Source organism: Passer domesticus, chromosome 1 (genome assembly GCF_036417665.1).
Source record: "Passer domesticus isolate bPasDom1 chromosome 1, bPasDom1.hap1, whole genome shotgun sequence".
NCBI classification, from domain to species: domain Eukaryota; kingdom Metazoa; phylum Chordata; class Aves; order Passeriformes; family Passeridae; genus Passer; species Passer domesticus.
In genome coordinates this window covers 137,082,467-137,154,555 of record NC_087474.1, presented here as the reverse complement: position 1 = coordinate 137,154,555, position 72,089 = coordinate 137,082,467, and the positions used below count along the sequence as shown (strand labels likewise).

General features: G+C 38.9%; 1 long non-coding RNA gene across 2 annotated transcripts; it reads left to right on the top strand.

Moving 5' to 3' along the window:
- Positions 1 to 37,757: 37,757 nt before the first annotated feature.
- LOC135289745 (uncharacterized) lies at positions 37,758 to 71,566 on the top strand. 2 transcript variants are annotated; one of them, XR_010352464.1, is made up of 4 exons: positions 37,758 to 37,798; positions 44,691 to 44,738; positions 68,223 to 70,035; positions 71,353 to 71,566. It is a non-coding gene; the product is annotated as an uncharacterized LOC135289745 (long non-coding RNA). The 2 variants fall into 2 exon arrangements; XR_010352461.1 differs by lacking the exon at positions 37,758 to 37,798 and adding an exon at positions 38,281 to 38,426.
- The last annotated feature ends 523 nt before the right edge of the window (positions 71,567 to 72,089 follow it).

Here is a 72,089-nt window from a genome sequence, read left to right as displayed (position 1 = left end):
TTCTATTTACATGACAGATCAATAAATAGTTTGGAGACAAATTGCTTTTGTTAGTTCCTCAGATTTCTTCATGTAATAGTGCTTTCTCAGAATATTTTTATTAAAAGTTTTCCCTAGCATTTTTAAGTTATAGACAATATTTCATGCTACCCAGGGACAATGATGTTTAATTTAAAATAACATTCCTAAATATAAAGGTTATAAACAAAGAAATTTATTACATATTTGTAACCAATACACAACAAGGATAGAAATTTCATTATTTGCCTGAATTTAATCTATTTTCATCTTTAATGGTTTATTACTGTTGCACTTTAAATTTTCCATCTAGCACAATAATTTCCATCACTGTCACTCTCTTCACCATCTTCAAATTCTTTCCCACATTTAGTGTTTTCATCACCCTCATCTTCCTCTTTGAACTCAAATCATCATTGGCTCCTCTCATGGAATTTGAAATTCAGTTTTTCCTAAAGCATTTAGTGACAACATCTGGATTTATCCAATTTCATGTTGTCTTGATCCAATGACAAAGCTCTGCTGTACTAGAAATTCATCCTCCCTGTAGGAGTTACAGCAGGATCCTGTGCCAAGAGCCATAAAGCATTCTTTAAAGGTCTTGCTGTCTGCTACATCAGTCACCTACAGTTGTGACATTCCTGCTGGTACAACTGCAAGGGCTGCATTCTTTCCTCCAATGATAGTCTTCATTCCTGGTGTTAGATACCCTCTGAATGTACCTAGGACAAGCATTCTCCTTTTGTGCACCAGCACACCTGGTCTCCTGTTCCAAACGATGTTCAGCCAATCCTTCATTAAGTCTGTAGACATCCATCCTTGGTTTTGACACCTAACAATTATTCCAGTAGGCAGCTGGTCCTTCAGCATTGTTTTCCGCTTCAAGATCACATACGGTGGCAATTTTATACCATCTGCTAACACTGCCAGCATTACTGTAATGCACATTTTTTCGTTCCCCAAAGTTTTGATGATGACGGATTTTGTGCCTATTTTTTCAATGACGTTATTGGACAGCTCATCAAAGGAAAGTGGTGTCTCATCTGCATTTCCCACTTGGCTCAGCAGGTAATCGTGACCTTTATGCAATCCAGTCACGTACTGCTGGAATGCAATGACTTTTATGCTGAAGTTGGAAGGTACATGTTGGCAAAACGAAGCCCTTCTCTTTAGGCAGAAACCTTTATGACACATCATCTTTATGCACCAGTCATTAGTGATTTTGAACTTTTGCCATGTAATTTGTCATGCTTGTGCTATGCCGTGAGATCTTCATGTAATGATTTCCTGTGCAACAAGGGTTCTATCCTTTTCCTTTTTTGTTTTTAGGTGCACATGTTCTCCAACTTATCTTTTTACTTTAGCAGGCAGGATGGATTAGATGACCTCCAGAGGTGCCTTCCAACCTCAACCATTCTGTGTTTTTGGCATTCCATGACAGTTCATGGAAGTGCCCTTTTCAGGCACTGAATAATTTCTGCATCGAGTTATTGCATAACAGTTTCTGTTTTCATTATTTCTGCCTTGTCACATGTGTCTCAGTAACATTATATTTCCTCTTGACTCACAATTGTTAGTTAGTACCCAGAGCTCCACCATGACTTTTAAAGCTGCATTGTAACTCCTACTTTTTGGTATGCTCCATCTTGTACTTGTCCCTCTGACCTCCAGATGTGTTGCTATTTCCCAATTTACCTAAAGCTATTTTTTAAAATCACACTGGAATTTTCTGATCCACCTCACATCTATTCTCTAGTTGCTGAAAAATCAAAGAGTAAATAATTGTATTCAATCATTGTATTCAAACTTTGGGCTTCTTTGGGCAAGTTTGTGGATGTAACTAAGGAACCTTCTGCAATGCATAATCATGGTATCATTATAATACAAAGGAAAGACAATCTCCAATTTTGAAGTTAACTTTCTTGATGAAACCCTCTAATCCTACTTCTGTGTAAAGCAAGTATTGGGGTCTTTTTTCTGGAACTGTGGTCAGATTTAGTCACAAGCTTTTTTTTAACTCAGGAAACCATCAACACAATCTGTGTATCCACTCCAGAATAGCTGATTTTTTTATTAAATTAGTTAAATGAGGTCTGCATTGCACATGACCTGTGAAATCATATTTTTTGGCCAGCTAGTCCTGCAGCATGTGGGCTCTGTCATGGGCAGAGCTTGGCTGAGCAACGACCCTCAGCCATGGGCAGGCCCGAGGCCCCATGGGTGCAGACATTTCTCTGGTGTGCTGGCCAGTCATCCCCGTTGTGTCTGTGCAACCAGAGAGACAGACCAGCTCTCTAGCTCAGGATTTCCTTGCAGTAGATTATATGACATTTATACTGGCCCTATACATAGACTTTTAATCTGAGTAATATACAATAAACACTACACACACGAGTCATGTAATGCCAAGTGACAAGCAGAATACTGCTCATAACAACACAAAATACAGGGTAATTTCAATTAATAAATGAACCTATTCATAAACATTTTAAAAATTAAAGCATATTTACTTGAAACTTTTTACTATATTTTTATATTTTGAAATATATAGAAGTACAATTAAATTATCTGCATGAACAAAAAGAATCCAAGAATCAACTCCTTGTCTTTGCTTATAGTTTCTTGAAACTAATTGCTAGTGTGGTTTAAAAATAACAACAAAATAGATTGGTAGCATCCTGGATTTCTCCTACCTTAATCTAAACCAGCAAGCATTTAACTTCTTTTTTTTTTCACCCAGTGACTAATTCCAGATAATAAATTGTGTATTGCTGTGAAGTGCCTCATAGCAATGGAATGTATTTAACTTTAATTAAGCTACAACCGGATCTATATTTAAAAGAACGTTGTTCCTTCATTATTTTGGTGAGTTGTATTTAACTTCACAAGTTACAGAGTAGAACTATTTTATAGACTTTCTTTATTATTTGAATGGTAGACAAATAAAAGTGGACATAAAAAAGGTCGTTTGTATTTGAAAGTTTTATTGCTTGAGTTAAAGATAGTACATATGAGTGTAAAAAGACTGTAGCCCATATTAGTTCCGCTATATATTTCTGGGTTTGCTCTTTAAATTAAAAAAGTGTGGAGGCACGAAAAACAGATGCTTTCAACCAATTTTCCTCCAAAGTGAGAAAAAATATGTTTGTTTTGAGGTGCTAGGAAAATTGTATATAGGGATGGAGTATTCTGAAAAGATTGTCTACTTCCTGAGCAATTCCTCTGAAGCTGGCATAGACCAAATTTCAGTTCATGGCTTCAGGTCTGAATTTTGGAGGTGAGTTCTTGATGCCTAAAACAACGTAGGGTTTTTTAATGCAAAATCTGTCCCACCATGTAAAACCTCAAAACCAGACCGTATGTACATCTGTTGTATGCTGCTTTCTGGTAGAAATCTTGAAGCTGGAGGCCACTGACCGGCTGCATGCTCCATGCTGAGTATGTCTTCGGTGTAGAAATGCAATGTGCTGTGAGGAAGGAAATTACTAGAAGCCTTCACTTGGCAGGTTGGCAAAATGTGGCTGCTTATGATTTTATTCATATTACAGTATAAGTAGGGTTTAGTTTTTTATGTTCATTTGTCATCAGATATTATCTCTATAATCATAAGAATAAAATAAATGTAGGACAGCTTGCAAATTCCTTTGTGGGTGTTCAGGTTCCTCTTCTTGATTAGCTTCTTTTTCATTTGTATTAATATAATCTCTTTTTAGTGGGATAATTTTCTCATTTTCCCCTGGTTATTTCTTAAAATGTTAATACTTATTTCTTCTTTTCTAATTTGACTTTCCACTAAGATTATTTAATTTTCGATTTTATTTCAAGAGACCAAGTAATGCAGTGCTAAAAATGAGTATAAGTGTTAAGGGTATCAACTAGAGTAAATGTTAGATCATCATCATAAGATCGGGCTTCTTGTTTAGTGTGCACACCATGTGCCTATGTCGTTTATAAGCACTGGAACAGTTAGTCCATAAAGTATCCAGATACAAAACATCTATGGTTTTGTTGGATTTTCTTGTAAAAATGTCTTAGTTTTCATACAACTGACATTGTCATACTCAAGTTTGAACCCTGTCAAAGGGCAAAAGGTTTGTAATTTTAAAATTTGGGCTTCAAGATCCATATTACCACCACTAGTATCAGTGATAGAGTCTTCAAAGACAGTCTTTGTCTTTGAATTTTACAAAGCTTTGACACAAATTGTAGCATGCTGTTCATTTTGTGAACAAGAACATTTGAAAACAAAACATATAGGGAAATAACATCTGAAATACACCAGCTGAAGAATTAGAAGATAATGCCACAATGCAACATACAGAAAAATAAATCAGTGTATCAGCCTGTATTAAAAATCAGTGCCCCTTCCAGAATGGGCATGCTGTGATATGACATCCAGTGTAGTGAGCTGCTTCTTTGAGTATATAGAAACAACTCCTGAGGAGGACCAGCACATCTCTTTGAGATAATTTAAAGGAAACAAATAGCTTTTTGAGAAATTAAGGGGGGGGAAATAGAACAAAATTTAAATAAAATTGCAGCTATGATTTATAAGAAAATAATTAAAAGAAAGATCTAATTTTTTTTTTTCTCACATCTTACAATTAAAAAAAACCCCATAATATTGTCTTCAGCAGACATTGCCGAAAACTAAGAAAAAAATATTCTGCCATATCCAGCTGAGTGCTTGAAGGAAAGCAGCAACTCCTGTGATGTGAAGGATCAGTAATGAAGTCTAACCATAGGTCTGGGAACATGGGACAAAGGCCAGTCTTCAAATGATGAGTCCTAAGATTATTTGGACAGGATATTTGGACACTTACTCATGGAATCAATAGTTCATTACAGTATCAAAGTTAGACAAAGATAATAATTTCAAAGCTATTTTTTTATTATTATTAATTTTTTTTTTCTGTGCTGGGAAGCTTTATGTAACTAGAGGAGGGTCTGCGGTGAAATAACTTCAAGCTGATGAGTTTTGATGATGAATTGAATTAGGACAAAATTTCCTTGCTGGTATGTTGTGATGGGGATTTAGGGAAAAGAAGATTTTGTAATATTCAGATAAGTATACAGGAATGGCAATACTGCAAAATCTCCATTGAGAGAAATGGAGGATTTAAACTCTCTCACCTAGACCACATACTGCTTCTTTTCTTCTCTAAATATTCTTGTGATATAATGGCTGGAAAAGATTACTTTTCAAAGACACATGGAGGAATGTCTCTTAAAATCTGTTTCAGTTTCTGTAGCATTTTGTTGGAAAAACCTGAAGGAACATGAGCAGTAGTGATGGCTTCTCCTTGGAATCCTCAGTCAGTGAGTGAGCAGGGTTATGGCATTTGAACAGTGTTGATACTCAACTCACATGCTGCTTATTAAATACATGTAACACAGCGACAACAAAGTTGAAAAGAGAAATTATATGATGAATGTTTTGGAAAAAAAAATGGTTTCTTTTTTTTGTGAAAACATGCTAACAGAATTATATGGTTAATTATTCATATAGCTTTAATAAGGACAGGAATTCAAAATTCAGAGGAAATGCCTACAGTGTTTCAACAGTAAGATTAAGCAGCATCTATCAAATATAAAACTGGCTGTAAAGATAATTAGCTCCAATGTAATTTTACATTGAAGTTGTTCTAAGGATCTAGGACTTGGTCTGCAGTCAGCAATGGTAACTTTTCCATGGTTCTTTGCACGACAGTCAAATCACCAAAAAGAAATGACCACCACAAAATGCTTTTGACATAACTACAGGTAAGAGATAACTAGGCAGGAACTGCCATTATCAGAGTTTTCCATGCAAAAGATTCAGCATGCTCTTGAAAAGTATCTGCCGTGTGACTACAATGTCGCTAAGTTATGACAAGGAAATATCTGTGATATGACAGTGGCATCGTACAACTGTCAATATAAAGTAAGTGCGATGGGATTGCTCTGTGCTCTAAAGCAACTGTCATGTAATGGGGCTGTGACTAGGCTGTAATAGCAGTGTGACTGCAATGTGCCAGCAGAGTGACTGATAGGTAACTCCTGGAAGAGACGGTTCCCATGTAAAATTGGCTCTAATCGTTTTGAAATGCTGCGGACCCCATTTGTAGTGACAGCACTGCCCATCAACTTTGGCGAGCTTTTAGTCAGTACCTCATGAGAGACCCAGGCAGTTTAATGCTGTGCTTCTGGCAGCCTTGGAGTTATTCTGAATAAAATATTCTGGTATCTGTTCAGAGTTTCATTGTGCCAAGGGAGCTGACTCTAGGTACAGCCTCATGCGCAAATGCCCCCAAGCCAAAGATGGGCAACACTGGCCAGTGACCAAAACATGGGGTCAAAGTGGGGTCTCTGGGTGTCATGGCAAGAAGTCTTACCCCTGGACTCCATAGAACAGTGTTACCCTAAGGCAAGCAGAAAAAAGCCTCCCTCTTGGGGAGGTCCCCACCACCTAGGAGCACTTTGAACCAGACCTTGAGTTCTTGACCTCTCTGCTGGTCAGCCCCTCTCACTCCCCAGAATTAGACCTCCACGATGAATGTTATGGACACTTGGCAAGTAAGGAGAGAAAATATGGCAAATTAATTAAGAAAAAGGAAAGAATTATTATATTCATTTCACAGATGGAGATATTGATGTTCAGATTAATTGATTTGCCCTGAAGCCATGCAGAATGTCATTAGCAGCCTTGTGAATATAGTAGTGTTGCTTGAAAAATGGTTACGGTGGATATTCTTCAATTTTCTATTATATCAATGTAGAAACCTATTTCTCTAAAGAAGAAATATATATATATTCTTTGCAAAAAGTAAGCTGTTAGAAACTTTCCATTGTTTTTACTTTTTGAAATTCTGTCTCCTCCTCTCTGTCAGATTTCCTTATATTTCCTTATATTTCAAACTTATATATAAGTTTGCCTTAAATAAGATCTGGAACATTACAGCTAAAAAGAGAAAAAGAAAAAAAAAAACCAAAACCAAAACACAAAAAAAACCCACCCTCCAACAACAACCAAAACAAAAAGAAAGAAAATAAACCAACCCAAAAAAAGCCACCCAGAAGAAAGGTTTAAGAATGCTGATGTACAATTTACACTGAAATTAAAAAAAAATAATGTAGTCAGATTGCTGTCCCCTTGCATTCCCACCTTCAAGAATCCCAAATATGTTAGTTCATGTAATGGATCATTGGTATGTATGTCATTGTATTCAGGTCACAAATCAAACCAACTGTGTTGGAAAAGGAATGCAAACATCACTCAAGTGGAGAATAATATTTCATACTAAACAAATGAGGACAGGAATAGAAGTTTATCCTATCTGAAAATGGTTCTGTTTCTGCATACCAATGTCTTCTATCAGCAGAAACACCTGCAGCCACCATAAGGTCCACCTTTCAAAGGGAACATTTTCATCTTTTCCCCTTTTCTTTCATATAAAGGAGCAAAATAAGTATACTGATGTGCAATTAATTGTAAAGGCTCACTGCTGAAAAGATTTACTTGTGGTTCAGCAGTGTAATCATCTGTTGGGCATTTGCTATAAATCATGGGTGTCTGCTGTTGTCTCCACTAATTAGTACACCAACTTATTATTAAGTCCCTTAAACATTATACAAGATCTGGGCTGTGCACAGAATTACTGGGGGAATGAGAACACTTGAAGTTTTATTACACAGCTACAAAGCATACAGTAAATATCTGGGTGGTGGACAGTTGTAAGGCATAAGACAAGATGGAATATATAACCTTTTGCAAATGCTCTACCCATCCATAATTATAAAAGCCCTTTATTTTTCAGCCTTCAGTATGTCTGTTCAGTCACTCAAGCACCAAATAAAGGTCTCAAACACAATAATTCAAAGTAACTGGTACAGTAGTAAGTGAAGTTTTAAACAACAGTAGACAAGTTGATTAGAGCCTTTGGAGATGCATGCCCTGAATAAAGGTTAACCTTTGTGAACTTGGAATACAAAGCTTTCAGATGAATTTTATATGAAATCTGGTGACAAAGAAAAGCACTATTCAGCAAGGGCTGATTAATTGAGTTACACTTCATTGTAAACCCCTGACAATGATGGAAAATAAATTTAGCAATGCGCTTTGTAGCCATACATGTTGACGGGATCTCACTAAAAAGCAAGAATCAGACCACATAAAGGCCCTGTTGAATACATCTGAAGATAGTCTGGTGAGTGAAATGTAAAGCCAGGATTTACAAATATTACATAAGTGAACACTGTTACTGCACTCAGGCTGAAAAATCCTGTTCAAATCCAATAAGTGGTTTAAGATGTGTAAATAGAGGTTTCTGCAGGGAGTCAGGCATTAGAAGCCACCTGGAGCATGTGGTAAAGATTGTATCCATCAATACAGCAGCTGGGCTGAAATTATAAAGAGAGCTGCTTTCCATCATGCTTGTTTTAATGCATACATTTCTCCTGTCACTAGCACCCCAGGAAAACTACTAACTACAAAAATGAATGGTACCCATTACCTGATATTCATACTTGTGACAACAGAGACAACAATCACAACACAACAGTAAGCAAAAAAACTGATATCCAAATTATTTTTAAGTTGTTGCAGTGGATAGATCTTGAGAACCAGTTGGTAATATTTTAATAACACTGTAGGTTAGAGGAATGAAGCAGGCATCTGGCATTCAATCCGAAGTTTCCTTCTGCTCCACACATTCCATCAAATCATGCACCAAAGCAGTTTAAACAAATCAAGATTAGTAAAAAATTGTTCCAAGAAGGGGAACCCCATGTAAGGTTCAGTTGCATGCCAGCAGCAGGGAAAATTTGACATTGGTTTTCATTGTGATTATTTAAAAATAGCACAGATTTACTATCAGTATGTTCCCAATGTATTAAGAGCACTTTTTAACCCTACATTAGTGTTGGACTGTCTGAAGAGGCAAAGTAGGCAGCTGCTTGCCTGAGGTAGTAGCTCAGGGCATCAAAAACTCCTCTGCAGTTTCCTTCCAAACTGGCAAGAGTCATGGGTGAGAGAAACATGGTCTCCAAATTACAAAGAGCTACAGTGAAAGCAATGTGCAAGTGTCACTCCAAAACAGGCAAGGAAACTGTTAAATTGCTCATTGTAAAGTCAATGTTAAAAAATAATAAAAAACAAGCAAACCATATTGCATGTGTAGGGACAGACTGTGCCACTAAGCCACAGGCCCAAGCCGTGGGTGGTGTGGAGTAGCATTGTTCCCCAGCAATTAAAATGAACATGCTCGCCACACAAAACTGCAATGTGTTCCTTCCTCTGTGAGTTGTGCCCTCCTTCTGCTCCCTGACACAACCAGCCACAGCAGAGAGCCGAAACTCTCTAGTATTCCAGGGAATTCGGGGGACTGCAGGCCTCAGTGACATCTCATTGTAAATTAGGAGGTATAGTGTTCCCTGAATGATTCCCTGTCCTTCTTCCTGTGCATCAGTTCAAGCATCAGAACTGCCAGTCCTGATGGTTATTATCTTATTCCCTGTGGATTTTGATGGAATACATTAATACAGTGTGTAGGAAGCAGGTTTGCAGCTGGATGGATGAGATGTAGGTTGTGCAGTGGTTCCTATGCAGACCTGATACAGCTGGACATCAGTCCTCCATCCCAGATCTCACAGGTGAACAGCAGCCACCTAAGGAAGGAGGACCACATCCATTTCTTACCTTTTTTCTTGCCTTACTTCTGGGTAATTATGTTTCTTTTTTATTGTTTATGAAGAGAACAGCAAGTGTGTTTTTAAACTTTACCGGAGTGTAGCTTTTCCATCAATTAATACTTCTTTGCATATGAGAAGAGCTGATAACAGCCCAAATTCTCTTGCTGTTTACTTTGCTGTGCAGCTTATTTTCTCAGTAGCCAGCCTGACTTAAATGTGTTAATGAGGGTGCCACAACCTTGCTCTGACTGATTAGTGGGCCAAACCAGTTGAGACTTTTCAGGTGTTCTCCAACATACCTGAGCTAACATCAGAGAAAGGGATCACAGGCACTAAGTTGCTACATGAATAATCTCCAGCCACATCCTGCATGTGTGCACAGATGCACTGATTAACCTCCCTTGGGATCCCTCCAGGCCTCATGACTTTTCTTCGATGGCTCTCACTCATCCCAACTGCAATGATAAAACTTCCCCTGCCCACAGTAATTTTCTAGAACTTCTTTCTGAAGTATTGGTGGAGGAAGGGAGGGAAGAGGGTATTTTTCCCTGTGCCCTTGCCTCCAATCTGTAGATCCTTTCACTAAGTAGAACTCTCTCTTTCTGCTGCCATGGTGATTCAATGACTTTGATATTATTCTGCTAAATCTGCCTCTCCCAAGATGATATTATTCTGCTAAATCTGCCTCTCCCAAGAGACAGTGGTTTGATTCTCAGTATTCTTAGATAGGTCAAGAATCGCATTAGTTCAGGGCAAAATTGCTCACTGTACAAGGAGGTGAGTTTCAAGATCTTGGCAAAGCCACAAAAAGGACTTGTTCTTGATTCTTGTGATAGATGTCATCATGCTGCCAAATAAAAGCAGTTTTGCTGAAAGAAAACTCAGAGTGATATTGCTGCAGCCAGGGATGAACCAGCAGTGGTGCAAAAAGTCCACCCATGGTGGAAGAATACAGCACGATGGCATCAGGCATAATAAAGGAAGAGCTGGCAGGTGAATGACATGCTTATTTTGCATCTTTGGAGCTATTTAATTTGAGATGAATTGTTGTGTGATAGCTACTCAGTAGCCCAAAGGCAGCAGCATGTTTATGCTTCACATTTCCATGACTTGTGTTGCACAAACAGTATAAAAAGCCACTGTTCTTGGTTTGTATGTGCACACGATTAGGTCCATTCACAAATCCACTTTATCTTGCCCTGTTATTTATGTATACACCAGTCAGCTAGACAATGCAGCACATGGCTCTTTCTGAGCAGGCAGTCTGAAAGTCTTAGCCTTCCTATTTTGAAGCAGAACTGGGTAAAAAGCAGAATTTTTAACCACATGGCAAAGAAGATTCAAAAATAAGTGTTCTAATTTGAAATGTAATTATTAGAAAACTACCATAAATGGAATAATTTTCCTAAGAATTATTACAGAGGGCTGTGATAGTTATGTCATAGTTATATCTAATACTGGAAATAGTCTGTTAATATTTTCAAGATGATGACTTATTGCTGTTAGAGAAGATATACTTTGTTAAAGATCCCACAGAACTGACTCTTGTGGACCTTTGTTTCTCACCATTAAAAGTTCAATAAAAATTGTTTTACCCGTAGCTAATTTGAAATGCTCTCAATATGCAACCTTCATTTTGTGGCTTATTTATGTTTGACTATCTTAAAGATCAAGCTTTTCCTAAAAACTTCAAAGCACTTTGCAAGCAATAGATAATGCTACAGTCCAGCAGAACTTACTGTCTTACAATGAAGAGTTTTGACTCTGAAATCAACTGATTTCTAAACTTTCTCTCAAATTGAAGTTCATTTGGGTGGTTTTATTCATGGCAGTGGTTTTCTACAGTTTTATCAGTATCTTTAAATTCTGCCACCAGTTCTGCATAAATCCAGGAAACACCTTACAACAATCAGGGTGTGTAGAAAGTGGTGACCTGATCAGCTGCTCATCTTTACTTATATTGCCATACTGGCATACTACTATGAAAAGAATATTTGTGACTAGGCTGCATTTCAATTTACAGTAATAGTTAGTCTACCATATCAGGATTCGTGCAAGCTTTTTCTTCTGTGACCATGAACTTTAACTTCTTCTTTATGAGTTCAGAATATTGCAAGGAATTTTATTTCTTAATGTTGTGCCCTGACTTGTTCCACATGACTTCTTTCCTCATGTGTTATTTTTAGCTGCTAGCCTTGTAAATGCAGACTTACCAGTAAGTAGAGTTCAAGTTCAATCTCAAAAAAGCAAGGCTTTTAAAAAATAAATATGCCGTCTAAACATGAATTTCAGGAAAGCAAACATTCTCAGATGAAGCAATGTCCGTTTTTGATTTCTATGATATAGAAAAACATGATAAGGAAAGAAATTGGTGTCATTCTTTTCATGGAAGTTTGCAATTTTGTTAAAACAGTTACAGTCATTAATTTGTGAGTCATTCAGAGTTGCAAACCAGATTTACCTACATATGAGAATACATACCTGAATTCTCAAAGGTAATGGTGCTGTGGATTGTTTGTCTTGGAAAAATATTTTTGGTCATAATTTTTACTATGTACATATGTTTTTACAGGAAATTTTGTCTGTTTCTGCTATTCTCGAGAAAAGCTAACAGAGAAAACCTGACACTGCTGTCTAGCCCTGGGAAAGTTATTAAGGGATTAGATTCCCTTGTCTAGGAGCATGAACCAGCTTTCACATTGCAGCCAGGGCTGTGGTGGTGTGTCCTGCTGTAGAGAGGGAACACCATGAGGCCATTCTCCTGTAAATCTTCTGCTGCCCAGCACCAACTGTGGTTGACACCCCTTGTGACACAGCTTGACAAGGTGAAAACCAGTAATGAATTTCACAGTGGAAAAGACAGTTCAGAGATCTATAAAAAGTTCTTGATGGCACCAGTTTACACACAGGGAGGACCCCAAGCAATCAAATCCAGATTAGATTCACAGTCCCAAAATCCAGAAAATTTGCCAAAAAGGGGGGAGGTGTTGTCCATAAAAGGTGTTACATGAAAAGATAGAACTTTAGACTAAATCTGGAGATTTGAGGCTGGAACATTTACCTAAAAGTCAGATTCTATCATACAAATTATGGTCATTTTACATACCAAACTATGTGGGGAAAAGATTATCAGAGAGATTATTTTCCATCATATGAATAGCCTTTTGGCTATTGAATGAATATTGAAGGCAACAAGCCATTTCCTTTTCTCATTCACTTTCCTCCCTCTCTTGCTTAAGGGCCTAAATTTGGCTACATGTGAGCAGTTGATGAATAGCTTGGAATTTTGACCAGAAATAAATCTTTTCTATGCCTGCTTGTCATCTTTTCCCTGTGTCTCCACTTTAGGAAGCTGTTTAGGGAGGAGGGAACAAAAAAAAATTACTTCCTCAACCTGTAGACTTTCCTCTTATAAAAGCCCTCTTCTGCTTTACTGCAATGAGATTGATCTGAATTTTTATCATTCTTTGATAAAAAATTGAAGATGGGTAAACGTAGCTTTCTCTATCATGAGAGAATTTGTATAAAACTTTCTGTGCCTGGATCAGTTCCAAAGCTGCTGTCTCTGGATTAATGGTTCTACCTGACCTGAAAACTTTGCTTCTAGTGCCAGTAACACAGGAGCTGAATCAGTATGAGCTGTAGCATCAACAGGCCACCATCACCATATCTGCAAGTAGTACTAGACACCTTAAAACTTGTGCCTTTGCCTTGTCAAGAAAATGCTCTTCAAGAATGTGAATCATGAGCTTGATGTACATTTTAAATCAGGAGGCATTTTATAACCAAAGGTATGATTCTTCTCAGAAAGAAAAAATTGTGAGTCTTCTTAGTAACAGCCAGATTTTTTTCCAGTTTTTGTTTGCAAATCATTTCAGTGTGAGCATAGCCAATGTAGATATGTGCCTTTTAAAACCTGTAGTGGAGAGGAGGATGGATATTTTTATGTGTTAGGGATTCTGTTTGTTGGGGGAGTTTGTCAGCCAAGAATGTTAACTTCCATCGAAAAGCTCACATTCAGCTTAGACAATGGTGTTGAAAGTCAACAGATGTATTTGAACTGTGCTTAGATTGATGGAATGCTGATTTTTCAAAATTGGTATTTTTCTTACTCTGTGTTGCCGTGCCAGAAAGTCACCAAGAGTGGACTTTGTATGAGAATCACTCTGACATGAAAAGGGCCATTTGTCGGATCACACTTAGTCTATTGCAGGATTTTACACAAGTTTTTATATGTTGAACTGAGTAGAAATGTAATTTTGCATGCTTTTATATGTATGTTTTAACCGAACAAACATCTTCTATCTCAAAGCTCAAGATATTTCTAAGGTATTTGGTTTGCTTTGTAAGTGCAAACTTTCCCTTCCGCCTGGACTCTCTAGTCCCTCATAAATAATAAAGACCATAGTACATTCCTATTTTTCCAACAGTATCTCCTTTTTGAATTTATCCATTTATATCTTTAGCATTCACAGTGAACTGGCATAAATTAAAGATAAAATAAATATGTCCTTTAGCAAGGAAGACAATTTTTTGGAAAAAAAGTGCAACTAAGACTGACTAATTTCAATTAAAGTTGTGTATCTGATCCATACATTTGGTTCTATATTTAAGTGACAGCTTAATTGGCGGTTGTGGCTGGATCTAATTAAGTCTAATAAGGACAATGAGCCTTTTTAGGTTGGCATATAGATACCAATGCAAGTTACATGTGTACACCACTGTGTCATGTTATCTTGCAGCAGAGAAAATAGAAATGCCTTTACTGTGTATCCACTACCCATGTAGGAAAACAATGTCCTAAACATTACAAATGTGAAGGAAAAATTAATCTCTTTTTCATATTTATAAATTATATTTTATTAGCATAAATATCAGCTTCAATTTTCAAATAGGCCTTGGCCAATTTTATGTATTTTGAATAAAAATTCATCCAAGCAGATGAGGATGATGCACTTAAAATTCTTTATTTAGAACAATGTTGTTCTCCAATTGAGGAAGATTCTGTCAGCGTTGTTCCCTGAAAAAGTACATTTTCTGTCTGTAGCACAAAATTCATTGAGGTTATCCCTGTATTTACATTGGTTTTCTCTTTGTTTATTTATCTGGGAGAGATGTAGACCTTCTTCACTGATGATAAGTACTGCAAAGTGCTTGTTGCTGTCTATTGCTGAATTTGCTTCTTCCATCTAATCTGATCCTTTTGTTCACTTAGGATTTCAGAGGGTAAAAATGCCTCAAAGAGACCGAAGTCAGCTGAAAAAATATAAGGGATATGTTCCAAGAAAACAATACCTGTATGTTAAAAGAAGCAAATTGAGAATCAGAGAAAAGCTCTATAATTTCAAATTAGCCCAAAGCAACAGTGTTATGCCAAATATTATGCAGTGTTTAGGTGGTAAATCCTTGCCATCCTTGTATTCTGTTGTTTGATACTTATTATCTGTAATAGTGTAATTTACCTCCTTCCTTGGGAAAAAAAAATAAAAATGAATGTATATGCACATTTTTGTGTATATGTGTGTGTATATCCATGCGCTAATATCTACATACCTATGGAAAGAAGTAGATTCATTTCTCATCTCTACAACTCATACCCAAATGATTCTGAAGAAGATAAACTAAAGAGACATTCTGCACTATTTTGTCTTCTAAGGGTTTTGGTCTGAGATGGATTTTTCATGTGTGCTCAAAGCTCATCACTCCAAATGACATTAACAATGGTTTTGTTTTGAATGTACAAAGAGAAAGATAACGCCAACGAATCAAAAAAAGTGGTCTCACAGGTCTTAGGTTGGGTACCCTGCATCAGTAGATGCCTTAGGATTACTATCTACGCCTCATGTCCCCAGCTGAAACATAAAGAGTAGCCGCTCCATCACTTCACAAGGCTGTTATGAAGATAAGTGTGATTAAACAAGATTTGGATAACATTGTGATGAGCACTGGAGAAACATTAATCATTCTGATTTTCAAAGGTTGTTTGAATAGTATGCGTCAGGGGGCTGCAAATGGGACAGGAGGAAGAAGAATGGCTAGTTGTTCATTAACTGAGGAAGCACGATCTACTTCATGCCCTAAGTGAAATCAGGATGCCATGCAAAAATGGTTTTTGATGAGGTTATCAGAGACTGTATTACTAAACTTACAGAAAATGCATTTTCTAAATGCTTGACTTTCTAAGCAATATTGTTATATTCAACTTGGTTTTAAAATATTTTGCTTGTATTAGAAAAAGACAATTAAATTGCATTTTCACTATTTCAAATTTGTGATTTGCCTAAGTCATCAAACATTGTTATAAGTATCTTGCACTCAGTTTTGCTCAGTGTCTGCTAAGATATCCCAGTCAAGCATTTCTTGCCTTGTGTATTAGCACAGGTTATCACCACTGATGCAATTTTTCTCAACCTGTTCTTGAAATTTACCTTTTGAAGTTGAAAGAAAAGTTGGTTTCCTGAATTTGTGTTTCTTCCCTAACATCAGCAATGTTATTAATAGGGATTCAGTCTCCCTGCAAAGCTTTCCTTACTGCTCCAGGCCGCCACCACCACCACGATGGCACTGCCTCTGTTCTCCCACCGCCTTTCTTGACTCACCTGCTGCAGCCCGGCTGCTCTGGTGAGTGGCTTCACATGCACACCATCTCTTTTACAGTCTATGGAGGCTTTGAGCAATTAATAGTATGCCCTGGTGAAACTGCTTTGCTTTCTTTCTTTCTGACCCAGTCTGGGCTCCAATAGAAAGCCACCTAGCTTATACACTAAAGCACAGAGAGAGCAAGTGGTTTATCTTGGCAGAACATTTCATGCAAATGAGCTAAGGAAAACAAGACCCTTACAATTTTATCATTAGATGGAAATTCATGCAATGTGACTACAGCCCTCTTCCAGCCCAGGATGTTTTCCCTGACCCTGTTTTATCAGCTCTGTACTTGGAATTCTGATAGACAGCAACTGGTACATGCTGCAGACTACAGTTCTGTGAACATGTTTAGTAATGAGCACACCACCACAGGAGAAAATTGGGCCTCCAGAAATCATAGTCTGGAGGCAAAGAGATTTCCCTTTCATTAAACCAACAGCAGAAGTTCTACTGAGCTTTTCCCTGCAAGCTGTCACTCTTGGATGTTTCTATAGACTTTCCAAACTGCTAAGTTGCAGTAAATAGCAAATAAAATAATTTGGCCCAGTCATCATTTGGATCTATGAAGTTTTTACATCTCAGAAAGCTCCTAACAATCAGACAAGCCCAACAGATTTTTAAGGAAGTGTAATCAAAAGCCTGGAGGATGTGTTAGAAGTATGAGCTCTGCCTGACTCTGCTAGTGCAGATGAAGCCAACTGACAGTGCATTATAAAGAATATATGTCTCTGTAGCAATGCCTTTCATGGGAGAGCACTTGATACTTTCTGATGATGAGCAAAGGGATTGAACAGTGTGGTTTTAGTACAGCAGTCATGCACTCCCAGCTATGTGAACTGAACTCAGAGATGTAAGAGACGGATGAGATTTTTGACTGATATTTGATAGTTGCTGCTACCAAAAGATCAGTAATTTTTGGACCTTTCTAGCTAATTTTTTAGGGGGTTTTTTCTGTGACAGGACACTCATTAGAACAAGTGAATCATTTGCTAATAAGTTGTATTCTCCAGAGATGAACATTTGTCACTGCACACTTGTATTTTTTGCATTTCATTTTTATTACGCATGATATAAAACAGTAATTGTGGACTTCTACTGTACAGGATGGGTTCATTCCAGGGATGATTCTGCATGAGTCAATGCTGATCCTGTAGAGCATGTTTTAAAACTGCTCAGTTGGACTTACCATCAGAGAAGACACAGTTGCTGTATGGCAAGGGTGCCTTTGCTGTGTTGCATGTATAGTTCCAAAATCACAGCTTGCTCTTTGGATCATCCAGAAAGACAGAGGGAGAGAAACTGCTGGGTATATAGACTGTGATTGCTTATTTTAACTCAATATAAAACATAAGAATACAAGACTTCTGACAGCTTTAAAGCTCAGCAATCTCCAATATGTTGATTCTGCTATTCTATACATTTAATTTTCTTTTTAAAATGTATCATATTTCTCCAAGCAGTGATTTGCTTTTCAAATTATCGTTGCCTAGCTAAGACTTGTGTACCAGGTGCCATGTAAAAGCATGTTAAAAGTAGATAAAAGCAATTTATCCTGCCCTCTAATTAGAGATGTCTTGTCTTTACCACTGACAATAGCAGCATGCAGCTGTGGCAGAGAAGAGATAATAGCACCAGAGCAGAGAGAAATTAAAGATAGGTTATCATATGCTGGCTGATGTAGAGTGTCATCTCTCCATTGCATTGCTAAGATGGTCCTTAGGAAGAATACTATCTCAGCTCTTGGCTTGACTCAAGCAGATTTATTTTAGTTATTAAATCCAAGGTAAGATTTTATTATAATGAGGCAAAGGGAGCAGAATAATAATGTCTCCATTAAATACACAGAAAGAGAATGTGACTCGCTGTGATTACTGTATCAATAAATACATGCGCACCACGTCCCAGTATGTGCTGGATCTTTATGAGGGTGGGACTAAGATTCATTTTGCCCTGCACAGAGTTCCTCTTCAGATGAAGTGAATGAGTGCCAGGGGGGTCATATAGTGGGATAGATGAGTCGGTGGCGTGTCTGCTGGATGATATAAAGGGCACCTTTTAGTTCAGCAAGAGGCTCAAAATGAATGGGGAAAGGGTGACATAAGCCTCGACAGATATTCTCATTTTTATATCTCGATGCCTTAATATGCTACATACAGGGAGTCTGCACTGCAAAAATGATGTGGAGAAAGAAATTTCCATCAGGATTAGGACTCAGCAGTGTCTCCAGAACTGCAAAGGGGCTTGATCTGGGGGACCCAGCTGGGAGAAATTCAGTGAGAGTGAAGCTGAATAGAAGATCTGTTTTGGTTTTAGAAAGCAAATTTCCTCATATTGTTACAATAATACTGGGGTAAGACCCTTATGCCCTTACCACAAAACTGTAGTCTCCAAATTATGGAGGACTTAAAGAACATGATCTTTGTCTCCAGCAAGATGCTAACAGGGTAGTCATCATCTCTGCATTTTGTCCAGGTGAAAAAAGATCTAAGACAAAGGCTAAAACTCATTTCTGGGGTAAATAGTAGTGATGGGGAGAGGCTGTGTTCAAGGCTGTGCTAGAGAATTAGATCATGACTAGGAAGTGGGCTAGATCATGCCTCAAACATCTGTACTCATGCCATCACTGACACATGTCTGCACTTTGGAGTTAACTCACAGTCACAACTCATGGACTGAAGGACATGGAACATCATACTGAGGAAGCGTTTCATGTCCTAAGTCCTGATTGCAAGGGATGGATTTTATTCATCTTTCCAATGCTCTAGATATATGTGCAGCCATACTAAAACTGAAGAATGCATTTTACCTCCAGTAAGTTCAGTGACAACACCAAGGTGGGCAGTAGGGTTGATCTGCTGCAGGGTAGGAAAGGCTCTGCAGGGTGGAGGGATCTGGATAGGGGAATCAATGGGCTGAGGCCAGTGGTGTGAGGTTCAACAAGACAAAGCGCTGAGTCCTGCACTTGGGTCACAACGACTTCTTACAATTCTACAGGTTTGGGAATGAGAGGACAAAGAGCTGCCTGGTAGACGAGGCCTTGGATGTGCTGGTTGACAACCAGCTGAGCATGAGCCAGTGTGTGCCCAGGTGGCCAAGAAGGCCAATGGCATCCTGGCCTGGATCAGCAATAGTGTGGCCAGCAGGAGCAGGACAGGGATTGTCCCCCTGGACCTAGCACTGGTGAGGCCACACCTGGAGTGCTGTGTCCAGTTCTGGGCCCCTTACCACAGGAAGGACATTGAGGGGCTGGAGCGTGTCCAGAGGAGGGCAACGGAGCTGGGGAAGGGTCTGGAGCACAAGTCCTGTGAGGAGCAGCTGAGGCAGCTGGGGGTGTTTAGCCTGGAGAAAAGGAGGCTCAGGGTGATCTTTATCACCCTCTTCAAACCAGGCATGGGCCAGGCTTTTCTCCAAGGTAAAAAGCAATAGGATGAGATCAAATAATCCCAAGTTGGACTAGGGAATGTTTAGATGAGGAAAAACTTCCTCACTGAAAGGGTGATTGGATATTGAAACAGGCTGCCCAAGGAAGTAGTGGATTCACCATCCCTGGAAATGTTCAGAAGGCATGTGGATTTGGCACTTGAGGACAGGCTTTAGTGGTGAACACAGAGGTGTTAGGTTAACAACTGGACTTGATGATCTTAGAGGTCTTCTCTAGCCCTAATGAGTCTACAATTCTACATAAAGGCACAGTTTATAAAGGCACTAATTCTATATCAAGGCACAAAAATAAAATCAATTTAGCGTGCAGAATTCAGAATCAAGAACGACTTCAGCAAATCTAAGCACATTTCCAGAATGAGCAAATCTTGCATTGACATTAAATAAATATGGGGGGAAAAAGTTTGTTTGGAACACAATATGCATAAAATCATGGCTTTCCCTCTATAGAGCTTGCAGTATGATACCTGAGAACAGTGCTTATAACTTGCCTCATGCCATGGTATTGCATGTACTCTGCACAGAAGTTTTTCTCCACTCTGACCTGTCAAGCTTTTGATTTAAGGAAAAAGAAATCAAGACATACTCTTCTACTTCTCTTGCTATATCAGATACAGACATTCATTGTTAAAGTTTGTTGACTTGTTCAGTTGTTTTAACATGTTCATAATGCGACTTGCAGTACCTGAAATTTTCTCCAAAGATCTAACAAATAATATTTTGGTCCTAGTGAGCAGAACTGGAGGGGAAATTGCAACAAAAAATCAGTTTAACTGATTTGATATACACTGGTACATTTCTCCAGATCTTTCGCCTGACTAGATCCCATCAGGGATTGACAGAGATCAGATTCATTCTATATTAATTAAAATGTTGGCATTACAGCTGAGTGTAAGCAATTCCTTTATAGGGATATTGCCTCTGAAGGGGACTGGAGATAAATTTGGTATACATTCTCTCAACTGTGGTACATACAGCTACAAAGAATGGTCTCCTTGGATTAAATCTGAGCTCTGTTTTCTGTTTTGAGAGAACATGAATTTAAGCACTGAAATCAGTGAGTTCATCCATTCCTACATTGACAGTGCAATGCAGAGTATAGGTTCGAGGTTCAAAGGTCTTTAAATTGTATTTATATAGTATCTGAAGTATTGCAAAATTTTATCCTATAATTTTATATTTATATCCTGTGGTTCTGAGCTTTTTAAATCCATTTCTAACTTTATAAAAATAGTTTTACATTTGCCTAGTGGGATTACAATGTGTACTGCAGAACCATAGCTAGGCTTTCAATTAGTGGCCTCATGCTGCTGCTTGCTCTTACCGGGGAATTGTTTCGTTTCTCCAGAACCACAGAATCTTCATGGTTTAAACAGTAGTTAGGGCACTGATGCTGGTATACCTGTAAGGTTACATTGCTTAATAGACATTTTTTTTTTAGGCTGCTGTTATTTCCTTTTGTTTGCCTAGTAAATTTGTGTTTGTAAAGGTTTATGATGCTGGCAGCATTGGGAATAAGTGCCTCACATGTCTCTAAGTCACTAACACTGAATTGCTGTGACCCTCTGAGATATCATGCTTTCCATAGGATCTCTGCCTCCTAAAATTTGCTGAGCATGAGGTAACTGCAGTTTATCGTCTCACCCTACCAATTTAATGACTGCTGATGTGACCATGTTTCCTCTTGCAACCAACATGCCTCTATAATGCAGATCAATTGCTGAATTAGCAGTGGAAGAAGGAAGAAAGGGGATGTATCCCATGAGCAAAGATAATGGTAAAGCATACAATTGCCTCTAGCATGGAGGGCTGGGAAGCCTCCATGAGTCTAACCTGGGAGGACTGAAATCCCAATAAGCAGATGGAGAGGGGATGAGTGAGCTCACAGGGCAGTGGGGAACAGTGACCAGAGGTAGGGAGCTTACATGGAGGTCCACCTGTAGAGCAAATAAGTCAAGGTGGAGAAGAGACGAAAATAGACCTGTGATGGAGTGGAGGCACAACGGTAAAGCAAAGGCAAAAAATGAGAGACAGGGAAGAAAGGGAGAAAAGTATTCAGTCAACTCAATTTTCCTTTCTCTTTCTCAACTAGCTGAGAAAGGGAAAGGAAACTAAGTCTGTATTCTTAGGCTGGGACAAATGAACCTTGGTACACAATAAGGACAGCGATAGCTTTCTGCCATCTCAACAATTTTTTAAAGCATAGTGTTACTCAAATGTGAACTGGCTTCCAAAGATGTCAGCAGATGTTTGACTGAGGCCGCATCCACCTTCTGTTCACTTCAAACTTGCCAAAGAAACACAGTAGGCAACTGCCTACAGTAAATGATTGCTGAAGCAGTAAAATAGCCATGACCTTCCTTCACTTCTAGACCTGCCATGGGTGCTGCCACCAGAAAAGTGCCTGGGTGTGTGGGGCTGTGATGACTACTGAAGGTGAAGGTATTCTCTTGCTAATATCAGCCAATTGCCCAAACTTCCCCTTGTTCCTTCCCCCTGTACTAGTGGCAGGAATGGCAAATTTTCCTCCATATTGCCCTCACTCTGCGGCTTCCAGTCCTGGGATTCTTGATTAGTCCAGATCCTTGAGAAGTCCTATCTGAGGAGAGAAACCAAATTTTCATACATTCCGAGAAGACATAATCCAGTTTTTGCCCTCTTCCATGCTTCATATGTTGACTGTGGGAAAGTGCTGCTCAGTCTGGGAGAGGAACCTTCTGTGAGCAGAGAAGCTGCCTTTGTGATTACTTCATGTCGTTGAAGTGGCACAGACAGAAGGAGCTGAGCTAGTTCAAAGGGGCTATCATCAACAAGGTCCGTGGTTTTGTAATTGCCAGTAATTTCTTTTCTGCTGTCTAGAAGTCAAAAGCAGATCATTTTGGATGTGAGAGAAGATGACACTGCCAGTATCATGTATATATTTATACTTTTAATGTATATATTGGGTCTGGAAATGAGGAGTCCGAACTGGTGACTCCAGCTCCAGCCTTGGTTTGTGTTGTGAGTTTGCATTCATCTTTGAAGTCTGGTCCTTTAGAATAGAGTGTGTGCAAACTGAAGCACCTTGGTGGGGCTAATTTGACATAAAAATAGGGTAACAGCTGACCAGAAATATGTGGATCTGGTTGGCTTCATGAACAAGCATTTAACTTGTGCTTACAATTCCATCAGCTGCACTCTTGCCAGGTCTAATGTTCCATTTTCTATAAGTGGGAGGCATGACTTTCAAAACAGGATGCTTAATACTGTGGATTAAAGGTAATGAGAAAATATGGTAGTAACTAATTTTCTGCAGTGGGGGACTTTGAGGGTAAAACAATTCTTATTCATGAAATATTTTAGACTTTTGCACAGAAGTGTAAATTTTACAGAGCAAAGATGTGTGTATATACATATATATATGTAATTGGTGAAGTGCAGTATTTTTGTACACAGAATATTTTATTGAGCTCTTTAATGGACTAGGTAAATGGATTGCCCCATAAAAAGTTTACCAAGGCAATAAAAAGATCAAAGACATTTTTCACATTGCATCTCCAAACATCTAAACCACTGAAGTTTAAGAGTTGTAATGTGACCTTCCAGCCTTGGAAAACTTGTTACAATGACTAATTGTCCTGCTTTGCACTTTCAAAAGGTGATGACTGTATATAGAAGTTGAGATCTAAAGGGGAATAGGAGTGAAACGTGTATGAGAGAGAGGCAGAAAACCAATTCTGTAAACAGCCAAAGGCAGAAAGTTATAGCCACAGGCTGTAATTAAGGTCTAATTAAAGAAAAATAGGCATGACATAAACAAAGGGCAGAAGACTTGATTACAACAGGAGGGTGGAGAACATAACAATGAAAGACAATGTCCTAATTCAAATAGAATAAAGAGAACAAATAGAACAAGTGGAGTCTTGTGAAGAAAGCGCAAAAACTGAAATCAGAAATCACGCATATATTTTTCTCCTTGATGATGAAGATTTTGTCAATTTGTGAATTGCTAGCAAAAATGGTTTTTGTCATGTAGATCAAAGCCTTATTTTGCCCTCCCCAGTGCTGCCACATCTTCCTGTGAAGTGAGTCTATGAGCTGGCTTTACAGGCAGTGAAGGCTCAGCCTGAGCAGCCGTACAGAGGAAGAGAGCTCTGGGCTGGGACAGCCCACACAGGCAGCAGCTTTCCTCTGCCAAGGAAGCCACCAGCATCAGGATGCTGTACCACCAGTCCATCTGCCTGGTCCACAGCATGTTCATGCACAGGACACTGACACAGGCTGTGGGGCTCCTCAGAAGCAGCCCATAGGAGAACAAGCTGATGGGCTGGGGCTCGCTGGCAGAGAGGAGCAGATCACTGCACTCCACCAGCTGATGACACTGCAGTGGGAGCCCGGAGCACAGAGGGGATCATGGGCTACTTCTTGTCAGGCTCTGGTTTTCCTCCACAGCAAACAGCCAAGCTGCATCATGGGCAGAAGAATGTTAAAGCTGCTCCCAGATAGCATGGGAAAAGTGAAACTATTTTTCTTGAGGCTCCCAGGGAGAGAATGGCATCACCCAAAGTTTGGTCCACAGTTCTCAGCGCTCTTAAATGCTGAGCATCTTCTGCAATGCTCTGTACATCTTCTGCAAGCTCTGAGCCTCCTCAGCTTCCCAGGGTTTCAGTGAGAGCCAAGAATACTCGGCACCTCTTCACACAAAGCACCCTGAAAAGTCAGGCTCCTGGATGAAGTGTGTGCCTCTTGGGCAGTTGTAGGTGTTCCTTCTGTCTGCTCACGCGTGCTTGTGTGTTCAACAAATCATACATAATAATGTCAAATTATTAATAACTTGTGAAATTTCTGGAGTGCTTTGGGAATATTTTCCTAATGTTTTATGCAAACTACTTTGCTTGTTTCTTTGAGAGCCTTTATTTGCTTATTGAGCCACTAATAATTTCCAGGACAAGAATGAGCCTATTTAAAAAATCTATTAGTCCATGCAGTAGAAGTGGTAATTTTTTCAAAAAAATGAGAGTATTTCTTTGTACTGGAGAAAAGACCACACAGGCTTTAACCAAGTGAAAACAGCTGTGTACAATCTCTGGTACTTGCTTTGCAGGATCACATCTGTGTGGTCAGCATGTGCTGCAATACTGTGAGCAGACTATTTATAGATCAGCTGTTTAGATGTGGTGATCTGTCTGAAAGCATCAGTAGCTGCTCTGGTTGTTCACTTGATTTTCATATTATATTTGGTCTAATTGTTAAAAAGAGTTTGAAATGTAGATACGGCTTTTGTTTATTCTTTGTCTTTCAGTGTTCACTAAATATTCAGCTGGACTATTTTCTGAATATCCAGTCCTACTCTGGGAATGACGTGAAGGGTGCACACTCTGCTTTGCTTGTGAAATTCAGTAAGCAGAAAGTCTGTATAATGCCTGCTTCCTACTTTATTTTCATTTAGACTGTGTCAGGCTTTTTGTGTTGTGCAGGGGCTGTGTTCCTGCAGAGGATAATGCTTAGCATGTGTATCCAAGGTGAGTTTCCATTGTAGTCTATCACATTGCATCAGACTTTCAAACAAATTCAGTCCTGGGACTGAGTATTTCCAGAGCCTTGGCTGCCTCCTCCTATCTAATGAGAATACCTCATGTATTTTATTAGATAACTGCCTTGAGAAATATATAATTTTGCAGGATCTCATTCTGTAATAGGCATTATACTGCTGAGGTTGTGCTATAAAAAGTTTTAAATGGATAATGGATAGCATAGGTTTGCAAAATAGCCCCTGAAAAAGCATTATTTTCTCAGGTCCATTCAGTGAAGAAATATTCTATGTAAAGACATCTGGTTTTCTGTCCTCATATTAGCAAAGACATGAAAAGGCCAAGTAGAAGAGTTGCACCATTATTACAGTTTGCAAATGGCTGTGGTCAATCTGTTGTTTCCCACACTGGGGTTAGAGGGCAAACACGTGGAGGAGTGTCACACAAGAGTGAAGGCACGGGTCAAACACATGCATAGAAGTGCTGAGAAGTAACTTGAATGTTTCTTCATTAATTGAAAGACCAGTATAACATGAGGATGAAATTATGAAGGTATCCTAGCAACTGTATTTTCAGAACAGCCATGGCCTGTAATATTGCAGTGAATGCCAGCCGCATTTTATTAATTGAAGAGGGTGAGAGCAGATAATTTTAATTAATAAAACTTAATGGCAAGCTTCTAATGCAGAAATTTGATAAGCCCCCTATTGTGGGCACCATTGCTACAGTTCTGTAGAGCTTTTAGAGTTTCCTAAATCTGAAATTATAAACTAGTCCTCGACATGTTAAGACAATCCTTATGCTATTCTTATTTTGGAACATAAGCATGGTTGTAGACCAGGACCTCCTGCCCTTGCTATAATAACATGGAAAATATGAACAAGAGGGGGAAATGTTTCCAGTTCAAGGCAGCTCTGCAGTGGCACCTGAGTGTTGCCTCCTGAGCATGGCAGGCGAGGTGCTGGGTCAGGGCACAGGCTGGCTGGGATCGGGCAGGGTGGAGCTGGGGGACTGAGCTGCTGTGCCAGCAGCACACATGGGTGTTGCACAGTGGCAGCCAAGTGTGTTCCTGGGCCAAGCAGCTGTCATTTAAAGAGCAACAAATGGTTTGCTGTAGAGCAGATGGAACAGAGAGTTGACCCTTTAATTTATTGGCATGCATGTGTATATAAAGACAAGATTCATACAAAAATCAAAAGTAAAAAAAACCCAAAACCCAAAACAAGAAAGGCTTGATTACCCAGGTTACTCCATGTGCACAATAGCAGAAAAAATAAACTAAGACTTTCAGCTGGTGTAATTCAGGTTAGTTTTACAAAACTTATGTTGCTACAGTGGATTTCTGCCAATTTCTACCAGCTGATGATCTGGCTGATTATGTCTGGTAATTTGTTTGTAACGTCCATAATGCCTTCTTAGATATTTTAACTCTGGAGATGATTTGTTGGATTCCACATGCTCTGGGATGATTATGAATTTTTATGTTCTGAGTGAGCCAGGTCAAACCACTGCTGCTGGCTTTCCCTGTCAGTGTGTTTCATCAAGACGTTTCCATTTGCAGTTCAGCCAGGGTGTACAGGCACGCAAGTGTGCCAGCCAAATTTGGAGGAGGCACATCCCTCAGGTCTCTGGAAAACATCTTCCTGAGATGGAACCCAGCACTGTGTTCTGGTGTGAGTCCCTTGGATCCATTTATCAGCACAGACAAGGGGACTGTTCTTGTGGGAGAGCAGGAGTGGAGGACTCTCACACGCATGCCAAGACCACATCTTTTCTACAAACTGTCCTGCACCCTTACTTACTTAAAAACAGGACAAAATTGGCATCACTCTATGGACCAGATCATCAGATTGCTGGCTGGATATGGACTATACTTTGGGAATTGCTGTTGTAAACTTATTTATGAACCGGTGGAAAGTTGGGGAATTGCCTGCAGGGCTTGTTTTTTTTCATTGGACTTTCTCTGAATTTACATGTCTTGTAAATACTTAGCAAAGGTCATTTAATTGAGGGAGGTATAAATGGGCCACTGTGTTTGAAAATGGTTTGTGAATGAGGCAGATATATGGAGATATCCCCTATAGTTGTGCTAAGGTTCTACATAAGGATCAAATGCACATCTCTGAGAGCCGTAGAAAGCGTCACAATACACACAAGGAACCCTTCCAGTGGTCAGAAATATGTGTCTCAGTCTATGCACAGCTGGCATGGTATTGCCACTGTCACAGGCTATCCAATTCAAGAGGTTTTGGTTGGGTTTTTTACAAAACATCCATGATAGCTGTTTCAGTATGCTGCATGAACACTGGAGGCAGCTTTCTCATATGGAAAGAGGATTCACAGCCCTTCTTGCTTTGCTTTCCACAAATATTTTCTTAACATAAAACATAGTTCACATAGAAGTGCACAAAAGGAAAGATTTGAACCCAACCTAAAGGTGAAGTTCTGCCATGAGATGGATTTCATAAAGGTATGAAACTTTTAAAATGCAAGGACACAATGCAAGGCATGGAGCTCCTACTTTTTTATTGTGTAAGGCAAGGGCTGTTGATCAGATCAGGCTCCACGTGGTATCCTATGAAACTGGACACTCTACAATTGGTGTTAGGGATTTCTGGTTAATTAAAGAAGCCAACGTAACACTTCCTTCAGTTAAAATAAATATTGTCTGTATGGAAATTACTCATTCTCAATGTAGAATGGCCAACTATAGCAACTTTCACAGACAAGACTGGCAAACACACAGCAATTTGAAAGCCTTGTAAGCTAAATCATGGAAAACCTCCTACACTTAACAAATTGCCTTTACATCAATGTAATTTCATGTTACTACTTTCCTGATTTTCTTTTTCTATTCCTTGCTATAATGAAAAATTATTTATAATATGCATTTTAGAAGTTGAAACACATATTTTCGGGAAGTCCTTCTTTATTACTATATATCTGTACATTTTGGGACACAGCCTTTGTTTTGGCTGAACCTTATTATGCCCTAGAATATTTACCTCATAAAACATTTTTTTAAATCCATTTTTTCTTTTCCAACTTCTGTAGGAAAACTGTAGAGTACAACTCTATTTTCTGCACTCTTTTGAGCTTGGTGGAATCCAGTCTGCAGTGTTTAAACCATTGTCCAAGGCAATGGCTGAGTCATTGGAGAGGATGGCTGGGAATTTCTGGGGGACTAATGTCTTCCAGGGGATGGAATAGGGCCAGGGCTTACCCTGGGAAATTAGACCCATCAGCATAACTTCATATCCCAGGAAAAGCACTCAAGACTACATAAAAGAAATGCAAGGGATGATTTGCTACATTTTTCATTTTTAAAGCTGTAGTCATTTTATTTGAACCAATTCACTTGAAGTATATTGGATTTTTTTTTTAATTTTTTTTTAGATTTGTTTGTATGTGTGTGAGGTGTTTTATTTCAGTCTTTTCTCAGGGGGAAGGAAGGAACACCGGGGAGAATAGCTAACTTGTCTTTCTTCCTAAAGTAGACTTTTGGAGCCCTTGGCCCCAACCCAGATGCAATTGTATAAATTTTGCTGTTGTCCAGTATTATTTATATTTTATAATAGAAAAATATTAATACAAGCTATCTCTTTTCAAACTGCTGTTCCAATTAAGTAACTCTGCAGCCGATTTTATTGTCAGAAAGTTTTCAGCCCCAATTTTGTGGATAAACCTTGAGTCCTCCTTCTTCCCCTAATATTTGCGATACCTTGTTTTGTTAAGGAATACAATTTATTATTTATTTTTATTATGTACAAACAATACAATATTTTATTTGGAAATTAATAATAGTAGAAATATGTAGCACTTATGCCTAATGCTTACAAGGTTGTGTTTTGTTGCTGTTAAAATGTTTCCTAAACATAATTGTTAATGCTAGATCAACCAACCAAATGTTTTTGTGAGGCTGAGCATCCTTATCTTTTTAATCTGTAAGATTTTATAAGTCAGTTTTATTTTTTTTTATTTGCAAAATGAAAAAAAAAAGTTTATTAGCACTTGAAAAATGTGAATGGAATAATAATGTTGATCTGTTTACAATACATTTAATCACAAAGTGCTAAACAGAGGAAGAAAACAAGTTAGAAAGATTACACATCTTTTAGAAAGTACAGGTTATTCCTTCCTGTTTTACCAAATCTGTTTCTTAAATTTCCACATATTTTGGTATTTATTAACATAATATAAATGTCTAACAGGTTCATTGCCAAAGAAATGTATAGATCTTGGGGTGAAATTCTATCCAACACCAACTTCTGCTAACAGTGTAATCAGCAACAATGTGATGCTGTACTTGCTGAGAGACACTGTCTCCCTGAAAACCAGTCTGAAAGGAAAAAGAAAATTTTTAGAGATAAGAATAAAAGCACAGAGATTGAAAGATTTGCTCACAGCTATGAAGGCACAAGCTGATTCAAAATGCAAAAGCTGATCTGTCCCCTGCACTTTACCAAAAAGCCCTATGGAATTTTTGTCTTTACAGCTCCTTTGGCACCTACTTAGAGATGGTTGAGAAGCTGATGGTTAAATTCCTGTCAAAAAGCTTCGAATTAAGCAGTTTTCCTCCAGAAGTCTTCCTGAACTTGCTGAAGGACTGAGCCATGCAGCCCTTTCTAAGCAAAACCTTGTGTAAAAATGAGCTTGTGACTTAGTTACCTATTTCTGTAGGTGGCAGTGGATTCTCACCTCTGTCTGTCCCCCTTTTGAAGACAGTTTCAAACAACAATGTGGAGACAGACAAGAACCCTGGGAGACAACTGCACTCAGAAACGGGCACTTGCCACAGCAACTATCTTTATTTCCCACTAAAACAGTGGAACATGAAATGAAATTGTGTCACCAGCAGGCAGTGAAGTATTTTGCCCTTGGATGGCTGCCATCCAAGGTAGATGGCCTTCCCCTGGAATGGGTGGCAGCCTTCCATCCCCAGAAAGCCCAGGGGAACCCGAGCCCCCACTGCTGCCCTGAGAGGCCACGCCAGAGCTGGTCTGACTGTCTAATGCTCATAAAGGTCCCCAAGAAACAAACTGACATTACTGGTGATAAAGTAATGAAAAAACATGTTTTCTGTTTCCCAAGTCTGCCATGTCTGCCTGGCCTAGGTTTTATGATTATTTCTTCCAAGAAGCACCTGGCTTGTTTGGACACTTGAGCTGTAATAATTATGATGTGAAGCATTGACATCCCTGTGTAACTCAGCTGCTGGTGGATAGCTCTTTGCAAATTGTCCAGATCATGAAACCTTGAAATTAATTTATATTTTGAGCTGTAACTACTATGTAACAGGATACACCTCAGCTGGCAGATGAAGTAGATGCTGGTGTGCCTCTAAGTAGTATCTGAATATGTAGTGAATAATTTCATTGTTCATAAGTCTCTGGTCCTTTGCTTTTTAGCATTGCTTTTAAAAACACAAGCTATATATTTCGGAGATGTACTTCTCCCTCCCTCCTTCCATGATCTTCCTATACGATCTAGGGCATGGTTCTGGATGGCTGCGATTATCATCCCTTCACTTTGTTCTTTGCAATTGCAATGTTTTGCGATGTTTTATGTTGAAAGAAAAGGGGGAAAGAAAGGCACAGCAAAACTGGAAATGTCTGATCAGCTTCCAAAATTATTTGGCAGCTGGTATTTTTTTTCTCCTCACATTTTTCTATCGTCTTTGCTTTAGATATAGTGTTAACAACAAAAATAACGGGGAAAAACCTCTGGAACATTTGATTGTATTCATCTTTTTTCAATACCCACTGGCCCTATAAACATATTTTTACTTCTGACTTGGGAATAAACCTTCTAGGATATAACCTCTTTGCATTCTGTATTTGAATCCACACCATACTATGAAGCCTTTCAGAGGGCACTAAGACATAAGGTTTCATGGACTGATTGGTCTTTTTTCAATTGTGTATGACATTGCAAACTCTAGTGTGCTGTCTGAATGCTTGCTGGGAATAAACATTTGAATAAGTGCCACTTACCCAAAATACTAGGACCATTTGCTCCTAATACAAAGAATATTGACTAAGATTTCCAAATATTTTGGGCACCTAAATCCCATTAAAAGTTCACATTAAAACACTTCTGTCATTCTGTCCCAGCTTGTGGCTTGTGGCAGAATTGTGATAGACTGAATTTTAAAAATGCAAATTTCTGAAGCCATCTTGTAAGAATTCTTGGAACTGTAAGTGTGTTTAATACTCATGTTTAACTTTCAACAATGTCTTATATGATGCTAAAAAGCAGAAGTGGAAACACTTGCTTTACCCCAAAGCACCATAAATGTACTTCTGCTGTCTGTGAATTTTGACATAAACTTTATCTGAAACTTTCGTTTCTGAGTCTGTTGCAGTGCCAAAAGAGGCATGGTGAGTTTCCTGCACCAAGGATGTCTCCCTTCTGTCCTGTACCAAGTGAAATTTGGAACTTGTGACCTCAGTGAGAGCCCTCATAACTGGGACCCTGCAACTGAATCTGTGGAAATCTGAAACGTGTCTAAAAATAATGGAGTGAAAAGAAGTCAAGTCCCAATATGAAGACCAACCAAGCTGGCTTCTGGAGTCTATTGAAAAAAATAGAAAATGGTCCTGTTTGCTTCAGACTGCTTTTTTCTCCAAAGTTTGCAGGGTTTTTTAAATCTTGATTGTGTTTTAAAACAGTAAGGAATTCAGCGACCAACTCAAAGAAGTGATAATAGATTTTCTTGCATTATAAAAGTGTGTAGCATAATGCCAATACTGACAACCAACTTTATACAAATTTTGTTTTTAGAATTTCTTGAGAGGAAATTTAAAAATGTTAATTTTCATTACTCCCATTTTACAAATATTTAAATAATGTTCAATAGTACTGTTTAAAAGTTGTCCTATTCATATGTTCTGTTTACTAGGTATATATTTTTCTTTCTAATAATTCCTTGACAGGTTATATTTAATGTTATTCAATCAGCTGTATTCTTACAACAGTGCTGATGTAAATCACTCTGTACTTGTGACCATCTCCCACAAAATCATCAAATACTTACAGTTCAGAGTTATGACACTCTTAAGGGATTTGCAACCATCTCAAGACTGCAGAGAACCAAAAGGAGTCAAAGATGATAGTCCTGCTTAGGTGATGAAGCGTGAAGAAGTTTCTTGATGCTGTAGACTTATTAATCACAAACAACACTTCCTAAATCAGATGTATTTTAAGATAAGAAAAAAATGCTCCTAACAATTTCTTTCTTCTCTCATGGTGCCCAGCACAGGCAAATAGTAATACTTAATAAAAAATAAAGATATTTTGAATGGTCTTTTGTGTACTGCAGTTGAATTCTAAGTCCTGTCCAAAGTAACATGAACAAATCATGTGTAAAGATTGTCATCTGGCAAATACTGTCACTCTCTATCTTCCAATAGAATAAATATATTTAAAGAACATGGATGTTGAATGTATGCTATGTTCTAATTCTACTTAAATAATATATGTACTTTACTTAAATAATATATGTACACACATATTAAATTCTTCCCAGCAGCAACAAAAAACTAAATGAAAATATAAATCTTATTTTTACTTCTACATAAAATGCTATAGTACTAAAATCATATGATAAAGTCTTGCCAGTTACTGAAATTGAGCATCTCATTATTATGATAATTTCTAAAAAGTCCAAAATGTAAATTCATACACCTTGTCTTTATCTAGTGTCTTTCTCTGCCTATACATTTAATTTCTTTTATTTGTTTTTCATTCACTGTCAAGAAGGTAAATAGCATGACCTGAAAAATATTGATCCAGGCAATCCAGCTGAAAAAAAAAATTTAAAATGCAATTATAATGACAGTCGGCAAGGTTTCCATGAAAAGAGAGCTGTCAAAAATTGGATTGTTAAGTTCACAAAGAGGATTTATAAGAAAAGTGTGCTGAAATAACAAACACCCATAAAGAATCTAGTCTCCCACAATATTTTGGTATAATACAGTATATGTGATATATACAGCAAATATTGTACAGGTTAAGCCTAGTTACCAACAGAATGTAAAAGGCAATTATAAACTGAAATCATTGTCCAAAAGGAGGTTTCTAGTGGGTCTCTCTGGGATTTATTCTCTGTCTACATACCCTGTCCTTGGTGGTGGCAGAAAAAATAGTACAAAATCATTGTTGGTAACATTAGCAAATGATTAAAAAATAAAAGGTTAATAGAAAATAGCAACAGGGACTGATAAGATGTGCTGAGAGAATGAGCTCCTTGTAACACAGGTGAATGTCAGGTCATGCTTCTAGGAACAAAGAAACCAATCTTAAAATAGGATTCCCTCTTGCAAACACATCCTCTAGGGCTAGGAAAGATGGAGGGGATATTAGCATAAACAGCCAGATCTGCATGAAATAACACCATGATGTGAAGCCACATTAGGATATATGAACTTAGAGACAATACTGTGATTAACACTGGATATGCCATTCCAATAATGTTGACTGTACTTCATAAAGGAAACTTGAAGATGCAGAGAATCAGTGCAAAATTAGTCTGGTAGCTGGAATAGTTTTATAGTGCAGTGATTCTTAAAAATCCAGAACTCCTTAGTATAGTCATGGCAATTTTAAGGAATAACTTGGTATCTTAATCTAATTAAAGTAAAAAATGGTGCAACTATTGCAATTCTTTGGACAGTAGCTAAGTTGGAAATACAGCCTTTAAGCAAGAAAACACCTTGTAGAATGGTTTTCTTCACATTTTCGTTTACATGCATGTTTTTAAACCAGCTTTAAAAAGTGTGCTGCTCAATGTACCTAAAAAAAGGGGAAGGTCTGACTCAAGACTTCACCAATAGGATTGCTTACCTCCTGCAAGGCTACCTCTGACTGCAGAATCAACAGCTGTTTCCTTGAGAAAAGAGCTCAGAAACAGGAGCGTGCTGATGTGCTGCTCTGCACCTCTTCCCCCTTCTGGGTCTCGCTGCACTCTAAAACTTGGCTCCCTGGTTTTACTCTCCTCATTCCTTTGAGATGAGGAGAGACCCAGTGGACTGCTGGGTTCAGTGTCTGTCTTCAAAGGGACACCAATTCAAATACATTCCTGTCTTAACATCCTAAAAATTAATTAATTATAAAAGAATGCATTTTGAACATTTTTTTCAAATCTGCATTTTAAATCTTTGCTCTGGTTTTGTTGGTTTATTTTTTAAATATTCAGTGAGATTGACAAAAGATTATTTTCATGTTGTATGAAACACAGGTACAGTACAGTCTTGGGACAGCAGTGATAACAAAGAAAACTTTTTGACTGGTGAACTGGGTACATGAAGTCATGGACATAAAATCATACATCATAACATATGTATGCATGCATTTAAGTCTCTAAGGTGTTTTCACAACAACACCATTCTATAAAAACCTTTTTTAAACATGTTTCTTCATGATTCTTTCTTCAAATGCCATCTGACCTTAATGAAACTGCCCTAGCTGCTTTACAGGGCATAAGGCACTGTTCCTAGTGGTCTCTTGCAAACAGCAGCATTTTTATAGTGTTCTCTGATAATCTTTCAGAGCTGAGCCCAGTTCCTGATAAATTTGTGTTATTCTCCCATGTTGATTGTGAAGTTACTGAACAGGTAACATGGTGTAAAACATGACCAGGGGTTTATGTGTGGAAAATTTTAGACAAAGTGTGAAAATTTATATTTGAGTAGAGAAAAATTATTCTTCATATGATTTTTTTAATAGGAGCCACTAATCCTAAGGAGGATAAAATGCTGTGTATATTCTAAGTATTCTGCTCTGCAAATGCACAGATTTTAGCAAATTTGCACCAGTGATATTTACACGTTTTTTGTCACCAATTGAAAGATGGTTTTGCAGTATTTTTCTCTGATTCCTGGGCTTTTAAAATTATTTACTGTTCTCTGTTTTGTGACATTTCTTTCAGAAGGTGTTGTGCTTTACATAACAAAAGTCTGTAAAAAGTTTTATTGTATTGCTGCATATTTTCCCAAGAAGTTGCATTCAAAATTACATTTAAACTCCACCACCAGATACTGCAGTTTGATAGTTTCAATTGCAAGGACATTGTTTCAGCCCAATATAGTTGCTCAAATAAAAATCAGTAATTAGCACAACCCATGCTGTGCTAAGTCCACAGAACAGACTGTATCTGTGATGCTTTTATTTATATGCAGCTCAGTATTTTTCTCTTCCATGTTTACTCATGGTTAAATTTTGCAGTGAAGGAGGGAAATCACTGTGCAAAAATTTAACCCCAAATTTTGGCTCCTTCTGCACATTTCACATTTATGCTCATAGAGAGATCTGAGGCAAGGCTTGCACAGGTAGCTGAAAATCTTTCTGCCAAGATGCTGCAGAACCTAACAGTCAGCAAGAGTCAGCAACCTCTGACTTGGTTATACAAAACTCTGCTCACACACTTCACAGATCATCTCCTTTCTCTAAATGTGCTTTTGCTGCCAATTCATATGGAAAAGGTTTACTAATTCCACAGTTGTGAGCTAAGTACTGTGAAAACCTAACAGCTCATTTAACTTTTGTTGTTGTTGTCTCTATTCCTGCTGCAAGTGAATGTCTAATATCCTGCTCAACTTCAGCCCTTACATTATTGTTTTGTTCCTTCCACTAAATCTCGATTTGGAGTGCTTTCTCACAGGTATATATTGCATTTTTCCACTTTTAATCTTATTTTCTTGCTCCTCTTCCTAACCGCTTGATGTCATATTAAATTTTTTCTCCTCTCTAGCATTAGCAGTTCCTCCCACCTTAGTGCAATCTTTGATTTTCATTTATATGCTACATCATGAATGATAACACCAAATACGCCCAGACGGAGTACCTACCCTTGCAGTACCCCAGATGAAACCTCTCCCTCCCCTGAACTGATACACGGTCGTTTATCATTCCCCTTTGTAATTCTCTTGGAAAGGTTAGATCTAATGGGTTTCTAAGCAAACACATAAAACCTTAACTTCCCTATCAGAAGTGAAGTGGTGGAAGACAGAGTTAGGACTGTCTTTCATCAACTTAATATTTATAGCCAAGCAAATGAACACTTCAGCTCCGCAAATCCTAAATTTGTTGCCAGACAGTATCTGGAGATTGTTTTGCATGTTTTGATTAAATGCAGATTCCTTACTTTTTTTTTCTTTTTCTTTTTTTTCTTTTTTTTTTTTTTTTTTGACAAATCCAGGGTCCTGTTTTTGTTCTTGTTCTTTGTTTTCTCTGGTAAGGGTCTGTGATGAATGATATGTCCAATTAATGACCCACGTCACTGAGTGTAAAAAGTCTCTTTGTTCATGAATATAGCAGTTCACTTAAATTAACTTTTTACAACAGTTCTGAGGCAAAATCTAAACCTCTGCTCAATCCAGGCACCTGGGGAGACATGAAAAAATAATAATTCTCAAGCTTTAAAAGAACTTGGCTTTGTTAGATATGTAGGTTGTGGGGTTTTTGGTTTTTTTTAATCTTTCAATCTTCCAGAAGCTGGACACAGAGAAAAGAGGTAATATTTGAATAAATAAGATTTACCCTTTAATATGTCCAGATTGATTTTACTGATATCTGTTTCCATGCTATTTGAAAAGAACATGCTTGATTCATAACCATGGGAAAAAGAAGGACTTGGCCATTTGCAATACTTCTGCAACCATATTATCAAAATTTCAATGGAAAAGTAAGTACTCTCTACTGCTCTCAGAAACAGGTGGGTTCCTCCTGGATCTGTGATAAATATAAGGATGAAAAGAAACCTGAATCTGGAAAAGGGACCAAACTGGAAAAAAAAAAAGTTTTTGAGCTGAAACTTCTTGCTGAATTGGAATTACCCTTTGGTGCTCCTCAGAGCACCCCTGGGATACACCTGGCTCATGGGAAAGTGCCTTGCGTCCCCTAAAGCAGCTCTTGAGCCACGCAAGGAAGCCAGAAATGAAACTTTGAATGACGCCATAGGTTTTATCAGGCTTGAAAAGACAAACTAATTTTAGAATTAAACAGCTCTCACCACTGTGGCCTGCTGTATTTCCAGTAACCCTTTCACATGACTCTTGCAGTCAAATGTTGAGAATGGACAAAGGTATTTGCCCTGAAATACTGTAGCTTTATGAGCTCCATCAATGTTTTTTTGGTGTTGTAGTGTTTAATCAAAAGCAAATTACTATCATTCTTTAAATTGTGAATTGTTGCAAAAAAGGCCTTATGTTAGAGAATAAAATACAAATTCTAGGTTTTGTTGGCAGGTCCCATGGATCAGATTAGTGCTGGAGAACAAACTGGCTCAGCTGCCTCTAGGGGCGTTTGTGCCCATGCTGGTTCTGTTCAGTGATGAAGAACTTTGCTGTTTTGTGCCTAAATTGGACCCCAGCTGTCCCCATCCCGGCACGGCAAAGGACAGTCCCGGCTGTGAGGGGGCGGGGCTTAGTGTGGTGTGGGCGTGGCTAAGTGCTATTCTCTACCAGCACGTCATCACTGGGGGCGTGGCCACAGGAGGAAAATGAGCCTGTGCCAGGGTGTGCCATTTTGCCTCTTTCTCTGTCCCATAGTCAGTGTGATGGGATTTGCCCCTGTGGATCTGGTCTCTCTGCTGCCCTGCAGGTCCCTCTGAGCTTTTCTCCATGCTGCAGTTAAAGGATGTGGTGCTGAAAGGAGAGCGGAGAAACTCAAATCCATGGGTGTTGGATGGCCAGCAGGGAAGGGACTGGTGGGGGTGACCTGCAGTCCAGCTGAAGGGAGCCCAGCCCACAGGAGCTGAGCTGAGCCAAATCCAGCCCACGGGAGCTGAAAGGAGCACAGTGGAGCAGTAGGAAAGGAGCAGAGGCCTGTGGGACTGACCTCCAGCATGGTGAAGCTGTAGAACTGCAGGACAGGCACCTGCACAAAACGGAGCCCAGCAGATCATCAACACGGCCTGAATTGGAAGATGTAGCTTTTGGGTGTTACTGTTTTTTGCTGTTTTGGGCTTGGGGCTGTGTGAGCGGCCTTGCCCCCAACCACCTTGCCTTTGTTCCCGATGGCCGTGTGCCAGGTGCACGGGAGCAGTCCCTAAAGGGCCTTTGTTCCTGGCTGCTACGTGCCACGGTGTGCAGGAATGGTCACCATCGTATCTTTGCCTGGGGAAGCCGACCTGCGACCTACAGGGTGTGTCCATCATCTGTTTTTGTTCCTGGTGTTGAGCACCTTTTCTGAGGATAAAACATCTTCTCTTTTTGTGTACTTTTGTAATTAATATTACTAGTGTTACTGCGAGTTTCTTATTCCATTGCTCTTTGCTGTCAGTAAATTAACCCGTAGCCGCCTGCTTCTGCCCTTTACTGGAAGGGATGTGAGAATGGGAGGGGCTTATTTGGAGGTTAAATTCCTGCAGGTGTTAGACCACCACACCTCCATCCCACTTCCTGCAAGGCTAGTCCTGCACTGCCTTCTGTGCTCCAGCCAAGAAGGACTCAGCCCCCAGCCAGCTCCCAACATCCTCACCGTGGAGGGCACACGATGGGTGCCTTCATCACTCCCAGATGGGTCAGACAAGGCCATGGCGAGGCACTGGTGATTCTCAAGACATCTTCTCCTTTGTATAGCCACAGACTGTAGAACAAAATGTGTATATGACCCCAGAAACAGACTAAAGTCAGGTGTGACACCTGAATTTGAAAGTGTTTAATGATTAGTTTGGACACTTAGAGGACAAAATCTGATTCTTACCTCTGATTGATGATTTCATCTTCCCAAATGCATCCACATGCAGGATACCTATTACAAATAATAGGTATTAATTATACTCCCTTATGATAATTCCTTAATAATTACTTAAGATTCATTACACTTTTAACACTAATCAGAGCAGGGATTGTATCACAGTTGTCCTTCTTGTAGCTGAGTGGTGTAATCAGTCTGATGAAGTGACATTTTCATTCTTCTCTCTTCTGCTTCAGAAAAAGTGTTCTCTGAAACGGTCACTCCTGAAAAATCCTGGAGCAGCACATCCTTGCTTGTCTTACCACAATCACCATCCTTGCTTATCCTTTTAAGGACATCATAGGCTGAACATTGGTTTCCCACATTCTCTTCCTGTTTGTTTTCTTTCCAGACCAGTTTGAATCCTTTCTACTAGATAACAAGACAACTGCGAGGCCTGTGCCATCATGCTCAGTGAAAGTGCTCAAATAATTGATCAATCATGCTTTTTTTCCTGCTAAAACTCTTATGAACATTCTGAAAAGCTCTAAAAGAAATTAATAAAACCTTGTATTTCTCCTGTGTTGTGTATTTTGGCTTTGCAGTTGCACTAGAAGGAGATGAGCTGCTGTGAAGCATTTGCTACACAATAGCTGTTACAGCTAAGCAAAAGCTTAGAGGCAATATGCAAAACAGCAACAAAACCATACCCTTCATTGCATTTTCACAAACAGCAGTGCAGAGAGAGGGAGATCAAGCTTAGTAAAAGTGTGCAAGGTTAGAGTGGCAGATGGCTGGATTGAAAAATAAATACTTGTATTCTGGGTATTGGTCTTGCCTTCCACTCTGTCACTGTGTTACACATCAGGCTGCAGAACAATGGAAGAGCGTAAAGGGGAAATAGATGGAGAATAAAGATACTCCAGAGGAGAGTGTTGCAAGTGCTTCTAGGTAGTGCTGTCACTAGAAGAAACAATACAAGCCATCTTGGTACCTCACCAAGCCACGCTCAGATTCTGAAGCATTGGTTGTCTATGTCTTCCTTCTCAAGACTTTGTTTAACCCATTGTCCCAGGCTGCAAGCAACAGAACAGGATTTAAATACGAATCTCACTAGCAAACTGCTGACTGTGGTTTTCTAGTTCATGTAGGCAGGCATGGGCAGTGTTATAAAGCATTCTTGACAAATAATATAATACTTCACTAATAGGCTCTATATTAGCCAGAGGAAAGTTTTTAGTAACTTGAGAATCCTGTTAGCTAGTAGTGCTTGAAATATGATGACGATTGCTTTAAAAGTTGCTTTATTCTGCTTCCCATAAGACATTTCCTGTCCATAGGAGTCACTGGTAGGTTGAAATATCAAAATATTCATGAGAACTTTCATCAAATATCAAAAGCTCTGTATTTCCCTTGAGAGGCTATTTTCCCTATCAAAGGATGTGAGAAATTATCCAGAATCAGTGTTGCCAGAGTAGACCCTCCTGCTTCCTCCTCTCTCCCTCCCCTCCTCCTCCAGCTCCCTCTGAGGCTGCAGCTCTCAGCAGCTCTTTCTCCATCCAAGTGCAAGAGTCGGGGTGAAAAACAACAGGTCATCATAACCCAGCCAGGTCTGTCTTCCCCTGTCAGCACGTTCCACCAGCACCTTTAAAACCTTGCTGCTGTTTTGTTTAGTTTGCCCTTTTTCACATTCCTTTCTCTGAGGGTGAAGCTGGGGTAGTTTAGCAGCTCACTGCTGCCAAGAGGGAGGTCCTTCTCTTTGCCTGCTCCTCTCTCAGCCAGCCTCTTCCTTTTTTAGGCCATGTCTGGTGCTCATCAGGCCTTTCACTGGTTCAGCTTGTGAAGCCAGCAGGAAAATTGTCACGTTTTTTAGTCACCTTAGCTGTCTTGCCAGGGAACTCACCTAGCCCAATACAGGGCTGAATTATCAGAGCTTGTGAAAGGAAAAGGAGTGAAGATGAGGGAGGGTAAGGGAAGGCAGAAGACTGCCATTAAACACTGGTCTGCTACTGACGTGTTTTAGGTAGTGAGATGTAACTTTATTCTAAAATTCATTATTATCCTGCGTGAAATTAAAAAAGAGCAAATGTAAAACCCAGCATAAAAGAGCCACATACTGATTTTGTAGTCCATGCACTGAACTAGTCTTCATAAGAAAGAAGAAGATTTTTGTGCATTAAATTTTTGGATATCTAAGAGACTGGTTTTTCAAATGGATACCCATATGTTGTGGCTCCCTTAGGCTCCTGAAAAATCCATTTTTTCCATTCTATTTAATTTTGCCACTTCCTTTGCCTTCAATGTTTCAGGATTTGGCCCCAAGAATGACGTTTTGAACTTTCAGTGCTTATCTGTTAATGGTATTAAACCATTTCAGAAGAATAAGAATATAGGCTTTTAGACCTGGAAAATTCTAGTTCTTTTTTTCATTGTCGAAAAGCTTTCTGTTTCCCACCTCCCATCCAGTGCCTTCTGAAGCAGTCTGTGTTGATGTGATTGCATTTAGCATCACATTAAAAACAATGTGACTGAGAGATGAGTTTTCCCCTGTAGAGGTGCGTAGCAAAATTAATTTCTCCTGTCTGGAGAAATCAGAGTGCTAAGCTGTGCTACAGAAGTGCTGGCTTGTGTTACAAGTCATATGGTCATTAATTCCTGAGGAAAAAAGGTAGCCCATCCCAGTCAGTCTGCTACATAAAATACATGGGAAACACATCCCTTATGAGAAATGCTCTTGAGAACACTTTTTAATTGTTACAAGTGTTGCACCACTATTTCTATAGAAAAAAACTATAGAGAAACTCATTACCTCTAAACTGAAAAAAGTATATACCTGCTTTTTTCCTTCTTTTTAATGATAATAATTGTCTTTTTAAGACTGAAAAGCTTTTCAAGCCATACCATAAAACGTTCTTATTTTCCAGTTGCTTTACTTGAAGGCACAACCCTTTCCTTTACAAAATCATCCATAGATCTTTGCTGATCTACCTTGGCATTTACATATGCTCATTTTGTTAGGTTTAGATCCTCCAGATACACCTTCAGCCTCCTGAATCACATTCCAAAACCACAGCTCCCACTGAGAGGTAGGCAAAAGAGAAAGAAAATCAAATGCGCCACTAAACTCAGTTGAGGACAGGCTAAGTTGAACCGAGAGCAATAAGCAACTTTGTCCCACAGTAGAACCTACCACAGACAAATGTTACACACCTAAGTAGAAGAACATATTTGCACATTCATCTGTATATAAAAGCCAAAGGCATCCCCAGTTCAAAGCCATTCTGGCAGATGTAGTCTCTGTAACTGGTGTCACTGGGGTCAGATCAAGTCACATGAAGAACAAGAGGGTGACATTATCTAAATATTGAACAGCATTTCTTGTTTGTTGCTGTTTTTCCCATGAACAAATTATTTCTCAGATTCACAGAACAAAGTCTTCAACTGAAGACTTTGAAGACTCAGGCAGAAGCTCTAGGATGTTGGATAAAAGCTGAAACAGGACTCTTATTTGCTGGTGACACATCACTCACCATAGCAGACACTTCATCTTCTCCCCTGTCTTTTCCTCCCATGAACATTTTCCATGCAGGAGAAGTTGCTCCTGGTGGGCACTACACAGCTTTGGTCATGCCTGAAATGCTATTTTAAGCTGTGTGGGAAAACAGAGCTCTTCACCAGAGCCCAGAGTTCCTTGCTCTCTGAGTGCCCTTCCCTGGAGCTGTGTGCCACTCTGCCGTGGTGTCACAAGCCTGGTTTGCTAAACTCCCTCAAAGTACTCCTGCAGAGAAAGCATTTAACCTTCCTCACAAGGAGGATGGTCCCTGAAGGGCAACTGGATGGAGAGGCTGTGTTTCACACTGCAGGAGAGGTGCAGGGTCGGGGAAGGAGGCACCTCAGCTGCTCCTGAAGAGGTTTTTAGTGAATGCTAATGACATTTCAGGTGCTAAGTGCAATGAAGAGAAATGCTCAGATTTGGTTGCAGAGCTAGCTTGAATGGAGATTGGATAATATTAGCTTTCTGCAGGCCTCCCAAGCCACGGGACAACAATAAATCCACAGTCAGACACCACAGAGAAATCTTCACTTGTGTTCTCTTTAGCTCTGTTTTAGTGTATCCTCAGATCTGGCTTAGCAGGAATTCAGAATTATGTGGTATTTTTGCTGCTTTACTGTTGTGTTGCTTTGATACAGATATTTTCTTAAGCTGTAAAAATAGCCTGTATTTCACAGTAGTGCTAAAGCAGCAGATAAAGGCAGATACCCATATCTGGATGGGACTGGCTATTATTTTTCTGTACCTCATTTCATCCCTAGAGACCAAATATGTCTATAAAACATTAGAAAACTGTGAAAGCAATGTGAGCTCCTGGGGGTGATAATGCTATATAAACTAAACAGGATGAAAGACATCCTGGTAAGTATACAGGCTTGCCTGTATCAGTTACAATGGTACAGATATAATTGCTTACAGTTCTAGCCTCAAACATGAAAAAAGGCCTGCCATTTGGCCATTCCACATTAAATAAACTAGAGATAATGCTTTGATGTACTGATCTTCTTTTCCTTTGAGGGTACCTATTTAAATCTGGCAACACCTTGCCTGTAATGATGAACAGTGAGGGTCTGAGTCTGCTTTCAGATTGGTGAGCAAGGTCAGATAGTAATCCCAGTACTAATGAAGTTGCATGAAGCCTTAGTGCTCTTTGCTTCACAGAGAAAAAACATGCAGCTCTGCCTAGCACCAGGTCACAGCTCTTGAAGTCTGCTTAGTTTCACCTGAAGTTATCTCAAAAGCTTCTCCTGCTCAAATGATCCTTTGCTCTGCACAAGCCAGATCTTCTCTTAACAACTTTTGTTAATACAGTTGTGTGATCTGGTAGCGTAATTTATTTTTTATGACACTTTTACTAGGACAGATTCCCTAGCATACTCTTAGTTGAACCATCAAATCCTCCTGCCAGCAGAGTTTGTTTCATCCAAGGGACGGGTGAGGCATTCCTGTCGATAAGCATCGCATCTGCACCGGAAGGATGTCTAAGGAGAAGGAACTTCACCAGCAAATCTTTTTATTTCCTAAGAGTGGGGCTTAAGCCAGGTTTGCATTTGGCTCTGTCAGGATTCTAGCAAGTCTTGCTGACAGTTCAAGAGATACTGCAAAAGTCAGCTTTCAAGTTGGTAAAAATTCTTTATCTGAAAGTGACTGTCCATAAACTGAATGTGTAGGAACTGCTGTTCAGAATTTTGGGCATTACTCCACCATGGTACTTTAGAAAAATTTACTTGTAAGAGTTTGCTTTAGACAAGGTATTTTCAAGTCAGCATTTCTTCATGATGGCTTAAGAATGAAGCCTTCAAATTTGTGGGCAGTGATTTTCATAGTGTACAAGTGCTTTTAAAGAATTGGCCCTTACCTACCAATTACTAGTTAGGGTTAAGAAATAATGTTTTTGGATTTCAAGATTTCAAGCTTTTTTTTTTTTTTTACTTTGAAAATAGATTTGAAAATTTAGGAACAGAACTTTGGTTTAGATCAAATCAAAGAAAACTTAGGCATTTCAGCAAACAAAAATAATTATATCCAGAAAACTTATTACTAATAAAATATAATGTTGCCATATATCAAGGGAGGTGAACTGGAAGATTTAGTTATTTCAAAATACATAAAGCTGGAGGTGGGGGGGAGGTGTTTAAATTTCAACTAATTTTATTTTTTATCATATTCTTTTTCAGAATGACATTTAAATTAGAAGTTGGAAAAAATTCCAGTTTCTTCTTATGGTGAGTATATTATTTAGCAATAAATTTGTTCAGTACAGCCAGCCTGTTCTCTCTTTTTTAATCTGGTTTTCAAAGCAGAAAGAGAATTAAAGTAAACCCAGAAATATTACTAGATTTTTTTGCTTGCTGTGGTTTTGTTTGCTGGTTTCTTAAAATGAAGGGGTTTTTATGGTGATATGCATCTAATTTAAAAATAGAATGATGATAGCAATGACATTTTCACTCTTTTGACCTTATAAGGCCTTATAAGGCCTTTTGTGTTTGATCTTCCTTACAACAAAGCTCCACAAAGCTTTAGTTGCCATTTTACTCCTCCAGATAAAAGAGCTGCTTTGTTATTTGGTCTAGGTTTTAACTTAAATAACAAATAATTTATTTAGAGTAATTATTCGACATGGCAGCAGTATGATTTGCTTTAGCCATATGCCTGGCACTGAGCTGTCCAATACTTTATTCTCAGTGCATTCAAGCAGAATATTCAAAGTACATCTGAAAGGCAGAGAGCAGTGAACTTTTTTAAATACTCTTTATTGTTTTATTTAATAATCATTGGCATAAGGGACTTGGCACAGGGTTCAACCCTATTGCATTTAGCCATTGGAAAGGTTGCCTGTCACTGTAAAATAACATTTGAGTATTGATTGAGTATTGATTTCAGTGGGACTGACTTCAGTCCCATTGATTTAAGTGGTGTTTGGGCATTTCTGAAAATCCCACTCGACATCTACCTACAAGGTTAAATGCCAAATTGCCTTAGAAAACCCTGTCTCTTGGACAGTACTATCATGCTTTTAAAATGCAGTGCAAGTTCCTGTGTGATTTAAGCAGTGTTGAAAGTTCAGTCCGACAGCTCTCATTTAGGGGAAATACATATATTGCCTACTTTGTTGGACCTTGAACCCATGTAGGGTGGGACAATATTTGATACATCTTCGTTATCAGAAATTATCTAGTATAGATCTTGTTGTTTGGTCTATTTTCTTATTTATATGCATAGTTTAAAAATCAGCTTTGAAAAACTGAGTTGGCATCACAGCGCAAGTACCTACAGGTCAGGAGGGATGAATAAACTCTATGTGAATAGACTCTATGGACACAGGCCACAAGGAGTGCAAAGTTACAGGGATTATTTTAAGCCTCTTCAAACTGTTTCACATTTGGTGAAGAATGAAAGCACATGTATAACTTGTCTCAGTTAATATGTAGTGATTTGGTATCTCACAGTTACCTGAGGTTTTCTCAGCTCTTAAGATGCGCTCTCAAACTTATATCTGGTTTCCAAATACTTCCAAAAGTACCCAATAATGATTTATGGATATTTGGAAAAGTTCAGAGCAATTTATGCTTTCCAAAGTCTAACATATCCCAGAATCTGAGAATGTCTTACTTTTTTGTCTTTAATGGTTTACAGGCTTTCTTTTTGGGCTGCAGTATTTATTTAATTAATTATTTGTGTTCCATAAAGCCACAGGTCTGAAGAGAAATGGACAAGAGTGTGATGGCTGATTACTTTCTATGTTTTTTATTGGTATGCTAATTAATGTTATAACAATAACATTTGCATGTGGTAGATATTGGATGTTAGGCATGTGTGTACACAGTCCTGCAATGGAAGACAGTTTTACTGCTTTTCACAGCTCTTGTGTGAAATATGCAGCTCAATATTGACAGATGATCTAGTATTAGACCTAGTCTGCTCATCAGTTCAATAGGAAGGATGAGAAAACACCAGTACTCCAGCTGCATTGGATTCTACCCTTTTAAACTATCTACAGTTGATCAAACACCGTGGAAGAGTGCACCTCATATATACAGATCTTACTCCTGAGGTATCTCAAAAAGAAATTTCTGTTAATCTTTTCATTCTTGAGAAGTGAACTGCAAGGGTCCAATATGTACAATTTTTTCCTGGCAGGAAAGTTAAAAGAGAGAGGGAACAAGGCTGGTAAAAATGTTGAATAGAAAACAAGGTGTGGTCAGGGAAGGAGTTTGTGTTCCTGTGTTTCCTTTGGTTACACACAATAACAACCATTCCACCTGTGCCCTGGCTTGCTACAACCACAGCAGCCAACTGTTTGCAAAAACAACCAAATTATAAACTTCTTACAAAGAAATTAGCACATGTATTTATTTTTTTTTCTCCTCTTCTTTGCTGCCACTCAATCCAACTTTCCTTTCCACTTGCCTGGAAGCAGCTGTGCTTCCACTTTTTAATTGGAGAAGCAGTACTGCTTCATATGAGTAGCATTGGCTTTTGGCAGCTTGAGATGTGTTAAATTCAATCAAAATACCCATGAGCAGCAGAGAAATCAGACATTTTTTCCTTCCCACTCATTACTTGTGAAACCTGAATCTTTTCCCAGGTAGCAAGCCTTTCAATTTTTAATTCACTTTTTAATATTTTTTGCATTTAACTCGGTTAAGTTGAAGACAGATAATATGTTATATATATATATGTGTATATAGATATATATGAATTTGTGTAGATGAATGAGATTATTTTAAGCAAAGCAGTTATTTCCCACCACTCATTTCCCAGGCTGGTATGTCATTGTTATGAAATGTCATGTCTCTTTGCAGACTGCCTGAAACTGATTGACATAACTGGAGAGGATGCCTTGGAACTATTTCATGGGAGTTGAGGGCATTTGGAAAAAGCCTCACTTGTCTAAAAAATCACAGTTTGAAAGAGGGGAGGGAATTAAATGTCTCGGCATAAAAAAAAAAAATCATGAGTTTGAGACATGTAAGGTTTTTTTAAAAACTTTCATTTCCAATTCAAGATGATATTTCAAATTAGGGGAGGAAGCAGAATGCCCTTATTTCGCATTTTGACACTGTTTTCATGAATAAAATAGGGGATAAGTCTAGTCATTGGCTAAATTGGAAAATATTTTAACTGCCTGGAGAAAACAGGTTGCATGATTTTGTCAAGGCCTTGTGCATACTTTTATGAGCAACATCTCTATACATCAATCTAAATATTCTACTCTGCACACATTTAAGTTAACAAGTCTTATCTTTCTAACTAATGTTGAATAATGGAGAAGGGACTGGCAGAAAGAAGCAAAATCTGTGTCATGGATTTGTATGTTAAAAAAAAGTTGAAAAACCGAAGTTAAATCATAAAGCCTGTCTTGTTCATCTGATGTCAGGAGAACATGAGACTGAGACAGATCGTGGAAGGGATGTAGTTAAAAGACGCATGGCTTATTAATTATTATTTAAGTGTTGTCAGCTGCAGCATCCTGCACTCAGTCTGGAAAGCTCTTCTGTAATCTATATCATATCTGTGCCATCCTCCCTATGGAATGTGTTGACATGCAGAATGGTTTAATTCTCAGAAAAATAATCCCAGTGGGGAGAGCTGGGGGCACATGAGAGGAAGGGAGCACTTGTGTGCCACCAAGAGCAGTGAGAAGGCATGGTGATGCAGGCAGCTGGGCAAGGAAGATGCAAACAGATACCTTGGCACAAAGAGGAGGGGAAATGGAGCTACAGGCTGCTCTGCAAGGAGTGTCCTGGCAGCACACAGGGCAACCTCAGTCCTTCAGCAGCTTTGAAGGTAGTTGTCCTTGGGAGAGGGTGTGGAGTGATGACACTTGCAGCCCTGATCAACCAAAAAATTACTTGGCAAAATCAGTTTTGATTTCTCCTCCAGACTAGAATACACATCCATGCATCAGAAAGGTGCTCTTAGTGCTGTTCAGATCCTGTACATAAATACACACTTAAATAATTTATTGAAATATATATTATGTAGCTGTTATACAGGAACATTTTGGTTTGTCATTGAATATGTATAAGGCAAACATTTTCCCTTAAATGATTGCCTGTGGATCTGCTTGGGTTTGTTGTACCAATTTGTATACAGAACATGCTCTCCTGGAGAAAAAAAAATCCAAGCTACAAAAAAACTAACAAAAAAAAACTTATGTGAAAATGTATAAGAAATGAAAGGTAGTTTCCTGCTACAAGATAAATTTTTACATTTTTAATTTTGTTATTTTTTTTTAATTTGCTGTGCTAACATTGATTAGGTGAACAGAACAATCCCCATGCAATTTTCATGTGTATATATTCAAAGCGTCTCAAAACAGAATGCAAGGAAAATGTGGAAGAGGGAGAAGGCAGAAGGAAAGAGATGCAGATGTGGTCTTTATGATTCAGTGTTTTAATTTTTTTTTCTATCATAGCTGTAAAATCTCATGGGACCCAGCATGTCTGCCAAGGGTGTAAAGGAGGTGCGAACTTGATCCACATACTTTTCAAACTGATGAAGGAATCTTTTGGGATTGTATACATCATTGTCTCTGTTTTAGAGGACAATGATTGATTTAGATTTCTTCCCTAGACTAACAGAACCTGGCTCCCTCTAGAATCAATGGAAGCAGCAAGACTGCCATTATAATTATTTAACTCAAATGTTGTGTCTACCTCTCTTTGAGTGTTTAAGGGGTCATAGGCTAACTGGTCTGGCAGACCTTGAATTAATTGCTCTGACTCATTCAATGCTTTCTTGAATTTCAATTTAAGTACCCACTCTTCATTCATCTTAGATGTCACAGATGTCACAGAAGATAATCCCTCTACATATATGTTTAGTCCCCTTAAGCATATTCTTTAAGGGGAAGAACATTGACCTACAAGACAAGACAGCTGGAGTGAGGTGCTTGGACATATTTGTTCTTGGTGTAGCTGTGTCTTCAGTAAAACCTGTAAAATTCACTTTTGCTTCAGTGGGAATAGAGGCTGCCAAGCCAGAATGCTTGTCTTAAAAGTGTTCTTTATGTCTGCCTTCAAGTGTCTCAGCTGAATTGTGAAACAAAAAGACCTTGATGCCCAACAGAAACTAGCATAAAACGAGAAGACTAACTCTGCAAGCCGGTGTCTGGTACCTGTGAGGATGTCTTTGGTCAGGACAGTGTGTGCTGAAGGGGATGAGGTTGCTGGTAAACATAAGGTTGATGAACACTTTGGCCCTAATTTTCCTGCCCAAGATGGAAAGGGCCATGTGGCCATGTTGGCTGGGGGGCACAAGGAGAGTAGAGTGGGTTGCGGGAGTTCAACTTTCTAAGCTAAGGCAAACAGACTCAATCTGCAGATCTGACAGAAATAAAGTGGCTTCTAGCAACTAACATCACAGTAGTTTCTCAGGCACAGTATTTTAAAGTGTTGGCAACTACATCTCTGCCTAGAAATTCTTAGGCAGTCAGTGTATGTTACTGAGCTCTCCAGTATTTGAAATCCTGCTGAAGCAGAGATAGAACACGCCTGATCTGCTCAGGTACCTGGATGGTCCATAGTTTGCCTCACATAGCCAACTTAGGTAGTGTCAGTACTGCAGAGATGAAATAGGTGCTGATGAAAATGTGGGGCCACAAAGCACAGAACACAATGACACTTGTAGCAAATAGGAGAGGCCTCTAGAAATATCAGTCTGCTACTTGCCTACAGAACAAGAAAATAAGTAGGTGTGATAGATTTGATGGCTGTTCTGGAACTGGCACCTCCAACATTTTCCACCAGGTGAAAAACCTGACTGTGAGACATTTCTCAGGTGCCCAATAAAACTTTTAAGAATCTTGTTTTGGAATAATCTAAGCAGGAGTGAACTTGATTTTTTCCAGATGCTTGCTCTTTTTCTTGTTCTTTGGATATATTCATATGCAGTTCACTTTCTCACTTTAATCTCAGAAGTTAATTTCTTACTCCGAAACAATCCAATGGAGCAAAAGTTCTCTTAGGATGGTGATGATCAAGTAGACCTAATTCAAAAGTGTTGTTTCCTCAGACTGAAAATACTGATTTATATTCTTACAGTGTGTAGAGGTGTTAGTGAACTGCCTTAACTACTGTACCCTAGACCAGAGGCACGAATTCACACCTTGCTGCAGATCTGTTCTGAGGTTTTCTCCCTGTCAGTGGAGCTGTAACCAACATTTGACTGTATGGTTCAGGCTGAGGAACCACAGGCCATTTGTCTCTGTGCTTTTAGTTAGAGAAGTTGGCATGCCTCAAGTACAGTGGTAGGCAAAATGTGCTCATGCCAGCCACATACTGTATCAAACTTTTCAAATTGTCACTTCTGCAGATACTTGGCTTTCCACTTGCAATTTAGTTATATGTGGAAAAGAACCTTGAACAGGCCAACAAGATATGTGAAAGGAGGGCATGGACATGCTAGAGAGAGAGAAAGCATTCAGTAAAACAGTAAGATTTGAGAAAAAAGTGCCAGACAGCAAAGTCTTTGGAGTGCCTTATTTGCTGTGGGTTCAGGCTATGTCAGATATTTTAACAACAACTGAGCTGTGTGTGCACAAAGACACTGGAAATGAGCTGCATGCTCTGCAGAGTTCACTATTATGCCTAATAATTGAAAATAATGAATTTAGTGTGGGATAGGTCATTGTCTTCTAGAGCATGAGAAAGATTTCTGTATGATATCTTTGCTATGAGACATCATATGGCAAAAGCATTTAAAGTAGCCAGGTAAGTCTCTGACTATACCCTTGCTAAGGAGAACTGCATATGCATATATTACTTTGTAATGACAAAAAATTATACTTCAACACTGCATGCAGCCTAGATATTCTAGGAATGATACTGTAGACAAAACAAGGGTAGCCCAGGAGGGAAGAAAGAAATTATTTCTAAAATTCCATAATCCTTTTTATCTCCTATCCTAAAGCGAAGCATTACCTCTCTACAAGAGATAATATTTCTTTTTTCTCTTTCTTTATGTGAATTCACCCATCCAGAAGAGAACAGAATTAATTCCTTCAGAGTTTATTCCAAATAGGTAGTAACTGAAGAAAAAACCCCTAATTTTTCTTTACAATAAGGTCTTCACTACACTAAGGATTCAGATGTATCTCTTCATTGACATCTGGTAAATATAATAGCCATAATCATAAACAATGGTATCAGTAACTGGTGGTGGAAGAAATAAGACACTAAATTCAGCAAATACATGTTTGACACAATACAAGGAGTCAAGGTACATTTCAGAACTAGAAGGGCTCCAGAAACTGTTCTTCATTTACTGTTACTAATCTGCAGCAAATAGAGATGACTGTTCTGTATGGGCAGCCATAAAAATCTGCCTCAGGAGGAGCACAGCTATTGCCTGATGGTGTCATTGAAGGTTTGAGGTAGCCTTAAACAGTAGCAGATAAAATGTCATTTAAATATACTTCTTAGAAGTGTTTTAAAAGCTGTAGTGTGACCATATCAAAATGGTGTGATGTTATCATACCATGTGCTGAAAGGGCTGCTGACTGGATTCCTGACTGGAATTGATGATAGCACTGCCTGGCTACTAGAAGTGTCCTCCCAGGAAGCCACACAGTCCAGCTTTCCTGCTCTGCTAGCAAGAAACCCTGGATACATGGGTTAAGACATAGTTATGACGTGATCTTTGGAACAGGTCTTTGAGACCACAGGTAGCAAAGCCCAAAGTTCTTTATAGTGGGGCTTTCCCAGAGAGGATGTGGGGTGAAAGGCTGGTGAGAAACAGAGCAAGACAAGTTTGAAGGCATATTTCTGTCCTAGTAGACATGCCTGGATGCTGTTGAAACACTGTATGACTATTTTAGCTTCTGTATAGGAGCTAACAGTAACTCATGTTATGTTTGAAAGTTTTCCTGCCTTCCTTAGTGTCCTAAACAAATTGTAACTTGGGCTCAACAGAGGATCTTTGAAAAGCTCACACAACAGTCTGATACAAGCACTTGAGATGAAATACAGGCTTATGTTCCTTCCAGCCCCAAACTACCAGGAAATAACTTCACAGCTTCCTCTTGAGGTGTTTTTCCATGTCAGGATTTTCCACACTGCTCATTTCCACCATGCATGATCTTAACCTACAGCTGCTCACTGAGACAAGGAGGCACAAATATGTGGCTTGCTCGAGAAGTTTAAAGCACCACTTTGAATCAAGCTCAAGTCTTGAGACTCTTATGTATTACCCATTAGGTTTTCCTTCCTCACCTTACCTCTGGGAGTGGAAACAGACCACAAACCCCACACTTCTTAGAGCAAATTACCTGCTTTGTTATTCCGTCTTTCAACCTTTGCCATAAATTCCACTTCATTAACATTGGCTGAAACACCTCACTGAGTTGCACTGCTTGGGCTATAAAATGTGTCTGGTGAGTAGGCAGAGAGTATCTTTAGCCTCGACCATGCAAAGGAGCAGGATCGGGAGGCTCTGTGTATTCTGTCATAAATTGTCAGTGAATACTAGCAAATACAGACTATTTATTTTCTTAGTTGCTTACCAGTGTGTTGCAGTGTCAATATGTCTAACCACACACAGTGGAAAATGTTTTTAACTCTATGCAAGTGGGCAATAATTTCGAATTGACAGCCTGTGCAACACACTGCAGGTTAAATCCCATCTGGATTAAGTCTTTCCTCCCTGAGTCAAGCCTTGGAGTGATGAACTAGCCAGAAGTTCAGCCCATCTGCAGATCATTAGTGGTACATGTGACAAAGAAAACACCTGAGCAGGGAAGCAGAGTTCACAAGCAGGTGTTGCTGTCTAGGGAGCAGGTTGAGTTCTGTAAGGCATCTGGAAAGCCTCAGACCACCAATGTCTTTAGCAGAGCATGGCAATGCACCTCCTGTGCAGTGCTCTGATAACCTAAGGTCAGGTGCAAGAGGGGAGAGATGCTGAACTTTTGTGAAGAATGTAGGAAAATGGATTAATCTTTCTCTTGTTTTGAAAGGAGATATGTGATAGCTGAATCCTGAAGTATCTGGGCTCAAGCTGAAGATGCTCACTTGGAGAATGAATTTTTTTCCCACTTTGATGTCCCCAAGCAATGAGGTACAACAGCAGTGTTCCAGTGGTGCTGGCTCTATTCTGCTGGTGAGCCAGTTACACAGAACTGGAGATTAGAAGGGATCTTCTGGATTTCCATTAATTTCAAGGAGAGTCCATAGCAGACCAGCATAACAAGTAGACCAGGTTAATAAAGTTGGTGTTGTTTTGGGTTTTTTTTAAATATAAATACTTCCAGCTTTCCATAGGAAGATGTTGAAATGAACATTCACCAACTCCACACAGCTGTTATTTACAAAAATAGATAAACACTTTCCTTCAGTGAAAGGTTGTATTTGCTGCTTTATTTATCAAGGCACTTAGGAGGAAAAAAAAAAAAAAGGTAGTTTGTGTCTGGAAGCATCAGAGAGAACTGGAAAAACAGATGTGAGAGCAGAGACTGGGAAGGTGGTGGGAAACTGGCATAGCTGGAGAAGCAGCTCTTGGCTTCTGCTTGTGCTGCGAGGTGAGCTAAGCAGAGCAGCAGAGCCCTGGCAGGGTGCATGCTTTCATCACAGCTGATTCAGACATCTTCCACTGCTATTGTTTCAGGAAAGTCTCAGCTTCTCAGAAAGCCCTATATAAAATGGACACAATGGAATACAGAATCACAGGCTCAGAGGAATAGTCTTAGTTCAAAAGCACCTTCAAGCAAATAGGAGAGTTTAAGTCATTGTTTGCCTTATAATTTCAAAATAATGTTTTGCTTGCTTTGTTTTTTCAGGGTGGAGACCATCTAATATCCAATGCCACAAAACCACCCTTCCAAAACACTATGGCTTTGCAGAGGCCAAAACAGGTCTCTGTTTTTTCCTTCATCCCTCTCTGTACACTGTAATAATAATACATCTGCATTTTTATTCCTCAGCAAGTGAGACATGGGAAATGAGGCGAGTAAAGGCATTATCAAGGGCAACAGACAATGGAAGGTTGACTGAGGTATATGTTTAGCTAAATTAAGAAGGAGAATGTGAGAGAGATAAACAAGCATCCAGGAAGACAGCTACTGAATTTTGCCACTAGTAACATCTTTTGAAAGCTACTATCAGCACCACTCAAATCTCTCTGATCTGAGAAAAGACAAGGCAGAGTGCACAGCTTTTTTATGCTCCTAAGCAGCTTTACCCTCAGAGACAATCGTGTGATCTTCTGTTCATAAGGATATTTGAATGTGAAAATCAGGAATTAGGTGAATTAACCTTTATACTAAAGCACCACAAATACCTTGGGTTCAAAAGCTTCAATTGCACTTGAATATTGTTGAACTGCATTTCCACTTATCAGTCAGAAAAGGGACAGCAAGAAAGAACTGAAGGAGAAAATAGGCTGGGATGGAGCAAGTACCATGAGGAAAAAGATAAACAAATAAATTGTGACAGGAGACCCAAGCAGGAATGGGAAGATATAACACAAAGAAAATGAGGTCTTCAAGACTTTATGGAGGAGGCTATTGCTTTAAGATATTCTGCTATTCTTAGAAACATAAACTTCATTATTTTATTGTTTTAAAGTGAAATATAGAAACAAAAACAGTGTATGAAAAGTGATTTCCACTTAAAAATCAAGAAAGGTAAACCACCAGAATTAAAAGTCAGAAAGACTCATTTTCTCTGCAGAAAAAAAATGCAAACATGTAACAAGACTCCTACAAGATAGCAGAGCAATAAATTACCAAGTGGAAGGAAGCAAAACGTGCTAGATAACACTACAGAAGGAATTAAGGTTAATAGGACTTCTGGATAAAGCAAAGAAATAGGTGTCATGCGTCTTGACTTCATTAAGATTTTTGACACTGACCCACATGATGTTTAATAAAAATAAGTGAAGGATACACTGTCAGGATGTAACTATGTGGGAAACTGTACACAAAAAGTAGTTACAGCCAGTTCACTATCTGACCAGAAGGGTGGATATTTCAAGCTTTTTCTTGGGCCCAGTTCTATTATTTATTTTGTTAAAAAACCTAGGTAGGAGACTACACATGATACCAAATCAGGATGGACTGCAAAGGCTTTGGAGGATGAAAATGATCTTGAAAAACTGTGGCAATGGACTAAAGCACAGAGGGTGCAGTGCAGTGTGGAAGAGCAGGCAGCGTGCTTGGGCTTCCACAGGGGCCGCAAGGGGGTGGAGTGGATTACAAATTAGTTTTTCTTCAGTGGAGGAGCTGGAGGCCAGAACAAACACAAAAGGAACATGAGTGAGGAAGGTCAAACTGTTACCAAACCCCCAAATATCATACTGGGTTGTATAAACAATGTTGGCATATGTAAGAAACATGAAATAGTCCTTCTGCTTTCTCACCTCATCTAGAGCACTGGGTCCAAGTTGGGGCACTGCATTTTAAGAAAGATGTGAATCAGTTGGAAAGAGTCCAAGGAGACGAGCATGAGTGATTGAGGGTCTGGAAGACATGACCTGTGAGGAAAGACTCAAGGCAGTGAGGTTGTTTAGTCTAGAAAGAGGCAAACTGAAGGGGTATATGATAAGTCTTCAAATGTTTAAAAGGTAGCTGCAAAGAAGAAAGTAATAAACTGTTGTGAATGTCCAAAAGAAGTAGCAGGCTTAACTTTCAGGAAAAGAGATTAAGGGTAAACACAAGGAAATCTTTTCTGTGATAGTATCAGAATGGATTGTGTAGGAAGCCTGTACAAACTTCACTGTATGAGGCCTGATAAACAGGTTAGACAAACATCTGTCAAGAATAATTTAGGAACAGCTGATCCTTGGTGGAGATGGAGAGGATGGCCTAAATGATCCCTTGAGATGCCTTCCAGGCTTATTTCTGCAACATTATAGTGAATAGGTAGAAGAAAGCTATGGATTTATATTCATTAGGACAGGTGATGCATGAAAGAGTTTGGGAAAGAAATATTCACTCATAGAACTTACAAAATTTCAAGTTACATGTGCATGATCTTCTCTTCTTAAAAACAAGATGTTCTCATAGGATAGGGGCCAATCTCTGACTCAATTAACATTTCAAGCACAGTAGAATTTGGGGATATAGCCTCTCTGTTGGACTGTACCAGGTAACCTTTCTGCAAAATTAGTATATCTCAGACCCCCTGTATGAGATACTGATTAACTACTTGTTTGGATTTTTTTGTTTGGTGGGTTGATTGGTTTTTTTCCTTGGCAGTGAGATAGTTGTCTTTAGTCAAATGCTTCTGGAGAGGTCAGAACTGCTATAAGTGACCTTACTTACCAGTATATACTTGTTCAAACTCTGGTTCCAAAGCAGGACTTATTTTACATTGTGTCTAAAAATACTTTGAAAAACTTTCCCTTCTTTTAATCCAATAATTTTTTCGTAAAGGGCAATAATGTGTACATGACCTAAGATAATTTGTAATAGTCACTTTATGAAAAGAAAATCTTTATGATATATGATCACCATTCTGGATCTTTATCTGTCCTTGTGATTTGTGTTTTTCTTGCTGTGTCCTTAAATCTCTAAAGAAGCTCCTCAGTGTGTACACTGGCTTTCATCTAATCGATTAAAAAGGGGTTTTGTGAAAATAATGCAAGCTTTTCCAGGATTTTTATAGGCCTACTGGTTGACATTACCTCAAAGTTGTTTGATCTTTAGGAAAAATAAAGTCCTGGTTCTCAAACTCCCTGAAAATTGTAGAAATGCAATGTATGTAAGACCTTCTGATTCAGACCCCTGCAAATGACTGCATGCTATAGATCTCTGCGTATGGCTCATGTTGGATGCTTGTGAAATACTTCTATCAGCTACAGACAGTTACCTTAAAAGGGATCTGCATCCAGGTAGATGGTTTATAGACTGTCAGGCCACACTGCTGGTTTAGATTTGAGGAATTGCTTTGGAAGAACAAGGCAGGTTCTATTTTTGACATTTCAGCAATGAGACCACTTGTACATTATGACCCAATTTGATTTACTGTAAGAAAATAAGAGTGCTGTAATTTGTAAAAGACATTTATTACATGAGTCAAAAAAGTAAAAAAGGGGAGGGAAGGGGGAGAGAAAGCAGCTTAACGTCTCTGTCCATCCCCATCTGGTTTTATTTTAATCTCACTCTAGTCACATATGAAATTTTGCTTAGCTGTCTTCATTTTCTTAGTCAATCTTGATTAATGGCCTTCAAAGTAAAAATAATTGGACTGCATCAGGCTTGTTTTATAACTCTTGTTCACAAAGAATGTGAAAGGCTGGAAAATGAGCCTAAACAGAAGGAATGCATTACGTTAGCCTTTGAGAAAGAGCAGTCCTCCAGTTGTGTTTCACTGTGTATTTTTATAACAGGCGCCTCCTTGACTGTCCATGATATTGCAGATATGCAGTGCCAAAAGCTTTTGTGTGCTTCATCAGGCTGACCATGTCACCTCGCAGTCTGGCCGCAGCCGTGGCGCAGGGCGGGGGCAGAGCCAGCCCTGCCGGGCAGAGCCCTGAGCCCTGCTGGGCACCACCCTGGAGATGGGGGGATGCCTTTGGGCAAGGGCTCTCCTGACAGCTCTGCTCACACCCTTCAATAGGGCTGCCATGCCGTGTAGGGAGCACAGAAGGGTGGTATGTTGACTTTAGCTGAGGTGAATGTCGCCCTGTAGCTTTATAATTACCTTTATTCCCCTCTGGTCAGTCCTGGTGGGAACAATACACTAAACTGATTACAAATGTGATATTTTTAAAATCTAGCATGTTACGAAAGATCGCAGTAATTTACTAAGCTCAATTAACTTTTAAGTAAACAGAGTGTACACTTATGTTTAAGGAAACAAAAAACCAAAAAAAACCCACCACCACTACCAAAAACCTCACACGAGACAAACAAACAAACAAACAAACAAAAGCCTTTTCCTTTGGTGTAACCTGGAACAGAAAGTTTTTTTTTTCTGTTGGGACAAGCATTGTTTCAGGCTTGCACTCTTGCTGTCAGAAAGTTCAGGAGATTGAGTGTAGTCCTTCCTTTGTGTAATGCACAAAACAGATTATTGTGCTTGCATGCTTAGGGCAAGATTCAGTATTATGTCCTGCTCGCCGAAAAGGAAATCAGCTTTCTGTTGCACAGCTCAGGGGTGAAAGCTATTACATTGATATTAACCAAAGAGAAAGAAAATTTCTTCTTTTGAATTATGTATGTTAGGAATATTTGAGTAACTCATGACAGTCCTGTGAAGTTATACCACATACTATTTCCTTGTACAATTTTGAAATAGGAACAGTTTATGCTTCTCCTGATGCTTTTCATGTAACAGCCTCAACATATGAACTGAACTTCCATTAAGCTTCCTAAGATTTCTCTGGAGTATGCATGTGATATAGTTATAATACTTTTGCCAGATATGGCTGGATCCAAACTTGGTCTGGAGACGAATATTTTCCCAGAGTAGCTGAGACCAGCTGCTGAGGCCTGTATCTTCTCTTCTTCCAGCAAGGCAAGCTGGGGTTATGCAGATGGTATTTTCATGTCAGTGCAGATCAAGCTGTGCATTAACCTCATGGCATGGACCAAAATCAATCTGCAGGGCTGCCTACATTCAGTGGGAGAGGAATGTGTATTTTCTTCTTTTCACAAAGGGGCATGCAAAATACAGAGATTAAGAGATCCCCTTGCCTGCACCACAACATTTTATGTGCTGTTCTTTTAAAAAATTAATCATGTATTGTAACCCAGACATGTAACCTTCAACAAAGGACAGCTCCACCATGGGACTCCTCTTCCATAATGCGTCACCAGCTTTTGGAAAATTGGTCTTACAGCAAATTCTGTTGGGCCCAGGATAAATAACCAGGATCCATGAAAAACAGAAAAACTTGCAACATCTTCATCCCTGCTACTGGCTGGAACATGTAGGGTTCTTGAGAAAATCTGCAAAATCTTCTCAGACCCTTAAATCTTTTCTTCAAGAGAATTCTTGACCTATCTGAAGAGAGGAGAGAGACCTTTGCCAGGCACAAAATTGAGAAAATATCACCAGCTGAAGAAACAGAAGTACTAACTCCAGAAAGTTTAAAACTTCAGAATTGCAGCAGTGCCCTCTTGTTCCTTGGGCATATTTTTTGAGAATTAATGTTTCCGCTATTTAAAGCTTTGTTTCAGTTTTGGCTCAGGCTACATTAAATAATTGTCCTGTTAGACAAGTATAGGATGCATCTACCTCCATGAAACTGCTGTGTCAATCTCTTTCAGCAGCTGCATTTTTCAGATGGAAGAAATGAGAAGCTTCAACACTTAGAGAGTTACTGTCCACATTATAGCAGCAGTCTGAGTAACTCGTCTCCTTGCACTCTGTTTAGAGTACACCATGATGCCTCCTCTGCTCATTCTTTGTCCTGGAAAGACTTGGCCAACAGATATGGTTGTGTTTGTGGATCATGCTGTGTTGATAATATTTCCCAAGTGCTACATTTAAATCTTACAGGCATAGGAAGTGGTCTGAGCTCCAACAGCACAATATTGTGTGAGCTGTCTTTGATGACCTGGACTCCTAATGCTAAATATCAGTGGAAATCCTCCAGATATGTGTCCTAACTGGCTTTATTAAAGCAACGAGAATATCAAATATATTAATAGATTAGAGAGTAAAACCTAGAACATTCTGGTCTGATTTATAACCATTTTCTCATATTGCTCATTCTTTTCATTATTCACCTGATTTGCCTTAAATTTAAAAAAGTAACTTTTTGGGGTAACTTTTCCATAAGTTTTCTTTAAAAACAGCTGAAGTCCTTAGAATAAAATAAAGTTTTTCATCTGATCTGGAAATGATAGGGGGTTTTAGAACTTGTTTGGTTGCTTTGCAGAAATAAGTTAATTTTTGATATTGTTTGCTTCCCCTTGACTTGCAATGAATTTTTCGTTTAGATTACTTGGTTCCACTTGACCAACAACTCTCTCAGTCAATTAATTGCATAGTTCAAGCTATGTGAAACTGAATTTTCTGTTCCACTTGTAGTGGAAAATGACTGAAAATATCACTGGATTGTCTTATAAATCAGTAGTATTTTATGTCTTATATTGTGTGCAGAAGGTGTGGTAGAAGTAGGAAACATCCTAGACAAGGGTAGCAGATATCCATAGGCATGGTATGGTTTTTGTGTGCAAAGAGGCTGAACAGAGTAGGGCTTTGCAGCTTAAAAAATGTTCAGATGATATGAAAGAGGTGCATGAAGTCATGGATATTTCAGAGGATATATACAGGGAGCTCACTCTTTCTCTCAGAAGAATAAGGGGAATCCAGTGGTGCTACTAAAAAACAGGTCTAAAAGAGAAATGTTTCTCTTATAGCAGCCACAGTCTCATTTTGCAATACACTTTGCTGAGGAGACTTAAGTTTGGAGAGTATCAGTATGAAATTAGACTTTTGCATGGTTTGATCAGTTTGAAACAAAATTGAAACATCCAAGGGATATGGGAAATTCTTCCCTGCTGCTTCTTCCTCTCAACTGGTTTGGCTTTGATCCAGCGCACTGGCCAGGAGACGTGCTGGTCCTGCCTGGCCAAAGACACTGGGCAGCCCAACATCAGCAGCTGTTTTCAGACGTCAGAGCATAAAACCACTCAGTGACAACGTGTGCTTCTATCCTGTGCAGAAACGCTTTACACACCTGTGTGGTGAACACAAGTGTTTCAGACAGAAATGTGAGAGAAAAGTAGTTTGTAGTTTGTTATGCTTCCACAATATTTGCCTGAAGATGCAAAACAATTATCTCATTATTGGCTTTGGGAAAGGAGAAATCAACATGCACAATCTCTGTGAGAGTCCTCAAAGGCTATACTCCTTATCTAATTTTTCCCAGGAAAAGATTCCTGAAGGGAGCTGGTGCATAATGAAGAATGCTGAGAGTCATATGCATATTTTCATATAATATTTTCACAATTCCAATGTGGTATGTTATAGAAATGGGTAGCAGAACAGTGGGAATGTGGCTATTATATATTTTATAATTTATAAATTAGTTTCCTTTCTTCTGTTTTGTTTTGGTTTTTTCTTAATTCTAATTGGCATATCTTCCTTTCTGAAAATTGATTTTTCAGTTCAAAGCAGCATTCAAAGGAATGAGAAGAAACTGAAGACATTTTGAATGCATTTACATACTTCTAAATAACTAATCCACTTTTTCAGGGAAAATGAGAGACAAGTATTTACATTTACTCACCTCAAAAGAAGCTGTGAAAATATTAACACTTTCATCAAATTTTCCTTATGCCAGCAATTCTGTTTTCTCTGTAAGAAGTTAGCACTTATTTTACCTCAGCCTAGGACACACATATCTTGGATTCTCAGGTAATAGCATGGGGTCTGTAAGTGTGTACAAGTAGCTTACAGCTGCTGGACTTAAGAGTTGGCCTTACCTTGCTCTTTCATTACAATAACTTTTTGAATTATTGAAACCTAAGGATTTGGGTTTTGCTGTGCTGATATTCTTACCTACACTTGAGCAATGGACTTCATGTAAACACTGTTAACAGTGCCAGCAGCCTGTGACATGCAGTCATTTCTAGTTCATTTAAGGTTCAGAAATGAAGTCACCTTCATGCTAACAGTAGATCATTCACCTCATACAATTTAAAATGTTATTGCTCGTGGTGTTGTTGGTATAAAATGTCAATATGATGCTCACCTTGGATGTGGGAATGGATATTATTCTGAAAATCCTTTCTGTTGGTTACTCAGGCTGAACGCTACCATGTAAAACTGCATTTGTTTGTTTGTCCAAAAAGATTTAGGATTGCACATCATCATTATCCATGGTAAACATTTTGTTATATACAGTATACTAATTATTGTTGAACTGAAGTGTTTTTCAGCCCCAGTGGCATAATGGAAATTATGCTTCAAACTACATAATATTCTTGGAAAGGGAATATAGACTTAGTAAAGAACATCATCATTTTGCGATAATGATAACATACCTATTTACATAATGATAATGTACATATTTACTGCCAAGAATGTTTGTTCTGCATTAGTGTTCATAGTGTGGCAGGGAGAATTGCAAAATGGAACTTCAGTTTGTGCCTGGTGACTGTTGTCTTGCAGGGGAGCAGAGAAGGGAGAGCAGGCAATGTCATGTTTCTGGGAAAGAGAAAGAAAAAGAAGTAAGGCTATGTTCTGGGCTTGCATTGTGTACAAGATCTGATCTGCACACATGCATTTGCTTGCCTTTCTTCCTTTTTTTTCTGAGGGACCTTGTCTGTTAAGTAAGTGAAAATCCTTTGTGAGATTCCTGGCAGTAGGCATCAAAAAGATGCTAAAAATCTATGCTAGCTATGTGCTCTTTCTTTGAACACATTCTTTAGTAATGCCACTGTTGGAATCATTTAATCTGATAGATTTAAAAAAAAAAAAAAATCTACATTTTTGGTTTCATTTCAAAACCTGTAAATCTTTGTGTACATCTAAAGAAGCAGGAACTCTTAGTCTTGGAGGAGACAGAAAAAAAGTTAGGATTCACTGTTTGGTGAGCTGTCATATGTTTTCTGAACTTTTTGTAATAGGAAGAAGTCTCTAAAGAGCCCTTTTCTTCACTCCTCTAACAAAGGCATGTCCCAGTTTATTAAAAAATCATACACAACAATGCTGCCTGCCAGGTTTTATAGCCCTAATGAAAATTTGGTCGAGAGCACAAAAAAATATCTGGAAAAATGCCTGAAATTTCCCTGTCGCAGATGTTTCAACAGAAGGTGCTTGCATGCCATTCGTTAATGTAGCGCCATACGGGACTCGGTATGACCACTGCAATAACCAGTAAGTAACACACGCCGTGTGCGCATCGCTGCGCCAAATCTTCCGTCTGTTCTGTGGGGCTCGCATCCTGCGGATTGAGACGTACCTTGATAAAACTGTATTGTCATTGAATGATAATATTTGTGGATCACTCTGCTAGAAAACATCCTATCAAGAATGTGGGAGGTCTGTGTGAAGTCGGTGCAGCTCGTTGGTATTGCAGTCAGTTAGGAAGGATGGGAATGTTCGTGTTTATGCCCTTTTTTAGCCTATCTTTCAGATGCCAATTTACAGGAGCAGCACTTCAGATATTAAAGCACTTTCTCTTTGAGAGAAGCTGTTGAATTTTAATCTCAGACATTAAGTAATTAAAAGGGGCATATGAAATACAGTAATTATCAATACAGTGGAAAAAATTACACAGATATAACATTCTCCTGGGAAAATTATTTTTTATTTTGTAAGTTTAAAAGAGAAGTGGTCTTAAAAAGAAAGAAATTCTGGAGTACACTGTATTTCATCAGCTCTGGTTTTGTATCCGGATAGACAGAGAAGCACCTAAATAACCAGATACATACATACACACAGATGACTGTTGTCTTCTGCTCTTGGAAGGGAAGATGTGGAGTATACTGCTTTGATTTTTGTATGTCTGAGGGAGGTGATGTGGATTTATCCTATAAGCACAAGTGGGAGTTGTGTGTACAAATCATCCATGCTGTGGTGGGGATGTACATGAGTGCTTTTCATGGATCAAGCCAACACCCTTAGGAAGACTTCTGCAAGAGTTAAATCTTCTAATGACAGGGGGCTTGAGATGCTTCTATGATCTTTCATAATCTTCTCCTCTGTTTAACAGTAGGATTTCCTGGCTCTTTTGTGCCGCAATGATCAAAACAGGAAAAAGTGCTGAGTCTGACTTACCTAGAAACTGGGTTTGGGTTCAAGATTGAGGCAGGGCTGAGATTCAGTAGAAATCAGACTTTTTCTGTCAGCTAAGAGAATCATAAAGGTGCCGTCATATTTGATTAAATATATCTCTAGGAGATTTCATTCACATTTTAAATTAATCTGGAAAATAGTTAAGGGCTTGACACAGAAGGAAGATCGCTGAAACAGAGGGTTTGTGAAACTACATTCTGAGAACTTGAGCTTACACTTCATATGAAAGGCAAGGCTTTGCTCTGTAGTGGTCCTACCAGACTCATATCCCACTCCAGTAAAACTTGTTATGCTATTTATGCTCTTCCTTTGCTACAAATGCCACCTCTTTTCTTGGATAGACCTAAATATAGATGTTTCTAAGAACATGTAAACCATAATAACTGGAAGTCATATCTCCAGACAAATGGAGACTACTATATCATAATAGATTGTACTTTTTTGTTTGCCAAGCACTATTTATAGGACAATGTTACTGTTTTGGGGTTTTTTTCTTTTTTTTTTTTTTCATTTATTTCCTACGTGCTTTCGTGTATAACTTTTCATTCATAGTTCAAACCTTAGAGCTTCAAATTAGGTTTTGTCCAGTGGGTTTTCATGACATTATGGATTCAGAGGAGTGCTCAAGACATTCCTACTCAGGACAGCAATCTATCTTTACCTGTTCCATAGCCAAGTTCACACTCATCTTTGCTGCTGTTGCTAGAGAAGGAAGAGTTGGGTGCCTCCTGTTTCAGCTCCTTGAGGCATCATCAGCTGCCCCTGCTGTGATCTTGTCAGCAAAAAGGACCAGGCAGCCCAACTCTGTGATGCTGGTCTCCATCCCAGTTCACCTTCCACGGAGCATTTTTCTTGTGGGGAGTATCCTGACCATTCTCAAGTTTCTGCTATGCCAGTGTTGAAAGACCTTGAGTCTGCTCCACCATCAAAGATGAGTGTTATAGAGTTGAGTCATACCAAGTGCACAGAGCATTCCTGTGACTTCTGCATGAAAATTGCATAGAAGCCTATATAATCTCATCATGTGGAAAATTTGCTTAATTTTGTCTCAGGAAGAGTGGGCAAGTAAGGCACGCAGAACTGCCTCTAAAGCCTTTGCAAACTGAACCTCAAGAAACTTGCAAACAAAATGTAATTGTATGAATGGAAAAAAAAAATGTAGTTATCCTACCTTTCCTTTGATCAGGGAAGAGATCAGCATTATTAGAATGGATTAATTTCAGTAAGTCAATGGTTTCTGTTGGTTCGACAATCATTATTATCTATTTTTCCTGGATATAGAATTGATTGAATTTGCAAATCAAATTTCCCTGCACTCTATAAACCTTTTTTCTGGAAGTTAAAGTAAGTGGCTATTATAGAATTGTTCTAGAGAAAAATAAAAGTATGGGGAGGTGGAGCAGGAGGAAGAAAAGAAAAGAAAAGAATAGGAAGTACTTTGATTAATGCCCACCACGCTAAAACATGCTGCGAGGGCTGTGTTCTAGCCTGGTGTCTCAGAAAAGAGGTGTGCTGTTTTATTTCTGTAACCATATATTTATTTGTAATTTGTTTTGCCTTTTGTAAGATTTCTTTTTGCTTTTGTAAGCATTCACCTGCTTTATTTTCTCACTGGCTTCAGCAGGTAGATTCCTTTTTAAATTGCCTCTGGAAGTACATAATTTTCTTCAGGTGTTTTAATGAACTTGGAGAGCATTAAGGGATCAGAGAAATCAGAGTTGAAAATGACACACACTATCCACCCCCCCTCCCCAGGAACTCCTTGACAAGCAGGATGATGTCTTATATCTCTGCCCAAAACTGCAGAGCTACTACTTACATCTTTATCTCCCAACACTGCAACTAAAGTGCTTGAGGACCTGAGAATGATCCTCCGTGGGATTAAGTCCCCTTTATGACAGAATATGCACACTTTAAGGTGATGAATCTGCAATTACAACAGTGGGAATTTGCAAAGCAGTTGCAGGAGCTCTGCCCAGCCCCACCATTTGCACAGGACCATAAACAAGGTCACTGCAGGGAAGAAAACCAAGCAAAATCATCACTTAAATTTCCAGCCTGGCTGATAAAAAGAGGACCTAGACACCTGCAAAAGAAGCTTGACCTTGCAAGATTTAAAGTGAAATCTTTCTATGAGCAGAGATGTTAAGGCCCTACAGCAAAGTGAGGACCTTTCCCTCCTCTCAAGTGCCAGGTTATAGAGCTTCGGAACATTTCTGATTCATTGACTTCCCTTCTCTTGGGAATCAGCCTTCCCCCCAATGTCTCTTTCATTTATTTGCATTTTTTTATTATCATGCACAACTTTTAATAGTGATAAAGCAGATTATTAATTGTGATACAGCAGTGCAGTTCACTATAATGATTTTTTTTGGAAGGAATGAGTCTCCAAAAACATCTGTATTTTCTTTGGTATCTGTGTAGTGCAGCTATGTTGATTTGCATGGATGTTTCTCATTAGCAACAATATAAGTGAGAGTTTTTGCACAAACTTGGTGTGCATTTGTGCATGTGTGAGAAAGTAAAACAAGGAGAGAGTAAGGGAGGATTAGTTTAATTCATTAACCCTGAAATTTCCATTAAATTTGCAAAGTCAGAGGCCAGCTGTGTTACTGTTAATCAACATAAAAAATATTTACTCTGTGGCAGCAATTTTCTCAAACACACTTCACTGTGGCAAAGTCCCTATGAGTCATTTTGACACATCATAATTCATTTGCTGAAAGACCATTTTGTATATAAGAACGGCCATATACACACTGCAAATTTCCGGTTTTATGGGACACTCATCTTCAAGAGCATATAAAGAACCTCATCCATCTCTTTGCTAGCACAAGGCTGTTCCTTTTACAGTAATCAATACTGTCCTGTACATTTCTGCAGAATTTGAGATATGATGCTTTTGCTATTTATTATGAAACTGGAAATGAGAACACTTATAGATTTTTATTTCATTTAATCTACCCTACACTCAAAAATGTCCACAAAGAGTTTTTTTGTGTCTGTATTTTGCCTACTTCACTCTCTGCACCCAACAAGATTGCTTTTAGAACTCCTTATCATAGCTCAGGACCTCCATCTGCAAGAATGTCTTGTTTTTCTACAAACAGGTGGTCAGCTTCTCTAATTTAGCCAAACTAAACATCCAAAGCTGTTATTCTTGGAAAATAATATGGAATGCAAAGGTTTTACTTTTTGAACAAGAAATGACTGGCAAGGAAATTAAAAAATCAAATTAGTTTTACCTTGCCAACCCTCCAAAACTAATGTAGATTTGGTACTGCTCATCCTTACCTTGATTCTGCACAGGACAATGGTAAAATCCTATTGATATTGTTTATTATGAAATGGCCTTATGGAACAAGGAGATCTTTCAGACTAGCTCATAATTATCTCTTAACAAATAATTTATCTCTTAACATGATCATTTGTCATTAGCATCTATGTGTATTTTCCTTCCACTGTCTCATTTTTTGGAGCATCTCACTGTAGGTAGAAACTATCCGGGAACCGCGCTATTACTTATTTGTTGTAGATCCAAGGCCTTGGAAAGCATAATTTTAAAGTAATTTTTCTAAAATCCTTTTGAAATATCTTCTTTACTGTTCAAATACCTTAAAAGATTGGTAACTGAAAGGTAAAATATGAGAAAGTATGGGGAAAGAAGCAATGGAAAAATTAACTCTTCAAATATACAGTGTATATGTATGTATATGGTAGAAATATGAACAAGTTCTTTCTATAGGATAGGAAACAAGAATAGTAAAAATGCTTTTTAAGAACAAGAAAAGTTTTGAAGGTTGTGTATACTGTCTGAACAGTCAAGAGTTTTTATTTGCAGTTTTCCAGATGATATTGCCTATCTATGTAGCAGCATTGGCATTGTTCCGTGAGTGTTTCACTGCTGGAAGGAGCAGTTCAGAACTTCTCTGTTCATTTGGCTTCTCAAACATAAGGTAATACAGCATGCACAACTGCTCACCATATTTACCCCATTTGTATATTGTATTGCAGCTTGCTACACATGGGATGTCACAGAATCACGGAACAAGCTGAGTTGGAAGGGACCCACAAGGATCATCAAGTCCAAGTCCTGGCCCTGCCCAGGACAACCCAAGAGTCACACCATGTGCTTGAGAGAATTGTCCAAATGCTTCTTGAACTCAGCCAGGCTAGTGCTGTGACCACGTCCCTGTGGAGCCTGTGCCAGGGGTGCCCAACTACCCTCTGGGTGACAAACCTTTCCCTAATATCCTACCTAAATCTCCTCTGGTACAACTTCAGGCCATTTTCTTAAGTCCTGTCACTGATGACAATTACATACCATTTCATAACAAAGCAGAAAAGTTACACTTCTTAAAGAAATTGATGCAGAATATTAATGTTCACCTTGTTAGTATTTCTGTGTCTTTTGTAAGGTTGTACAGCTCTGTAAGCAATTAAAACTTTTTAAAATATTTAAGACTGTTTGATTGATGGAACTGTAACTTAGGTAGCCTTCATTTCTTTGGGAAAGGTACTCTTTGCTAATGGAACTGCAGGTATTTCCTAGAGATGTGAGTTACATTGCAGGAAAGAAACCTTAAGGCTATCAAGTCCATGGTCTTTGTGCTGCAATATACAAATGGACCATATAGACAAGTCTTTTTATTCTTATTTGCCTTATTGAGGTAGCCATGCACCAACATACTAGAGAGATACCCTTTCTGCTGTTTTAAACATGCAATATTTACCTCTTTTTTTACCTTGTTGTTTTTCTTCAGGATCATGTTGATAGCTCACAGTCATCTGTGGCTGACTGACATTGCGAAGTCCATTTCTTCTGTCATCTCCTGCCGGTGACTTTACATGTCCTAGCAAGCTGTCATTGGAAGCAGATGAGCTGCTGTGGATTCAGACCTGTGCAAACATGTTGGTTGTTGCTATGTGCATGCCTCGTTCCATCCAGCATCAGAGCTCACTGGTCTTACACCACAAATTAACTTTATATCTGCAACCTAGAGGAGCCCTAAATGAGACACCATGAAATATCATCTTGCATCAAAAATGGCGATGAGCCTTCCTTGAAGAGGTGGACAGGGTGTGCTTCACTTACTCCTGAGAAGTGCTGTACCATAAGTGACAATGTTTACCAGGGGAAACCAGCCACCCAGCACTGGCAGTGTCCCAAACTGTTCCTATTCCAGCCAGCCACACGCCTTACTTGTCACTGACGGATTCACGGTGTGTGTGCAGTGGATGACTAGTGGTGGCTTTGTGTTGCCAGGGCACGATGCCACAGAGCTGCATTTCCCCTCCGCATGGCCTCCATTTGCCTTTTTCCGCATGATTATCACCCATCTGTTGCCCTCTGCCATGTGTGGGAGGGCAGCAGATGGGCCAGAAAACTGGAACACAGGAAAGCAAGTTCTTCTGAGAGGCAAGGAGAGAAAGCGTAAGGTCAGAAAAGAAATCCTTAGACTAGCTCCAGGAAAAGGAGCACTCCATAGAGGGTACTTGCCATCGATGGAAACCCAGAAAGAGAAATTAGGCAAAAAGGACCCCGGTCAGAAGGCAACAACAAGGATTTAATGCTTTTGCTTCTCACCTACAGAACCATCAGTTTAATTCATTTTGTTGACCTACCTATAAGGACCATAGTATTTATTTACCTACATAATACGTTATTGCAAACCTGTGGTTGTTAGATGTGTGAACAATACAACTATTTCCAGGCTCCAGCTGTGGCACTTTAGCTTAAAGGCTACATGATGAGAATAAGAAACCAAGATGATCTCTACAGAGCCATCACAGTGCCCTCAGCATTTGCAGCCTCTCTAATAGATTGGTAAGAAAAATAACAGTCAAAGTAAGTATTTCCTAACTAATGTTTTCTTTACCTGCAGGAAAAATAACATTTCGTAAATGCATGTCACCAATGTAACAGAGATCCTGCAGGTAGTAAACCAAGTCATATTTCTTCAGCACTAATTCTACTAGGTTCTCATCAACAGATGCTGGTTGATGTTCCCATTGGTCATAAACATACTCATTAGGCTTTCTCTTTTAATTTATTGGTTTTTAACTGACAATACCAAAAACTACTTTGAAGCAATTGATATTTTTAGCAGGGGCAGAATCTGTATCACTTTTATTTGTAGTTGTCAGTGTCATTCCATTTGATTCCAGTGAGAAATTAAAGTTTGTGCTCTCAAATCTGCTGATGTTAGATGCTGATTAAATGAATATTTCAATGTCCCTCCAGCATCAGCTAGAAATAATGTATGCAACTCCCATATCCCTTCAGAAAGAAGTCTCAGGAAGTTTTTCCCAAATATGCAAACACTATGCTTGTCTTTACCTCCACCTCTTTACCTCCACCTCTTCCACTTGGCCAGCCACAATGCAGATGGAAGTGTAAAAAATAGTGCCTTAAACAGTATTTCTGAGTTTTCTCCCTAATTTTCATGACTTCCCAAACACCATAATATTCAATAATCTGTGAAGCTGAGCATCACTGAATTGTGGAGCTAAGTATTCAGCAAGTGCTCAGCACATATACAACATTTCAGAGATTCAAGTCCTCACTCTAAAGAAAGTAAATGCAAGGGGAATTATGAATTACACTGGAGGGGAATTTAAGATACAGGTGGCAGGAATCTAATGAGGAGAAATAAAGTAATGTTCAGTGAAAGAAAAGAAGGCACAATTTTAATATGTTTGGAAGCATCCAATTAAAATTAGTGATATTTTTCTTGAATGGCTACATGTGTATGAGTATGATATTTGTAATTAGCATTAATTAATGCTTAACACTTATTTGTGATGAAGAGCTGAGGATCTGAAGCCTTCAGCATCACACAGGATCATGCATCTTCAGGTGCAAATGAACTGCGTGCTACCTTCAAATAATATCAGATGCTAAACTCAAAGTATGCCCTGATTTATTCCTAAAAAAGGCTCATCAACAAGCTTTATTCTTGCATCATGAGCAATAACCAGTGGTACAACACTAAGCTACAACAGAGCTCTGGGTGATTTGGGGAGAGAAAAACAAAGGGAAGTCCTAGCAATGTCTCAGGAGGGTAGAGTAATGAATTACTCATCTTTCATACTCTGAATCTTGCAGAACAGGAACTTGAATTTAGGTCTTCTTTGTTTGCAGCTAACCAGTCCTCTCAGGTAGGAGCCAAAATGAATATTTTCTGTGAGGTGTCACTACCAAACATGCTGGAATTGGATGCAGAGCCTCCAGGCGTAAGAGGTGAAGAAAGACATGAAGCAAATGTTGGCAGTCAGCTGGGCACGGGCCCCATTTCTGGTTTGGGGTCACTACAGTTTGTTGACACAAGCCATTTTTATGTTGTTGAAAAATTTATTTTTCCACTGCAAAAAGGGGAGCGGGGCGGGGGAGGTGGGGTGGGAATGAAATTCTGAAGGCTGTGAGCAAGTGGAACTGCTGTCCCCTCCTCAGCTCCTTCCTAGAGTGATTTCTGGTTCACAGCAGAAAGTTGACCATCCTTTGGGCTATCTTGCCATGCAAGCCTCTGCAGTAACAAATGCCCTGTTTATAATCAGTACTAAGATACGAAAAAGAAATCTCTGGCTCATTCCCATGCTCTGTAGTTAACAAAAATCTATTCAGAGGTTTGAATTTCCATGCAAATAACTTCCTCATCTGCAATAGTCAAAGGAGTGGAAAATACAGGAGAGTCTTTGGAGAGTTAACACCCAGACCCTGTGAACATGAAGATGATTATTTTCCTCTACAAGGCTTTTTCACATGTGATAAGCTTGGCATGTTGCCTTGGTTAAGTGTCAAGCCCTGAATGTTTTTGGTTTTGCCCTGGTGGTCCTGAGGAGTTACTGGAATACTTGTTGGACCTGTTTTATATCACTGTG